Genomic DNA, 72,089 nt, shown 5'->3' on the forward strand with positions numbered 1-72,089 from the left:
GTTCTCAAGAAAATCAAAAAATAAAATATGTTTTTTCAATTGATTCATCATTTCCAACCATTTTCTTTTAACACGGTCTTTATCAGACTGAGCAAAATTATCTTGGAAATATTTTCTCTTGGTTTTGTTTGATGCAAGCATAAACTCATTGTACAAAGCATCCCAATCGATTTCAAAATCATCATTTAAAACAGTCAAAACTCTTAATTGATTTTGGTAAGCAGGAGGAGTTTCAATAGGAGAATCAAAATCAGATGGAGTAACAGAAACAGTATCTTCCTCATCTTCATTAGCAGTTTTACAAAATGGAGTGGAAGTTTCAGGTTTAGTTGAATAGTAAACAGAGCTAAATTGGGATTTATCACTTGAAATACCTTTTAGCTTTAAATCAGAGGATGTTTCCAAATTCTTTTGCAAAAATTCATTGATCTCGCGATCTCTTTTTGAAATACTTTCAGATCCAGCAAAGGAATGTCTTCCTTCGTTGATCCTCAAAGGTGGATTGTTTTGAAAACTTATTTTAACAGTACCATCAAGATATTGTTGAATATGGGTGAGATCAAGCTCATCAAAAATGGGTTTAGTAGGAGGAGTTTCTTGTTCTAACAACCAATCCTTAGGAAGTTTAACATCTTGCCATTGAATCATTTTTGGAACTTGGATTTTAGCATCAGGAGTTGAACATTGGATTAACATGGTTTTACCTGAAGGTTCTCTAGGCATTATAGCATAAGGATTCATTTGAGTACCCATTAATTTATAATAAATGCGATAAATCAGAGCAAAAGGCTTACTACCCTCTTCCATGTGATAACCAGATGAAGCAATATTCAAAGTTAAAGCTTTAACAATATTAGGATCATCCAAAGCAAGAGTAAGATCAGGATAACAGTTGAAATAAACAGGACCATCATACAAAGAAGCAGTGATCATACCAAGAATGCTATCTTTAAAAATCTTAAATCTAGCATCTCTTAAACACATGAGAACAGAAGCATTAATACCCTTTCGGGTAAGCGGTTTAATAGCAACTTGAACCATACCAATATGCAAATAATAGAATTTTTTAGCAGCAAGGAAGTCATTAATATTCTTTTTAGTGAATAAACAACATTTTTCATGAATTCTCGAAATAGAGAAAATTTGTTCAACAGTTCTAGCTTTATAAGCAGAATGAAAAGTACTTTCAACAAAACTAGTTTTATAAATAGTTTTAGTATCAACTTTAGGAATAGTCCATTTACGAAAATCAGGGATCAACTCATTATCATCAATAGTGTGATCTTCTTCATTTACAATATCAGGAGGACAACTAGTCCTGGAGCTGATAGAGGAGTTGGATCTCCACAACTTATCCATACTAACCTAGGTTTAACACTCAGTTATCATGTTTTTCTCACAACCGTTGCATTTCGTAACACATACCCTAACCAACCTCATACCTCTCATGCCCTACACGCCCTCTCTTGGCTCAAACGGGCCTTACAGCTAGGTCCTAGGAATTCACTTTACGACTAGGGTGGCGCCAACGACGGTAAGAAGGGAACACAACAACGGAATATCAAGCGTTCGGGTAGACACGGACAAGAAGACAAAGAACACAACCACACTACCACCGGCCAGAAAAGAGTGGCTCTGATACCATAAAGGGGGAAGGTGACACGCTGCTGAAGAGTGTGAGTGGAAGCACAGTAATATTGTAAATGGAAATAATGTACGTAAGTTGAAAGTAAATTTTCAACAGTTCTAGCTTTATAAGCAGAATGAAAAGTACTTTCAACAAAACTAGTTTTATAAATAGTTTTAGTACCAACTTTAGGAATAGTCCATTTACGAAAATCAGGGATCAACTCATTATCATCAATAGTGTGATCTTCTTCATTTACAATATCAGGAGGACAACTAGTCCTGGAGCTGATAGAGGAGTTGGATCTCCACAACTTATCCATACTAACCTAGGTTTAACACTCAGTTATCATGTTTTTCTCACAACCGTTGCATTTCGTAACACATACCCTAACCAACCTCATACCTCTCATGCCCTACACGCCCTCTCTTGGCTCAAACGGGCCTTACAGCTAGGTCCTAGGAATTCACTTTACGACTAGGGTGGCGCCAACGACGGTAAGAAGGGAACACAACAACGGAATATCAAGCGTTCGGGTAGACACGGACAAGGAGACAAAGAACACAACCACACTACCACCGGCCAGAAAAGAGTGGCTCTGATACCATAAAGGGAGAAGGTGACACGCTGCTGAAGAGTGTGAGTGGAAGCACAGTAATATTGTAAATGGAAATAATGTACGTAAGTTGAAAGTAAATAACTTGAATGTAAGAACAATAATAAGGCGGTAGAACCAGCCAAGCAGTATATATCAAAATAATTCAAAGTAAATAAGAACAATAGTTCAAAATAAATGAAAGCAATTTAGAACCATCCGGTATGGCGGTAATCCGTCCAAGGTGGTGGTAGCAATAAGTAAAGTAATGAACATAGAACTGAAAATACTTCTTATTGAAAGTAGGATAAACACTTACAGTAGTAGTAGTGAATACAAGACCTCAACAGTTACAGATTAACAGTTACAAAGCTTGAACTAGTCCTAGTTACAAGGTTTGTAGGATTACAAGGCTTGTAGTGAACAAAGGTGAACAAGGTAGTAGTAGAACAATAGTAGTAGTGGAAGCAAGTGGGTTCTCTCTCTAAGAAGGCTAGTTCTAAGGGAAGAGAAATCAGAAGTAGAACTTGACTTGAAAAACCCCCAAAATTTAAGGGACAACCCCCCTTAAATAGGCAAAATTTCGGAGTGAACAGTGTCATGAACAGTAAAAGTAAACAGTGATTTGTGAACAGTAATCCGTGAACAGTAATCCGTGAACAGTAATCTGTGAACAGTAATCCGTGAACAGTAATCTGTGAATAGTGATTTTTCCACTTTTTGAAATAAAACTTCTGAACCTTTGACAATTATTTGGTCCAACATGTCAGGAGAATAATGGCAAAAGACAAGAGGAGAAGCATGCATGCCACCACCAAGTACGTAGATGCTCCATTCTTTTCTAAAAAGACTCCAAAGGTGGCATCTTGTGTAGGTACAAAGGAAGCCTTTGTCAGAGCATTGTTTCTTCACAATCATCATGGCCTCATGCCTTCCAAAATATTTTGAATATTGTAATAGATCTGGCCGTTGTGCAGGCTAGAAAAATAGTGGCCGTTGTGCAGGCTAGACAAATAGTGGAATCAAAATCTTCCGCAAAATCCGGAGTATCATGAATTGGTTCCGGATTTTCCGCAGCATATTTATGAAGGACAATAAAATATTTTGGCTGTTGTGCAAGCCAGACAAATAAAGTAGCACCAGTCTTAAAACAGTAGTGACCTCATCAATCAGTAGAGGGAGCATCAGAGGGATAACCATCAAAAGGATCAAAAGGACTTTGTGGAGAACCACATGGGTGCTCATGGGAAATAGCATACTGGTTACAGAACCCGCAGTATAAAATTGGCTCAAACGTTGGAGTTTTACCTGGGATAAGAAGACTCCGTGGATTACAATGGTCAGCAATTCGCAAATGAGCAATGGCGTCGGAATATGGTCTGGGACCAAAGACAGAAATTCTACTGGTGCTTCCCATGAAATGATAATTTTTCCATAAATTCTGGGCAACATTAATAATCTGGTTATTAAAATAATTTCTCCAACATTCTGCAAGACCACGAGGATTTTCAAAAGATAATTGAGAATTTCCTTCAAACCATGGTCCTTGGTGAGTGTGACCATTAATGAGAACGAGATGTTTTGAAGGCTGGACGTTCATCCAGTTATCTCTTTCCCACTGTGGCAGCGTACTCCAACATCTGATGGAAGCAAAAGGACTGTTGAATTGTTTAATAGCATCCTGAATAATCTGTGGGAGTTGGCTGGCCTGATAATGGCTTGTTAATTTTATGGATCTGATAAAGCCATATTCAAACATTTGTGAAAGCCAGTTAGGGTCCCTGTCATCATCATCATCTGAATCATCAGCAAAAATTGCACCATCATCATAATTCACCAAAAGGCCAGGAAATGGGTGTTTCTTTTCATAAACTCTAAGAGTACTCCCAAAGTGTTCTTCCCATTCAAGTTGAATGAAGACATTATCACCTTCATCTAATTCATCAGGATCAGGAATAGTGGCTGTGACAAGTCTTTTAAAACATTTGAACCATAGGTCGAAAGACCTAAACATAACCTTGCTTTTCAGAATACGAGATTGTATATCTGATGGCAAGTTGGCAAAAGCACTTCTTACCATAGATTGGGTCTTAAGACTCAATCTGGCATAGTCAGTGCCCATTATAGTCATTCTATCCTTTGAATGGATATCCTCTATGCCAAAGAGTTGACTAATGTAAGGATCAATTGAAGTATTTGGATGGTCAACAGGATGGCTTTTAAAAGCCTCATTTTCTGAAATAAGAGTATTTTCTGGAGTAAGGATTTTTTCTGAAATAAGGTTAGCATAGCTTATATAAGCTTCAGTTTGAGCAGTAAGATTAACAAGGTGGATTTCGAGAGCTCGGAGGGTTTTTTCAAACAAGGAGCGGTTGTTTTCGGTAAAAGCAGCATAGAGATTATCAAGAATATATTTAATAGAATCTGGTAATTCTGAATAGGTTCCATTGTGGAATTGTAGATTTTTTGACAAAACTTCCTGTAAAGCAATTAATATATCACCATTAGAGTATGTCACCTCTGCTGGGACATCTCCTTGAAGGGATGTTGATCCACTGGGTTTTACACCAGAAGATGCGCCTTCATGCATTTTAAAAGGTCGTCCCGCTGGGAACCCTTTGTTTTGGGAATAGTCCTGTGCAGGAGCTTTTCCCTTGTTTGTCCTTTCCATAATAATCCACTTACTAGTGGTATAAATATGAATATTATTATTGTTCCACTTATTAGTGGTATTTATCCACGCATCATTATCCGATTCCTGCAAAGAACCATTAATATTGTTAGGATAATAGATAGTTTTTAACATTTTGGTGTTATGAAAATTACCTTTAAAATCATCAGAATTCATTATTAGTTCTTGAACAAGTTCATTCATGGGAGAGTCTTTCTTATAAGACAGATTATCAATATCAATTTCAAACTTTGAAGCAAATTTGAATTTTACTTTCTGTCCAAATGGATCAGTAGTAATTCCATCATGTTCAACAAGAAAGGGATACAAAGCATTAATAAATGGCAGACCAAGAATCACTTTATCAGTCATATTTTTGACAAGAACAGAAGGAATCTTGAAACAAACATTATCATGGCACACCTGAGCATTATTCAATTCATATTTAATTTTCATTTGAGAACCATTAGCAGAAACCAATCTTTCAGTAGATTTCTCAAAGTATTTTGAGGGAATTAATCCTTCTTGGATGCAGTTCATATCTGCACCAGAATCAATCATAGCAATAACAGTGAAATGATAATCAGGAGAAACAGCAATTTTAACCTTTGTAAACCATTTTGGAGGAAATAATTTATTAACAAAAGCAAGTTGGGGATTAATGAAAGTATCAGGAGTACCTTTATCAGAAAGAAGAGTCTGTTGACTGGGCTCATTTCCATCACTGTGCTCATTTTGTTCGTTACTGGACTTATTAAAATCTTTATCAAGTTTTAGCATTGTCAATTCTTGTTTGAGATTATGGTTATCACTTTTCATGCTTTTAAATTCATGTCTTAATTCGTTTATCTCATGTTTAATAATATGAATTTCACTTTGGAGATCATTAACAGTTAGTTCTTTAGATTTCTTTTTATTAAATCTTTCCAAAGTTTCTTCAAAGCTTATAGTAGATTTTGGTTTTTTACCAGTTTCATCTCTTATCAAATTTTTCTTAAACCTATCCAAATATTCTTTCTGGAGTTCAGGGTTTTGAATTTGGTTTATTAGTTGAATTATTAATTTTTCATCTTCTTCACTCTTGGTGAGAGCATTAATAACATTGCAACAAGAATCTCTACAACCAATTTTAATATTAGGAGAATCAGAAGAATCATCAGCAGAGTGATAGGAAGAATCAGATGAAGAAGAGAAATCATCTTCCAAAGAATCAGACGAGTTGTTTGATTCAAGGATTCTGAATAATTCTTCTTGCGCATTATCATCAATGTTTAACATGTTGAACTTGTTTTTCAGTTTACCAGGTTTTTCTTTACAGTCTTTACTAAAGTGTCCAGGTTTACCACAGTTAAAACATTTACCTTTATTTGATCTCTGTTTAACATGTTTTTTAGAAACATTTTTCTTTTTAGCATAGAAATCATTGGGTTTAACAAAGTTATTTTTGTATTTTTTATAGCTTTTATCATGTTTTTTACTTTTTTGCTTAGAAGGAGCAATAAGAGGCAAACCATATTGTTCACAGAAATTTCCCATTTCATATTTAGCTTTTCTTTTATTCTTTAATTGGTGTTTTAACAATTTTTCATCATTGCACATATTAATACCAAGTTTTTTAATAGTACTGAAAATATCACCATAAGTTAAATTATCATAATCAATAGAATCATTTTTACCCATTAGTTCTTGTTTTACCTTATGAGCAAAGATAGGGGGCAGACCGTCAATAAACTTTTCTTTCCAATAAGGCTTATGGCAATCTTTCCGGAGCATCACCCTGGAAGTAAAAACATCTTGATACCATCTGTAATCAGACATAGTTGGACAACTCAGATTATTCAGATAATCAGAAACACGAGACGAAATATTGGATGGAGTACCAACAAAATGTTTGAGGATAGTATAGATCAAGGTATTGACACCATCAGGAATACCACGACCAATACTTTCATCAAAAATAGGCAAACCTTCCTCATTCTTTTTAACAGCATGTTTAATAGACTCTTTGGATTCTTCAGTGATGTACGAATCCCACCATCCACGAAGAGTACCAGAAAACCCAGTAAGAAGCAAGTTAACAATTTCAGGTTGATCAAGATCATGGTTGTTTTGATAAGCAATACCAACCATAGACATGTGACTCATTTTATTAATGATTTCCTGTTCAGACAAACCATCAATATTCCATTCATAGAGCTTATCAGCAGAGACAGAAAACTGTGTTTGAAAAGATCTTTCTTCAAACTGCATGTCAGGAGGAGTAGGTTTTGGATACCAATTTTTTGTAAAAGACATGGGTTTGGAGTTCCCAACAAATCTTTTAATTTCTGGGAAATCGTCATTAAAGATTCTTTTTGCAGGAACAGAAGAAACAGAAGAAACAGTATCAGAATCTGTATTTTCTTCAGAAACAATTTCTTTTTTGGAAATAGTTCGATTCATTGGAGCACTTGTAGAAGTACCAGTACCCTCAGTTTTAATCTTTAAATTAGAAAGCATTTTGTCAACAATTTCAAGAGTCTTGGACTGAGAAGTTTTAAACATAACTTTTTCTCTTTGACTGGGTAAATCAATCAAAGGTTTCTCAGTTTTAACAGGAACAGATTTTTCAGAAACAGGAACAGATTTTTCAACAAATTTTTCTTCAATACGGTCAAGCTGTTGACCAATAATATGCAAAGATTGATTAGTGAAATTGTTTTGTTCAATAAGGCTAACAATAGGAGTTTGATCATCAGCAATTTTGAAAGGAGAGGCCTTCACTTCCTCTTTTGTCACTTCATCTTTCTTGGTAGTTATCAAAATAGAATCAAGAGGAGGATGACTAGATCTAATAATGGTTTTATCAATCTTAACAAAATTTGATTTCTTTATTACATTCAAATGTTGTTTTGAAACCTCATTATTTGGAACATAGTGGTTTTCAAGAAAATCAAAAAACAAAATATGTTTTTTCAATTGGTTCATCATTTCCAACCATTTTCTTTTAACACGGTCTTTATCAGACTGAGCAAAATTATTTTGGAAATATTTTCTCTTGGTTTTGTTTGAAGCAAGCATAAACTCATTGTATAAAGAATCCCAATCAATTTCAAAATCATCATTTAAAACAGTCAAAACTCTTAATTGATTTTGGTAAACAGGAGGAGTTTCAATAGGAGAATCAAAATCAGATGGAGTAACAGAAACAGTATCTTCCTCATTTTCATTAGCAGTTTTACCAAATGGAGTGGAAGTTTCAGGTTTAGTTGAATAGTAAACAGAGCTAAATTGGGATTTATCACTTGAAATACCTTTTAGCTTTAAATCAGAGGATGTTTCCAAATTCTTTTTCAAAAATTCATTGATCTCGTGGTCTCTTTTTGAAATACTTTCAGATCCAGCAAAGGAATGTCTTCCTTCGTTGATCCTCAAAGGTGGATTGTTTTGAAAACTTATTTTAACAGTACCATCAAGATATTGTTGAATATGGGTGAGATCAAGCTCATCAAAAATGGGTTTAGCAGGAGGGGTTTCTTGTTCTAACAACCAATCCTTAGGAAGTTTAACATCTTGCCATTGAATCATTTTTGGAACTTGGATTTTAGCATCAGGAGTTGAGCATTGGATTAACATGGTTTTACCTGAAGGTTCTCTAGGCATTATAGCACAAGGATTCATTTGAGTACCCATTAATTTGTAATAAATGCGATAAATCAAAGCAAAAGGCTTACTACCCTCTTCCATGTGATAGCCAGATGAAGCAATATTCAAAGTTAAAGCTTTAACAATATTAGGATCATCCAAAGCAAGAGTAAGATCAGGATAACAGTTGAAATAAACAGGACCATCATACAAAGAAGCAGTGATCATACCAAGAATGCTATCTTTAAAAATCTTAAATCTAGCATCTCTTAAACACATGAGAACAGAAGCATTAATACCCTTTCGGGTAAGCGGTTTAATAGCAACTTGAACCATACCAATATGCAAATAATAGAATTTTTTAGCAGCAAGGAAGTCATTAATATTCTTTTTAGTGAATAAACAACATTTTTCATGAATTCTCGAAATAGAGAAAATTTGTTATTTAAGAGACTCCTGTTAGGACTCTCTCACTATTTAGTTTTAAAAATTAAAATTTTTTTAAATTAAAATGATAATGTGGAAAATTGTGGAAGTTTCAAAAGTTTCGGTTTTATATATATAGAGATAAATTATTGTAGTTAATTTGTTCTAATTTGTCTTTTAATGATAGATATAATATATTTCAACTTATAGTGTATGTTCTATAATAATTGTTCTTTATCATTATGTTAAAACACTAATTGATTTTTTTGGTGTAGGTGATATTCAAATTCAAGTCTCTTTTAAAAAAAAAAAAAAAATTCCTAATTCCTAATTCTACAATAAAAAAAACTTTACTAATTTATCTAATTAAAACCCAATTTTGATTTAATAGTTAAATAAATGCATGGTGCAAAATGGTCATGTAATTGAGAGACGGTCACTATATACATATATATGCTGTGAAATATTTGGTGCAAAATGGTCAAGCTCAAGCATGAATTTATTTTTATTTTGAAAGGTTTATTGTTCTTTCTTTAAATAAGACAAAATTTAATTATAAAATTAGTTGTAACCTAAAACTACAAACTTACTCAATATTTTTTTATTGGAAATAAATTTTGACAAATTCACTATTGAATTACATCTTCTTTTTATATCCTCCGTACTTACAAAATTTCTAGAAAATTAAAAAGTAATAGTTATGTCATTAAAAAATTGTTTAAATTGTAAGTTTTTGTAGTTTAAAATTTATGTATAAGATATAGACTTATAAATCATATAGTAAATAATATCCAATTGACACAAAGTTTGATATATGTATTACGAGAGTAAAGAACATGTAATTCAACGGTTAAATTTTCAAAATATGTAGTAATATTTTTTTTATTGAGTAAGGATGTAGATTTAAACTACAACTAATTTTGTAATTAAACTTGATCAAAAGAAATAGAAAAAGGAAAAAACAGGGTGTAGTTGTCATAGGGTGAACGAAATCACTATAGCTTCTAACAAATAGCATCTCATGTTTATTGAACTTTAAGCGGTTATTAGGGTTTTAAGTTCAAAGTTTGAACTCATGACACCCTTTTCAACCAGAATGTGGAAGTTTGCATTCTTTCAACAATTCAATTATTTACTAATAATGAATGGACCGTGTTGAGCATTTCCGTGATCACTACGGTAACTGGAAAATATTTCACATCTAAGTAGGACCGGTCCTTAATACACATCTACATGATACTATATAATTGTGATCATTTAGTTGCATATCTTGATATGTATACACTAAACCATCATTAAGACGCTGAATAAAATAAAAAATAAAAAAACAACAACAACAACAACGCTTTAAGTGAATCCACATATAAAAATGATCTACATTCATGAATTCTCTGCATATTGCTTTTTTGAAAGAAAGCCATAATACATGAAAGCGACTGTGGAATCTAGAAATTACTCTTATCATTTGACTAATATATTATTATAGATTTATAGCACAATGGTAATCTTTTTTAATTAATCCAAGATAACCCTTCACCCGGTTCTAATGACTATTGTCCTCTCCTCTCAACACATGAAAAGGTAACTTGTGTGGACAAGGACCATATAAATATATAAATGTACGTACAAATTGTAAATTTGTAACACAGGGCAACTTGGAAACTATTCATAATTCATAGGTATAAAATAGTTTAAGGATAAAATTAATCGACAGAATATGCTGTGCATATATAAATAGAGAGCTGGTGCCACAAACGATAGGCTTCCCACACTGATAAAATAAGTAAAAAATAGAGTTCCCACACGAAAAAAAATTAAATAAATAAAAACTAAACACTGAAACCTATACATACTATGTACGCTTTTAAGAGATAGAAAAGGCTGCATAGGTGGATAAGAAAGTAGAGAAACCTAATGTAGAAAGAAAATAAAAGACAAAATTTCCTAAACTTTTAATTAATTAACTATTAATCTGACTTTTGTATCAATTGATTTTTCAAAGAGTTTTTTATTATCTCTATAATTAGTAGAATTTGATATGCTAAAAGTTTTGCCAATTACTGTACATTATACATCCTAGCATTTGGTTTGATTTGGCTTTTTTATTTTTTATTTTATTTTGAGGGAAAGCATTTGATATGGTACTATGGTTTGAGGAATATCCACAACATCGAGCTTTTCAGGAATAAAAGTACATAAGGAATCTAGATGCCGGAGATTAAGTCAAATCTCCTCACATTAACATATACAAAACAAAATAAGTATTTCAATTTTTTATGGTTTACTAGGACATCATGCAATCAAAATTATTTATTTATTCCATTAAGGCATTAACAGAATAAAAAATTCTAAATATGAGATAAAAAAAAAAAAATCAGTGAAGATGAATATAACCGTAATATTAAAAGAGTGGAATAGATAGAATTAGTACTTTATTCAAAAAAAAAAATTAACAAATACCATAACATAAGTACTTTATTAAAAAAAATTAACAGATGCTCTAAAGGCATTTGTTAATAAACCATTTTAAGAAAGATTTTATAGGAAAAAAAAAAAAATCAATTATGTTTTGACGACTTTTTCTATTTCCCATAAAAATGATATTAAAACTTTATTAAAATAGTCCACTAACAAATGTTCTAAGAATACCGAGAAAAAAAAAAAAAAAAAGTGGGAGAAGAAGAAGTTATTTTTTAAAGATGGAATGCACATTTCCCCAAAATGAGAATCATATCGTGGATCCCCTCAATTGATCTATTTATAACAAAACAAAGGAATGCTTGGAATCATGATGAGAGATTATTGTAAATCAAACTACTGATAATTTTTTTAATAAAGAAAGATAGTTAAAGAAACTATTGTTTTATGAGGAAAAATCAGATTGACCTCTCCTAAAGTTTTCTGTTATAACTTATTACACTAACCTCTCCTCTAGTTTGGAATAAGACATTCATCTCCCTTAAAATGCTAACTATTTACACTGACATTTCCTGGATGATTCAAAAAATGCTTTAAAAACTCTAATAAATATAGAATTTCCAAATAGAGTGGGTGTGCATGATCTTTTAAGTGGATGATAAAATAGAAAATTCAAATTTTTTTAGTCAATTAGGGGAGGTCAGTATAAATAATTTGCATTTTAGAAGAGAAGTGAGTGTCTTATTCCAAACTAGAGCAAAAGTGTATATTATTCCAAACTAAAAGTGAGATGAATGTAATAACTGAAAATCTTAAGAGAAGTAATCGTAATTTACCCCCATTGTTTTATCTATATAATAATAGTATAAGTGTATAACCGACAATACAAAAGGAGGGAGGCGAATTACAAAAACCTTCGTGAGGCTTATTATAACTTCAACTTTGGTGCTTTTATTTTCAATATACACTAGTCTTCTCACTAAATATATGATTTACACTTACCTTATTCTATTAACCATCTATAATAACAAATTGTTCATTTATGCCACCACCTAACCAATAGTTTAATTGAGAACCTAAATTACCTCTATCTAACATTATAGAAATAAGTTTCATTAGATAGTAACAAGTATCTCACAAATTACTTGTGACACTCTCTTTACCTCCTTAACAATCATATATATTATAGTAAAGTCAAAATACAATCAAAATCTAGATTGTATCTACATTAACTTTTAATTGTAGTCTAATTTACACTATATGTGCAATCTTTTTTTTTTCTTTTTCTTTCTTAATTTTAATTTTAGTACCAAATGATCCATTCATAGTGTTTGTTGGGAATATCTTATTTAATTTTTTACTGTAGACTTTTTAATAAAGTACTGCAAATAAAAATTAAAAACTAAATAAAATAAGCTGATTGATTTTTTTGCTAAAAACATTGTAGTAAAAAAATTAAAAAAAAAGTATAATGGGGCTCACAATTAAAAAAAATTACTAATATACGCCTTTATGACATATGTTAACAAGTTATTTTAGAAATTTTTTTTATCATACTTAACTTTTTGACCAAAAATGACTTTTGGACCAGGGCACTTTAAGCTAGATGAAGCAAAATAAAAGCTCTTTTTATGGGACCCACAAATAGTTCATGTTTTAAGTAATAAGCTAGCTTTTAAATTGTAGTCAAATGCACATATAATACTCTATACGAAAGTTGAATGGACCATCTCATGAGTTACAACTTAATTCTTAGTCAAATATTAATTTTACAAATAAAAAAGAGAAGTATTTAACAAACTTCCATTTAATAATTTAGACTAAATGAATTTCGGTTTCATGATGTAAAGTATAAAAAGTCATATCATATTTTTTTTTTTTTTCTAATTTTAAAAATAATGGTTGCATTTAACAATGGAAGTCACAAAATTATGTGACTAGAATTTTCTAACAAAGAGAATAGAGATTCATAGTCATAGAGACCATTAGCGTGTGTGTGTGTGTGTGTATATATATATATATATATATATGACAAAATTTAGGTACAATACTTTAGGTGTTGTTTCTTAGATTCCCCTCTTAAGATTTAGCCATGTGGTTACTTAACTAAAAAATACACTTCCATCCCATGAAGAAAAATTCAAATGACAGAATCTTAAAATGACAACCTAAGGAATAGCACCTAAATACTGTACCTAAGTTTTATCTATATATATATATATATATCATATTATATATAATAAAAGTTGGGCTTAGACGCCGTGGTTGCGCCAAGTGGTGACATCAAATTGCAAAAATTTTAATAAATTTTTAGATTTTAAGAATAAATATATACATATTTTTTGGATAAATATGACAAATCAAGTAATGAAAGAAAGTAGTATTTGATTTAAAACTATAACAGTTGTGTCTATCTAAAATGTTATCAGTAAACCCTAAAATCAAAAAATAGATATATATTTTTTGTCCTTATCTTTTTCTCCTATAATTTCTAAGTTGATAAAAATTTTAATTTATCTTTTCTCCTATATTTTTTGTCCTTATCTTTTTCTTCATATAATCCTTTTATTATTAATTTATCTATAATTTCTATAAAAAAAAAAAATTAGAGTATACATAGAGTAGGTAAACTAAAGTAGTTAAAGTGAAAGAATAGTTAAATAAAGTAACTAAAGTATAGAGAGAGATCAATTTTAAATCTTTGTTTTTGATAAGGATATAACTTCTTAATTTGTTGAAACTTTAATGAGTATGAAACAGTTACGTGTAGACACCGACACTCCACCAGCCAAGATGATGAAAACCCTATATGCCAGTATGCCACAGCAAATAATGAGTAAATAAAATGTTTTTTTTTATTTTTTTATAAATAAGCGTAGCTACCACATGTAAAATCCAAATCCCATCATAATGAGAAAGAGATTGTTTATAATCTATAAATATATATATATATATATATATATATATAAGAGAAAGAGATTACCATTGCCATTTATGGTTTTAGTTGACACCATCTTGATCTTGATGAACTTAGACGTCATGGTTGTGCCAAGTGGCCGCACCAAATTGCAGAAATTTTAATAAATTTTTAGATTTTAAGAATAGATATATATATTTTTTAGATAAATATGACAAATCAAGTAATGAAAGAAATTAGTATTTGATTTACAAATATAACAGTGGTGTCTATCTAAAATATTATTAACAAACCCTAAATTAAAAAAATAGATATATATTTGTTGTCCTTATCTTTTTCTCCTATAATTTCTAAGTTGATAAAAATTTTAATTTGATTACAATCTAAATTCTTCATATAATCCTTTTATTATTAATTTATCTATAATTTCAATAAAAAAAAATTTAGAGTATACGTAGAGTAGGTAAATTAAAGTAGTTTAAGTGAAAGAATAATTAAATAAGGACTCTAAAATCTAGAGAGAGATCAATTTTAAATCTTTGTTTTTGATAAGGATATAACTTCTTAATTTGTTGAAATTTTAATAAGTACGAAATAGATTCGTGTTGACATCGACACTCTACCAGCCAAGATGATGAAAACTCCATATGCCAGTACGCCACAGCAAATAATGAGTAAATAAAATGTATATATTTTTTTTAATAAATGATCGCAACTCCCACGTGTAAAATCCAAATCCCATCATAATGAGAAAGAGATTGTTTATAATATGTATATATATATATATGAAAGAGATTGTTTATAATATATATATATATATATATAAAAGAGAAAGAGGTTGCCGTTGCCATCTATGGTTTTAGTTGACACCATCTTGATCTTGATGAAAAAAAATTTCCTATGTTTCTTTAAAAAACGTAAAAGGAAAAAAAAGAAGATAGAACTTGCTTTTTTTTTTTTCTTACGTTTTTTTTTTTTGCTTTTTTTTTTTTTTGTGTGGATAAATTTGCATCTTATGTCATCTTTTTCCTAATAATAAAGTAAAAAAAAAAAAAAAAAATTTGAGTTTCACCTAAACTACTTCTTTTTGTTCATATCTTCTTCACAACCTAAAATTCCTACTATATATACACATAATTTTTTTGGTGTTTCATTATTTCTACTACGTACTTTACAATTATTTGCTATATTCTTCCTTTCTCCTCTCTACCCTACCTATAACCTTGCAGGTATTTTTTTTTCTTTCATCAAATTGAATAAATTTTGTGTATTTGTTGCCTTTTTATTATATATAATATGATTTTTATCAACAAGTTTTAAAGATAGGCTGAAATTCTATGTTTGATCACACATTTTAGTGTATTTTTTAGAAGTCAATACAGCAAGCAATATTTTTGTATTTTTTAATTTCTTATTACATGATTATTTGTTGTTGACATCGATATTTTATTATGGAAAATTTGCTGTCAAACATGAAATTGGATACGAGAGAATCTATCTGTCCAAATTTCTATATAAGTCTATCTTTACTTAACTCTATTTTTTTTTTTAAGGTTAAAAAATTTGGATATTTTTTCATTAATGAATTGAGGTTTTGGCTTAATTTTGTTTTCAACCGTTTCAATTATTGAATTCATTATTTTTTCATGTGTAATATTAACATCTATGTTTTTTAAATGATAAAAAAAATAATATATGTGTTCTTAAAGGCTAAAACACAATACAATTACAAACATTACTCTAAGTTAAGGTGTTATATTTATTTATTAGTAAGTTAGAATGTTACATTAAGTTAGAGTATTATATTTTTATTTATTATTAATTTAGTTTAGGATTGATATAACTTATAACTATTTGAATGAAATCAACACTGAAACAAATGATTTAAATATCAAACTACGAAATAAAAATTAAATTTCTTTTAAGTGTACAAGTACAATTTATCTTTTAATCTTAAATTTTGAATTAATTCTTTTTTCATTTTATTTGTTATTAAATTTAATTATATTATTAAAATATTTTTTATTAAGCCGTGCATTGCATGAGCATAATACTAGTATATATATATATATATATATAACACAAACCCAAAGGTATTGAAAAATGCTTCCAAACACAAAGCACTTGTAATTTCACCTACAATAGTGATGGTTATCGATAATTATATAGGTAAATAAAAATTTAATTTCTAGTTTTCCATCTAAATAGATTTGGAAAAAAAAATGCTATGTGATTAGCATTCAACTTTAATGTAAATCTTATTTGTTAATTTTTTTAATTTAATTTATATTTGTTAATGATATTGGAATGAAAATTTTAATTTTTGAAAATAAGATGATAGATTTCAAGAAATATTTTTATAATTTTCAAAAAAAAGAAAGATAAATATTTTAAAAAAAATTAAGAGAAATTGATAGCGCCCATAGTATTGAAGCTTTATTCTAGAAGACTGAGCACGGACTCCGGCCGCGCATTAGATCCCAACGTGATAGCCGAGAAAAAACCAAGCAACCGTACCTGGACCCCAAAGTGGGCCATATATAGCACCGAAATCAATCTCGGCCGTTCCTCTCTTCCCTTATATATATATATATATAATAGTACTATTTTTTTTCTTTTTCGTTTTTACCATTTTCAGCTCTTAATGCTTGGCTCTCCTTTTTTAGGCACACTATCTTAATTATTAACTGTAATAAAGGCCTATTTGACAGCTCGGATTGTGGGCATGAGCCACGTGACCTTTCTCCCACGAGATTCTTGTGGCTCCAGCTGTTAAAAAAAAAAAAAAACTCTTTTACACAAAAAAGAACCATTTTTCCATGTGACACCCTTTTCACACTTTCCTTTTCAATACTCGCTTCTTGTTGCACAAGATTCACATACATGATACCAAAAAAAAAAAAAAAAAAAAAACCTTAAAATATTAGGGTAAAGTTTAATGTCCCTAAAAAAAAAGAGGGTAAAGTTTAATGAATTGTCACACAAATTTGTGACATGAATTTATCATCACCCGTATTTTCATAAAATTTGAACAACGTTACTAAAAATTTCTTATCAAATAAACTTTGACTTAGTGGTTATCTTAAGAGTTTGTTCTAGTGATTTTCAATACCTCATAAGATTCATGAAGTCTCAAAAAAAAAAAAAAAAAATTCACAAATTTTATTTAGTGTTTGTTTGACTAAAGCTTATAAACTCAGTCTTTTGTTTTTAATTTTCATGTACAGTTATTTTAAATATTTTTTTTGTTTACTTTTTTAAAGTATAAGTATATTTTAACATACTTTCAGCAATAAAACTAAATAAGTTGTTCTCAAATGGACAATAATATCTTAAGATCACTCCTAATGATTCTTCGAAAAGGTTATTCCCTATAATTATTTGTTTCATATATATATATAAAAGGATTGGATAGGGCGAGTTAAGAGAAATTTTTTCAATGGCAAGGTTGGAAATATTCCAAACTGCCATCGACCCACCAACCTTCAAAAACAACAAGTTTGGTTGAAAATTTAGGCGATTTCGACTCAACAAATTGAGCCAGTTAATTTTAGTTATATGTTGTATACTAAATTTTAGAAATAATTTTACCATTTACATACAAATTTAAGAAGTTATATTCTCTATCAATCCTATAAACCCTCGAAGGAAATCTAGGAAATGACTCATTTTTCCATAAATCAAAGTATAGACACCTTAAGGAAGGAGTATTTTCTAACTTTCCTATGTATAATTAAAAAAGAAAAAAAGAAAAAGGAAGAAGCTATGAGTACAATATCCATTTCACTATGTATACTTTTAAATATGTTGGACAAGTATAATTCACTTTTCATGTTAACATGTCTAAATCATAGAGTTATCACAAAAAAATGATATTAAATTTAAACTAAAAGATATGTATATATAGGTGGGTTCAGTAGGTCTTAGTGATTTAAAAAAAACTCAGCCACCACCCAACTTAACCCTCCACTTTTATAGTTGAACTCACCCAACCTGTTTAGAAATCAAAACCATATCCATGTGAGACAAAGCGGGTTGAAGAATTTGAATGGATTGAGCGGGTTGTTGATCATAAACATAACTTTTTACATATATGTACATTTGTGTGTGTACATAGATGTGAAAGTTATGTTTATGATCAAACTCAATAACTCAAAAAATTATATATGTATATAAAGTCCACATATGTACATAGATGTAAAAGGGATATTTCATTATCAAAATGCAATAATATTACCTAGAATTTGAAGTTCCAATATTCTGTCCTCACTTACATTTCGTTTGATTAACTAGGGTGATTTGGAGGAGGATAGATAAGGGGGAGGAGAAATTAGGAGGAAGGATTGTTTAGTTGGGCCTGGTTGTTTTCTCATCAAGTCTACTAGAATCTCATCACCCCAATTTGGGGAGAAAATGGGAGAGAAGAAGGGTAGATGGGAAAAAGACTCATTTACCCCTTTCAATCCCTCTATTGTAGGTGTGTTTTGTTTGGTTTTTTATAACTCAAATGGTAGTTTTTATTTTATTTTTTATAAACTATTAAAAAATTGTTTTGGTTTTTTATAACTCAAGGATAGTTTTTTTTTTTTTTTTTCTTTCTTTCTTTTTATAAAATATTAATTTTTTTTTTTTTTATGTAATTGAAGTATGAGAATAAAGTTATACAAATTGTATTTTTAATTATTTCATTTTTCTTTTCAACCAAATAAAGTAATTTCCATCATTTTACTTTTATACTCTCCTAATCAAATACTCACAAATCCTTTCTTATCCCGTTATCTTTTCATCATCTCATCATTTTCTATTTTTTTTTTTTAATCATCCAACCAAACAGAGCCAAAAAGAAAAGAAAATAATTTATTTTTTTGAGAGAGTTTCAACTTATGGCGTCCGCTCCTGATAATTGTTCTTTGTCATCAGACTAAGACACCAATCAGTTTTTGGTGTAGGCGAAGATTGAACCCCAGATCTCTTATTCAACAATCAAAGACTTTACCAGTTGAGGTAACTAGAACCCACAAAAGAAAATAATTTTCAAATCAACTCTTCTCTTTTCCTCTAAATAAAAATAACCTATTTTCAGGAGATAGATATCACGCTTATTATGTTTAAGAGAAGTATCCCCATAAAATAAAAAATAAAAAAAGGGCAAAAAAAAAAATTATTTCCGTCATGAGGACTGCCAGCTGTTCAGGATAGTGACGGGAGCGCGAAATCCGTCCGTTCTTTCGTGGAGGGCCCAGACTGACACGTGGCCACGTCACTGTGATACGTTAACAGGTGTTGTCATCTAAGTACTCCATACAATAATACCCACACGTGTCAGTCTACAGTGACCTTTTCAAGTCAGTCTAACTAGGACCCCACAAAAACCATATACAAAACTATTTATTCGGTTAAACCAAAAAAAAAAACAGTCGGTTGATATCCATATTTACTATTACTTTTTAAATATCATATATAGTACATTTTATAATCTGAAATTAAAAAATTTAGGCTATTCTGTGGGTTTAATGGTAAAATAGTGGTGGTGTTTCCAAATTCAACAACCGTGTTACCTTCTTAAGCACGTCTTTTGTTTCCCATCAAACTCTATAAATACCCAAACTTCTCGCACTTCAAATCCTTCCTTTCCTTTTTGTGGTACACAACACATAATATCACATTTTCTCCATCTTCTTTTCTTTTTTTTTAGTTTTATTTGTTTTCTCTCTCTGAGTGAGAAACATTCTAGGGTTTTCTTCTTCTCCTTCCGTTTTCTCGGAGGTGATTAATTTCTAGTTTTTTTTTTTTTTTTTTTTTTTTTTTTTTTTTTTTTTTTAACTTTGTTTCTCGCAATTGGTTTTTTTTTTTTTTTTTTTTGTTTCTCTGGATTCTGGATTCTTAGTTTTCTCAAACGTTTGAAACGGTCGGTTTCAGGCCGTGTCTTTCGTTTTGTTTCAGGTTTTTCTTTTTCGATCTGGTCGTGTTTGGTTCGTAGGAAAAAAGAAACAAGAGAAAAAAAACAAAATCAAGTGACCGTTACATTTTTTTACCTCGTGAATCAGGTACAGTCCTAACCTTTCTGTTATGTTTGGTTTTTGTTTGGTGTTTTTTCCCGCTATTTTTCAATGTGATTGTAACGCAAATGCAACGTTGTTGGCGATTAATATCATAAAATTCAATGTTATTTTATGTTTTCATATGCGTTTTTCTGGATCTTTAGCCAGACTTAGATTTAAAAAGCGAACCTTTTTCTTTCTTTCTATTTTGAAAAATGAAAAAATAAAAATAAAAATTTAAGTTTTCCTTTTCATTTTCATGGTTAAGATTTTACATACTTTGGTTTTGGACTGTAAGGTGTCTGACCTATATTTTTTGTGAATTAATTGTTTGGTTCATTTACTTTTTTAATAACATGTAGGTTTGGAGCTGTATGAAATGTATAATAAAGAAAAGCAAATGATTTGACAGCCAATTTGTTTATTTTCTTTTCTTTACTTTAGTCCAAATTTCTGTTCTGTCGGTTGCTGTGAACTAGGGAAATATATTCTGAAAATTTCGGCAACGTGTCCTAATCAATTTCCCTTGGATGTAACATGTAAGTGTTACCCTCAAAAGGAAATTTTTTTTTAACCAATAGCCCATGACCTTTGAATGGGAAAGAATAGGTGTTGTTTTTAGGTGTAAATTTTCAATGGCGTCCTTTATGGTCGTGCCAAGAAGTTTCTTTAAGCATTGACTTGGTGGTAGAGACTAGGAGATGGCTGAATATTCACGTAGCATATTAAAAATTTTCCTGTTTTATTACTTTGTTAATTGGAAAAAAGTTTTTATGTTTTGTGATATTTCTGTCTCTCTCATATTTAGTCTTAATTATTTTTCATGGTGGGGTTCTAGTTTATGTTCGTTTTGGCAGTTGTAGTGTCCAAATCGATGTTGGAAAATTATATGTTTTTTTCCTCCTTTTTTTTTTTTTTTTACGAATTTGAAACTGACCTACTAGATCTACGAGTGAAAGCCACTTTTGCTCCAATTTGAGCCTACGTAGGCCCACACTTTGCATCATAAAATATTATACACAGATATGTGATGATGCTTGTATATGCATTAATTAAGAACACGGCTCCTAGACAAGATGGTGAGTTTAGCAATTCAATTTTCATTTACATCTTTAAAATGTAGAAGATACCTCCACAAAATGAAGCAACACAAATAAAAAATGGCTAGCTCTTTGGATCTGGGCTATGTGATAGTTGGAGATAATATTTATTATGGTTGCATGATTTCTAATGAATTTATGTTGAATGGGTTATATATTACGTGGCTTGATTTTATATGTATTTTTATTAACTTGATTATATAATTCTTGGTATATTATATATATCTCACATCCCCATTAACATGGAAACATCATGTACATGGATTGTTTCTATTAAGGCAAAGAATATGAAATATTTATGGTGATGAGTGATATCCTGGGAGTTCTTAATATGATAATTTTGCTCCTAAAATATATGTTTGTCTCTATGGTTACGTTTCTTAATCTTTTTCCTGGAAAAGAAAAAAGTTTATGGTTCATAAAATCGTTTTGAATGCTTTTTTCTTTGTGTTTTGAGTTTTGCAAATTCTTCATCCATACATTTCATGGAGAGTTATTATCATGTCTTCACTGTGAGCCTTTGGGGGAAATCTGTCTCTTTAGATCTGTCTTTTATTATTCTCTCTAAATAAGTTTTGGTCAAAGTGTCCATTTAACATAAATATACATTAACAAGACAAGACAGGTAGTAGTCTTTTTCCTTGCAGATTATTAATAGGATCGCTATCCCTTTCAGAGTAAATAAATAAAATTATTCAAGTTGAAACATGCAGAAGAAATTTTGTTCTACTACTAGATAATTTTGACAAATCTGTTGAAGGCAATTGAACCGTTCAAACTTGAAAGATTGGCAACTTTCTTGACTGAAATCTAATTAAAGTGGTTCTTGCGGGATCTATCACAATTCACTTACACCTAAAATCTAGGTAGTAGGTGTCCCAAGATATATAGCATGGACATGATTTAGTGTACGAGACGAAGTCAATAATTCATTTGTCCTTCTTGATTTGTATCTTTTCAAATCAGTGTATTGTCGGATTGAACTGGCTAAACTTGGTTGGTATAATATTTTTGAGGAATTGCTTGACTCTTTCATTATGAGTTTGCTTTTTCATCCCTTAGAATGTTACAACTCATGCAATGCTTTTACTTAGAACTCTTTTTCTGTAACCGGCCCCCCCATTTTTCTATCATAATTTTCTTGTTCTTGGACTTTTTTATATACCACCTCAATTGTCGAACTCTTTCATTTCCAAGAACATTAGTATAGAAATTCTACCTTCAGTCTTTTATGAAGTTTCGTTGGGTATCTCTACTGCACTAGTAATAAATTGTAACACTATTTTATTTTTTTATTAGACATTGTTGTCTGGATATCTCAACAGTTATAATTAATGCTGCTTACTCTAAATCAATAGACTCATTTGGATAATTCTCCATGCAGAAATTAGGTACAGTTTTCTGGTATTGGAAGGCAGAAATCAGTTCTTTCCCAAAGAACTTTGTGCAAATGATGTGCAGTTACCTGCTATAAATGCAGTGTAGCTTTGGAAATGAGAAGGTATACTTATTAGTTGGACATTTACTCTATTTAATTTAAGAGACTTTTTTATTCTGTGCGAACAATTTCAGCCTTTGATATAATGCTTTGATTTCATCAATAGTTTCCAGGAATCGTGTGCTTGATGGACTGCGCGCCCAGCAGCAGTGACAAGAAAACATTGAAGAGGTGGTTTTTCATAGACAAAATGGTTGGGTAAACAAATCTGGATAAGACACCTGGTTCTGCATATTGACTGACTGGCAGTTCATATCAAAGAATTAGATAAATTCTGTCTATAACTACTTTCCAAGTAATCTGGATCCAATGGACTTGAAAACGAATCAAGCTTCTCCTGTTTTAACCGATCCTGCACCCATAAAGAAGTCAAGACTAGGCATGAAATCTAGTTTGCTGCAGCACTCGAGTACGTTTATAATGATTCCAAGAAAAAAGCCTGGCAAGCTTGATGATGTTCGATCTAATGGTTGGCTGGATGCCATGAAATCCTCTTCACCCCCTCGGAAGAAGCTAATTAAGGATTTCAATGTTGAGGTTGCTTCAGATGATACTGATATTGCTTATTTCTCCTGGATGGTATATGCTTGTTTCTTTTGTTTAATTTATCGGTGGTTTACTTAAAAAAAATCAGTATATTAACATTCTTGTTTTGCTGTTGATTCTAATACTTCATTTTCATTCATGTTTCTTTGTGATGGAGCAGCTGAAGTATCCATCAGCACTCAACTTTTTTGAGCAAATTACTAATTATGCAAAGAACAAGAAGATAGCAATGTTTTTGGATTATGATGGTACTCTTTCTCCAATAGTTGATGACCCTGATCGCGCCCTTATGTCTGATGATGTAAGAGAGCGATATTTATGTGTTTTATGTCTAGATAGCCCTTTCCTTTTTTTCCCTTACTGGTCTTCAGTTTTATGAATTCAAAAAAATTGTTGTCAGATGCGTTCTGCTGTGAGAAATGTTGCAAACTATTTTCCAACAGCAATCATCAGTGGAAGAAGCCGCGATAAGGTAGTTAAGTGTTCTCTTATTGAAGGATTTTTTGTTTTATCCATCTATATACATATCCTCTGGACACCCTCAGTGTCTGATCCACTACATCTGCATATTTTTCAGGTTTATGATTTGGAAGGACTAACAGAACTCTATTACGCTGGTAGCCATGGAATGGACATTATGGGCCCTCTCAGTCACACGGTGTCTGATGATCCCAATTGTGTTGATTCTAATGATCAACAGGTAAGCGATGAAAAAATCTTTTACAACCACACTTTCTATTAATAAAGTGATTGTAGAATTGGATTTTTTGGGATATCTTCTGCTGAATCTTTTATGCTACACTAATTATATAAATACTTTTCTAACAATTTTGGATTTGGTATAGGGTAAGGAGGTGAATCTTTTCCAGCCTGCTAGGGAATTTTTGCCTTTGATTGACAAGGTGCATAGTCCTTTTTATTGTGAATATCAATTTAGGGTAGTGTATAGACATATATTCTAATTCTTTATTGTTCATGCAGGTTTTTAGAATCCTTGTTGAGAATACTAAAGAGATCAAAGGCGCAAAAGTTGAGAATCACAAGTTTTGTGTCTCTGTACATTACCGTAATGTAGATGAGAAGGTGACAGATTAATTTTGTTGCCTTGTTACCAATTTTTTTTTATAGTTGATCAAATAGATCGTTTCTGCACAACTATAATTTCGCTTACAATTTTAAAGATGTTTCTATTATTTTCTGATTTCAGAATTGGCCTGTTATTGCACAATGTGTTCATGATATTCTAAAGGGCTACCCTCGTTTGCGATTAACTCATGGGCGGAAGGTATTTATTATCTTGCCTGCATCTTGACACGTTTTATATTCCCTCTTGCAGTTTTCTATGCTTGTATGTAAGAGTTATTTTACAATGATTTTGTTAATTTGTTAATAATTTAGGTTCATGCTGACATAGAATTACTTGGTTTTTCCCTTTGTTAGGTTTTAGAAGTCCGTCCTGTGATTGATTGGAACAAGGGAAAAGCAGTTGAATTTCTACTTGAATCTCTTGGTATTGACTCCACTCTCTATTTCTGATTATAAGCAATAAGAACCAACGTTGGTTTTCTTATAGTTGGTTGTGTCATTATCTTATTGTTGCAGGGCTTAGTGATAAGAATGATGTGCTTCCAATCTATATAGGAGATGATAGAACTGATGAAGATGCATTCAAGGTAATCCTACTGTGACCGAATTCCATTGGAGTTTGTAATTTTCACATAAGCAGCCAATTAACAATAAATTCTTGTATTTCAACAGGTGTTGCGGGAGGATAATCGAGGTTATGGAATATTGGTATCTCCTGTCCCAAAAGAAACCAGTGCATTCTACTCTCTCAGGAACCCAGAAGAGGTTTAAAACTTTGATTTACACATATCTATAACATCTTGAACATAATTTAGCTTTCTGTACATACTTGCATATAATTTTAGAACTGTTCAATAGATAACAAACCCATCATAATATATGCAGGTCATGAAATTCCTCAACACCTTGGTGAAATGGAAGAATCAGGAAGAAGCTAAATGTGCTATAGATTCGAAGAGGAGCATGTAGTAATTTACTTTATAGTATAGGCATTATTTCTAAATTTTATGTTTTCATAGCAAATGGAGGCTATTATAGCAAGCTGCATTATTTCCTATCGGACTTGGCACTTCAGTTTTTCTTTTTCCTTTGTAAAGCCTTTTTCCCCAAAAGCGGTCTAAATTCACAGTTCATCCCTTTAGTTGGGATGATTATTATTTAATATTATTTTCCGACATTGGTTTACCAATGGAATTTCTTTTCCTCTAAACGTGTGTATCCTTTGAATTATAATGCTCTTACTAGTTTACATATGTTTAGCTCTACTTGCAATATCATTTGAGGCTTAATGTGTGTCAGTGTGCCTTGTCAGTTGTCACATAATGTTAATGAGCGTTTTTTTTTTTTTTTTTTTTTTAAAGCAGAGATGGAAATTCTCATTTAAGGGTAAACTTGTGAGTACAATAATTTAAGGATCATGATAAAATAGACCCTAGTTCTACTGGTGTCTAGGAAGCCCTAGGCCTAGAGAAAAACTCCAATTGTTTTAGAGGTTTTCAGTAACTGCTTTACATTGCAGTCAAAGCTTCACAAATGGTGTGATTTCATTTTCAGAAGACTGATCAGAACATGCTGATTATTATTATTATTATTATTATTATTATTATTTAAAGCTGATCAATTTTTTAAAGCTGATCAGATTGATTTTATTTATTTATTTTTTTTTTTTTATGGATTATCATCAGATTGATTTGATTCTTGCTATCAAAGAAACCTAAAGGAAAGATATACTTTAGGAGCTTATTTAATTTATTTATGTAGAGTTCCTTAATGTCTCTCACTTTTAATAAATAAGGATTAAATTAAAGGTAATCCAACCTTTAATGCATGTTTGTTATTGTCTTCTCTCTCCTGTATGGCAGCAATCATGACTTTGGGTTACCTCACAAAGTAGGAAAGGGGATGTTCATGTTACATACACCCGTTCAATAAGATAAATTTCTGATAGAACTTGCATGGATGCTTCTCTAATTTGACTAGGTCTGATTGAATTACTAGCTGTGTCTACAAAACGTGCATACTTTTTCATTGTACCTAGGCTGAATTACTTGCTGTCCCTATGCAATTATTTTTTTTCTCCTTCTTCCTTATCATTTGTAGTTCATCGGGGTTATGAGCTAATAAATTGAGGTAAATTTGATTGTATAACTATAACTATAACTATTTCTTATTTGGTATTTTTTTTTCTCACATTTATTGATGTATACTTCGTACACACAATGTCCATAATTTCACATGCGATATCCATAATGGATAATGTGTATGAATGATTTATAAATAAGAAGTATGTCAGAATTAATAACTTTTTTTTTTTTATAGTAATTGGACGATTTTGTGACTTTAAATATGTTTAGCTATGGACCAAGTAAATTGGATATGGCCCTAAGGGACTATTAATTTTACTTTTTAGAAGTCAGGTTTCAAATAAGCAATCGAGTTGTAGCCTTGTAATTTGTCCAGGGTGGATAGGTACAATTTTACAAATCATCTCAAATAATCTTGTGCGCATATTATTGAGATAATCTCTAGGTGAAGTCGCATTAAAATTTTTTTAGTGGGCTATTCAGACTTGATACATTAATCTTTTGAATCCAGTAACAGTAAGCAGTAACAAGTAATTTGATCTACTTGCAAATGGATAAGGCTGGGTCAGGCCCAAATCTCTTGGCTATTAAATCTTTGATAGGGTAGAAGAGAGCGTTCACTCCATCTATTGGTCCTAAAGCAATAATTTGGGATCCGAACGAAGGCCCAAGATTCTCTCAGGCTCGTGTAATCCATCAATGTTTAGTTTTTTTTTAATATAAATATATATATATATATATATATATATGCACTTATAATATACTCTGTATATAAAGGCAAGCTGTTTGGTGCCATGTAACACAAGGGTTCCATGGGTTTTAATGTTGAGGGTGAGGACCTTCAGGATATGAGGGTCGTCAAGTGCAACACTGAGGTTTGGAAAACAGTCAAAGTGAACTGGACCGTTACTCAAACTGGATTCTATGGTTCCTAGGAGACTATCATTAAACCTGATGAGGCGGGTGTCTCTAAGGGCCATAAGGATTGAGTTGTTCAACCCTTCTCTGATCAATGGTTTTACTCCAACTTGGACAAGTCCTATGTGGAGGAATTTATGATATTTTTCCCTGTGAGCTTTCACGGCTGCAGGGGATAACAAGTAGCATGTTTCATACTCCTTGTTGATGCTGTATACTTGTTCATAGTCCTAACATGGTAGTCCGTTCTGAAAGACTTTTTCAAGGACCATGACGAAGATTTATAGACTTGGGTTGTGGGAACTTTGGGTATGTTCCAATCTCCTAATTTTTGATCTAGATCTGAAAGTTGGTATATATTAAAAAAATAATATGAAAAAGTGAGGGCAGGCCGCTCAAGTTTTCAAGACTAGATATTTTTTTAGCCAAAAAAAAAAAAGAGACTAGTTTTTTTGTTTTGTTTTCTATCATCATTTTCTTAGTTAAATCTAATGTAAAAAACCAATTTACCATCTACCCTCTATTTTGGAGGGAGGGGTTAATTAGTTTTTTAATGTTAAATTTCACTAGATTTAACCATAAAATAAATGACAGAGGGTTAAGTGTTACAAATTTATAACTTTAGGAGATTAATCGTGCATTTCAATAGTTTAGAAAACAAAATGTAAAATGAGTATGTTTTTTTTTTAAAATATATATATATATATATATATATATATGATATAGTTTAAAGTGGAAAATTGTAATTTAAAAAAAAATATATTTATTATTAAAAAATGGCTCATCGATCCTCCTCTAAACTTCTCTCTCTTTCTGGATGGATTTTTGGCTACCCATTGGACTTCTTCTTTTGTTTTTTTATGGGCCATTGTAAACACTAAACTACTCCTCACTTTGGTAAACTCGATCCCAACTAGCCATATGTGAAAATCTTCACTCACTATCTTTTAAGTTACAAGAATTCACTATTGATCTCATTTATGCCACCTCAATCATTATTTTAAAAAATCGAACTGGATTGCCCTGTTCAACTAGTTCAATCAAGAATCGGGCACCAATTTGGTTTGGTAAAATGCCCTAAAATCGATATAAAACTAGTCAAAAACTGGGTTAAACTGGAAATTGGAGTCAAAATCGATTCATTGACTGTACCGATTTTGTATATTTTGCCCAAACTCATGATACTCATATTTGGAATTTGATTTCAAGTATCTTCAATTCTATAATCTACCTACAAATTTCTATCTCCCAAATCCCAACACCACATATACTTCCTCTAAAAAATTATGGACTTTATTTTGGAGCTCCTTTTTAATTAATTCATTTTCTTTGGAAATGTGCTCATAATCGTATTTGGATGTGACAAGAATTGTCTTTTTTTTCTTTTTTTTTTTCTCTTATTCCTCACCCTCTTATCAAAATTGGTCCAAGTATTTAATAAGGAACTGTCACGGGTCTAAAGAAAATATCATGGGTCTAAACTAGTTTGCCACTAATTTCAGACTATTGTCCACACTCCAAAGTCTTCCATGGTTTTTAATTTTTATCTTTTCTATTTGAAATATTTGGCTATCTTGAAATACAAACCAAACGCCATTGAATGAATATTAGAAAATGTTTCAATATAATGGTTTCAAGCATAATAGAAAAATGCTTTAAAAGAAACCAAAAAAAAAAAAAAAAGGGGTAGAAAAAGAAAACAAAATTGAATGACTTGGAATGAAATTATATTTATATATGATGGACATATATATTAAAATAATCATATGACGTGGTTTTTGTGGGACCAGAGAATTTGTGACCCCGGCCCACTATACATTAGGGTCCAAGGCCCGCACCGAGGAGAGACTTTGCCGAGGACATGAAGCGAAAGTCCAAATGGCTTAGAAATGCAGCCGAGGACGATCCTGTCCTCGGCATCCCAAAACCTAGAAGGGAAGAACGACACGCTATCAAAGGCAGCCCCCAAAACGCTCCCAGAAGAAAAAACGAGTACAATAGAACTCGCACGGGGGTGTAGTGTGGGAGCGGTTCAAGGAAAAGCTGTTACCTTTACATTGAATGCGCCCACAAACGTCCTGACCGCATTGATGAGAAAAGACCCCTAAACAGTGTAGTTTCGGTTATTGCAACTAACAGAAAGTGGGGGAAGGCGGCTGATGGGATAAGCATTCGAGTAGTTACCTGCCTGATCAATAGATGGAAGGTTAAGATCAACTGAAAGAGGCTATATAATGTAAGAATTCATCCCCGAGAGTAGAGGGGGGGGGGGGGAAGGAAGAGCATTATGTATCGACTCTTAGGCCATTGTAACCTAAGGAAAAAGGTATAATAAGAACACTAAGCTCCTCGGACGAGGTCCAATGACCGGAGCCACTCAAGCCGTGCCAAAGAGAAAGTCTTCTTGGGTAAACACGATTCTCCCCTGTGCGATTATCATGAACACCATGACTGACTACTGTCCAACAACCAAGGCCTACCCTTTTATCCCACTCTCTACAAATTTTATTGTTTGGGCCTTTAACGTTCAAACCCAATACACCAATTTGGGGTTGTTAATAATTGAGTCCTTACAGTTTTGTTTTTAAAATTTTGCATTAGCGATATCATTGTAAATTTGTTTATGGTTTAAATTGAAATATTTTTAAAAGTAAAGAGTTTTTTTTTTTATTTTTTTTTTTTGAGAAGGTAAAAGTAAAGAGTTTAATTTGAAATTTCTGAAAATAATGAGATTTAATCTGAAGTTACTTCTAAATTATAAAGTCTAAAATGTTATCTATCAACTACCTAAAAATAAATAAAACAAAGAAACTAATATATACGAGTCTTTTGGGTTAATATTGCAAAATTTAAAGTTAATTTGCATTATAGGAACTGTTGGAAGTTAATTGGCAAATTGAGGAGAGAGACTGAATTTCGGCAATGGGATTGCCGAAATTCAGCCAAAAAGCAGGAGAGAGAATAAGTAAAGGAGGAGAGAGAAAATCTTGAATTTCATCAATTCCATTGCCGAAATTCCACTGCCCAGTTTTCCTGCCCATGCTGTGTGTCCGAGCATGGAGTGCTCTTAAAATAAAAAAATCAGATGAGATGAGGAGAATAAATTTTTTTTTTTTAGCAATTGTGATAATGGCATTGCCGAAAATGGAAAAAAAAAAAAAAAAGTGGTTTCGAAATCTCTAGAAGAGTAAAAAACAGGTTTCATGTCCACAATATTTTCACAATAAATCACATATAATTAGTCCACAATATTTTTCACAATAAATCACATATAATTAGTTATTATTAGTTAAAAAAATTTGTGACAACTAATTGTGGCAATGGCATTGCTAAAATAAGAAAAAAAAAATTTGTGGCAATACCATTGCCGAAATAGGGAGAAAAATAAAAGTGACAAACTACTTGAGGCAATTGCATTGCCGAAATAGGGAGAAAAAAAATTGGAAATACCATTGAAAAAAAAAGAAAAAAAAAGAAGAAAGGAGAAAAGGATTACGGCAACGGGATTGCCGAAATAGGGGGGAAATTTTTCCCCCTATTTCGGCAATACCATTGCCGTAAATGTAAAAAAAAAAAAAAAAAAAAAAAAAAAAAAAAAAAAGAGGATTACGGCAATGGTATTGCCGAAATAGGGGGGGGATAAATAGGCAATACCATTGCCGTAATCCTCTTTTTTTTTTTCTTTTTCACATTTTGCCGAAATAGGGGAAAAATTTTGATTCCCACAAATCTTTCTTTTTTTCTTTTTTTCCATATTTTCGTCAATGGAATTGCCGAAATTTGTTTTCCTATTTCGGAAATCCCATTGCCATAATCATTCTCTCTTTTTTTTTCTCACATTTTCGGCAATCCCATTGTCACAATTGTTAAAATTTTTTTTATTCCCCTATATCGGTAATGGTATTTCCAATTTTTTTTTCTCCCTATTTCGGCAATGCAATTGCCTCAAGTAGTTTGTCACTTTTATTTTTCTCCCTATTTCGGCAATGGTATTGCCACAAATTTTTTTTTCCTATTTCGGCAATGCTATTGCCACAATTAGTTGTCACAAATTTTTTTAACTAATAATAACTAATTATATGTGATTTAGTGTGAAAATATTGTGGACTAATTATATGTGATTTATTGTGAAAATATTGTGGACATGAAACCTGTTTTTTACTCTTCTAGAGATTTCGAAACCACTTTTTTTTTTTTCCATTTTCGGCAATGTCATTATCACAATTGCTAAAAAAAAAAAATTTATTTTCCTCATCTCATCTGATTTTTTTATTTTAAGAGCACTCCACGCTTGGACACACAGCATTCGGGCAGGAAAACTGGGCAGTGGAATTTCGGCAATGGGATTGACGAAATTCAAGATTTTCTCTCTCCTCCTTTCCTTATTCTCTCTCCTACTTTTTGGCTGAATTTCGGCCATGAGATTGCCGAAATTCAATCTCTCTCCTCAATTTACCAATTAACTTTCAACCGTTCCTATAATGCAAATTAACTTTAAATTTTACAATATTAACCCCAAAAACTCCTAACTTTCACATGAAGTAAGCTCCAGTAACAAAACGACGAAACTAGAAACATAAGACGTGACAATTTTTTTTTTTTTTTTTTTGAGAAAATAAGACGTGACAATTTTAATAGGCAGATTGTCTCGAAGTTATCGAACCGCTCCGGTTTTGTCACACTAACACATATTATATAATATAATTCTGTTTCTTAAAAATCCATAAAATATAATATAATTCATGTTCTCTCCAAATATATAATCCTCTATGCTTTACATTTGCAAACACTTCATCTATTTGATAGCTGACTTCATACTTCTTTAGTTGTTTTGGTTCGTCAAAATTCTATAACCTGAGTTTTTGACCTGGAAAAAATTAAGATTATTTTATTAAAATGTATAAAAAGAAAAGAAAAAAGAAAAGAAATAGAAAGGAATCAAAATATCGATCATAAACCTAACCCAAAGTAAATTTAAATGAGGAAAGGAAGAGAGGAACAATATAATTAAAAAAAAAAAAATTGTCTTGAGTAAGATTTATGTAATTTCATTTGTTCCAAGATTATACACAGTTTTTTTTATATAAAATAAAAAAACTAAAAGAAGCAAAATAGCCCACAAACCATACAGAGAAAGGAGGTGTTATCAGTTTTTAAATATTAGTAAAATTTTCTATCTACCTTTTTTTTTTTTTTTTATTAGAAAATTTTGTATTTAACTTATGTCAATATTTTGATATTTGAATTGAAAGTTGAAACACGCTAAAATAAATGCTGTTTTGTTTTATTATATAGAATTGAACCTGTGTAAAAAAAGAAAAAGAAAAAAAAGAAGAGATTTTATAACCTAAAATTTAGGATTTTAAAACTTAATAATTTTACTTAGATAAGTGAAAAAGAGTAATAAACAACTGGAAATTCTTTTAAATAATCTAATAAAAACTACATGTATTATGGGATAAGGATAAGGTTTTTAAAATCTAACTTAATGTGGATTTTTGTTTTTTTGTTTTTTGTTTTGATAGAATTTTTCTGGGAAGCTTTTTACTTAACGTGGGTTTTTGTTTTGTTTTTGTTTTTGTTTTTTTTGGTTTGGATAAGTAAAGTTGTTTCGAAGATATGGATTAGTGAGAGAATGATCCTATTTTGTAGGTATGTATTTTTATTGGGTTGTCCCAAATTTTGTCCTTACTTAAACTTAGGGTATAAGGGTATTTTTTAATTAGATAAAAGTCCTTCACCAAAAAAAAAAAAAAAAATCAGATAAAAGTCCAGTCTAAGAAATGAAATTTTACGAAGAATATTATGACGTTATTGACCTTATTCCTAAAAGGATAAAATTTAGGTACAGTATCTTAGGTACTATTTTTTAGGTTTCCCTTTTAAGATTTAGTTATGTGGCTACTTAACTAAAAAATATATTTCCATCATATGAAAAAAAAAATTATATAACAGAATTTTAAGAAGGGAGTCTAGAAAGCAGCACTTAAGTATTGTATCTAAATCTTACTTATTTCTAAAATATTGTATGAAAAGTTTATTGGTTCCTGGACATGGTATTTTTGACCTTTTGAAAAGTCCATATCAAAGTGAGAATCCCGTTATATATAATATAGTATAGATTATTATTATTATTATTATTATTATTATTATTATTATTATTATTATTATTATAAGCAAGACTTAGGTATAGTATTTAGGTGCTGTTCCTTAAATTCTCATTTTAAAATTCTGTCATGTGGATTTTTTCTCATAGGAAAGAAGAGTATTTTTTAGTTAAGTAGCCACATGGCTAAATCTTAAGATAAGAACTTAAGGAACAACACTTAAGGTATTATACCTAAGTTTTGTCATATTATTATTATTATTATTGTAAGGACCAAATTTGAATTCTTAGCCCAACACGCGGATGGACTTAGCTCAAAAAACCCAAAATAATGAATTTGTAGATAATGAGTTAGAAAACTGAGCCTGGGTTGATCGAACAACGAGTTAAATAGGTTTGATGACAAAAAGATGAAAATAAATAACTGTAATATGAAGAAAAAAAGGTTATCAGCGAAGTCCTCATGATAACTGGTTCTTATGTATAGTTTTTAGGTAACATTACAAGTTTGATTGCAGATTGATACAATGTTTCTTTCCTAAATTTTTCGATCCCCCTGTCTTACTCCCTCTTCCTCATTTTATACTATCTTCTCCTTGCATTTTCCACCTTCCACATGCACTCTAGACGGTTCATTTGGATACTTGTCCCATCAACACTTCCTATAAGTCCTCATGTAGTAGCTGTAAGGCTGAAAACTACTGTTCAGACATCACCTCCACATTAATGCGGCCAGAGAGTTGGCTGCAGTGCATTTAATGCGGAGACAATAATTTTCTTCTAAGATATTTCGAGACTCCTCCTTATCTGATATATCTGTAATGCCTGTCTACTCCAACTGAATTTCCAAGATCGTCATCCTTACTGATAAACCATCTTATAGGATCTCAACTTTGTCTAGCCGAGGACTCTTTCATCCTCGGCGAGCTCTCTTGAGCTATCATGACCAAACCCCACCTTTTATTCATTAGCACAGTCTCCTCTAACGAAGACTTCTCCTCTTCGAGTAGATTCTTATTCTCGGCTTGGGCCATAGGCCCAATATATGGGTAAATAATAAACTTCTGGGCCCAAGGGCCCTACAATTATTATTATCACTCCAATCATTTTTAATCAAAAAGGCAATAGCATATTATTACTAAAAGTGTCATGTTAAGGGATGTTTTTAGAACAATGGTTAATAAACTATTTTAATAAAATTTTGACACTGCTTTTATGAGAAATATGAAAAGCTGTCAAAATATTAATTACTTATTATATTTTTCTATAAAATTTTTCCTAAAATAGTCCATTAATAGTTCCTGTGGGGTTTTTTTCCTCGCACACTCAGCTCATTGTCCTCTTTGGAGAGCCAAGCTCGCAAGGATTTGTCCTCGTCCCCGAGTGTGGCCTTTGGGATTTTCACCTCTTTGAGGCTTGACACCCTTAGTCCCACATCGGTTAGAGAAGCGCCCCACGCATGCCTTATAAGCCCTTGGAGCAAGGCATGGTGTACCACTTGGTCACACATGCTTAAAGAGGTGAAAATCCCAAAGGCCACACTCGGAGACGAGGACAAATCCTTTTGGTTGTTTGCCACGTTAGTAATTTCCATTAAAGAAATAATAGTATAGACTAAATTGACACGATATTAAAAAGTTATAGAATAATTTTATATAATCAAAAGGTTATGGATAAAATACGGTGTAAATGATTGGGTCATATACAAAGTTTACCAAAAAAAAACCATAAATCTCTTACAAACATGTTAAGACTGTCTTCAAAACCTTGGTAATAATAAAAACACCATATATTCCACTGTGATGAGTGTATATACATCTGTGGGATCCATATTCGCATCAGTTGAAAGTAGAGAGTGAGTCCCTCCTATTCCTAACTGAATTTCCAAATGTCACTCACTTTGAAATCTCCGCCCTTCTCTGCTCTCTCTTCCTCTCTCCAGGTTTGTATCTCTCTCTCTGTATGTATGTATATACTTAATGCATGACTATGAATGCATGTATGAGTGATTTTGATTTTTGATATTGATAGCATGGGAGGTCGAGGTTCTTACCTGGAGCTGGATCGACAGCTTCAAATCTGGTGCTCTTCAACAACGCTCGGAAATCGTTTCCGCTAATTCGAGCTTCCTCGTCCTCGCTCGACACTGGTCAATATCTCTTCTATTTAGTTTAATTAGATCCTCACTGTTACAATCTCGATTTTCTTTCTTTCCTTTGTTTTTTGATTGATTTAAACATTGTTGTTGTTGAAAAATGATTGGTGGTTTTCTTTAGGTTCCAACACGGAATTGGATGCTGTGTCTAGCTTCAGTGAGATCGTTCCTGACACTGTCATTTTCGATGATTTCGAGAGGTACACTATTTCGAGAAAGAACGGAATTGGAACTAGTTTTCGTTGAATTCCTCTGTTTCCGTCATTTCATTGCTTACTCTTTTATGGTCATGAAACTGTACGGACAATATTGAAATTTGGAAAATGATATTACATATATGTTGGTACTAATTTGACTCTCTTCTACTTCAAAAATATGGAAACCCCTCAAAAGATTTAAAAAATAATAATAATAATCTTCTTCATTTATTATTGTTATTAGGAAGGCAGCACAATTGGAAGAATAAGACTTGGAAGTTTATTTCATTTCATTTTATTTTTTTTCTGAGCAATCAAAATGAAGAGGTTATGCTTGAATTGATGGTTTTGTTATTATTCAAAATTTAGGTTTCCTCCAACAGCAGCTACCGTTAGCTCCTCGCTCCTTTTGGGTATATGTAGCCTTCCTGATACAGTATTTAGAGTGAGGCTTCAATCTCATTGAAAACAAGATAGAAAAACTAAATCTAGGCTTTCCATTTTGGTATTTAGGATATTGTTTTTATAATTAGTAATTTTGCTCTTGTGTAGAATGCTGTGGAAATGGCTTTGGCAGATTCCACGTGTTATGGGCTAGAAAACGCTGATTTGAGATTGTCATGTTTTGTTAACAAGGTTTGTTTTCTTATAACTTGATTGTGAGAAATGTATTTGTTTCATTAAATTGATCAAGATGGTTTGCTATGGGTCATGGACACTTAGGCTTTAGTGAATGTTGGTGGTGACTTGGCAAAACTAGTACCTGGTCGAGTTTCAACTGAAGTGGATCCACGCCTTGCGTATGACACACATGGCATTATCAGGAAGGTTGGTTTATGTAATTTGTTGATTTATTGTTTTAAAGAAATTGCTTAAATATTCATATTTGAATCAGAGTATTAGCTATGACTTGGTTGTTCTTTTTCAACTTCCATCAATCATTCATTGCTTGCTAATTCAATCTCTAACTACGCATTTACATTGTACTTTCTTGAAGGAATTTGGGTTGGGTAGATGGCAATCTAGAGTTGTTCTTTTTCTCATGATATGTCTTCCACATTAAATATCTTGACCTTTAGATTTAGGGATATTAAAATCACCATATCATTGGTGCAGGCAAAGTATGAAATTTAAAATTTTTTGTACTTTTTAAACCCTCTTTCATTTCAAATAGATTTTTACATCAAGAAGTCCAGTTAGAAGGAAGGACCATGCTGCGATAAGCAGAAACATGAGATCTGAAAAAAAAAAAAAAAAAAAAAAAAAAAAAAAAAAAAAAAAAAAAAGAAGAAGTTGTTGAGAAGAAATTGATGTCTTCCACTTAAGAGAACTATCATATAAGTTCAAGCCTTTTTTTTTCTTTCTGAAATTGCACATGACTCGTCCTCTTTCTGCACATGAATACTAATGATGTTGTCTTGTGTAGAGCAAATGGTGGAAATTTGAAAAAACCAAGAAATATTGCTTAAGGGAAACATAAGCTTCTTGTAACATTTTAACCATGTAGAAAGACAGTGTCTAGTTGGCTTGAGCATCACATGTGAGGCAATGAATAGTTTTGCTATAGAATTCAAACTCCATACTTTACATGCAATTTAAAAAAAAACATTTTCATCATTTTAGATTCGCTGTGGTGCAGACAACCAAATTGGACCTATTCATGCTGATTGATTTCAATGGACCTTGAAAAATATATTTTAGACTACTATGTGTTAGCCTTGTGGAAATAATAAATTTGTCGATTAAACACAACAAATAAAAATTATATACCCAGCATAATATACACACACACCACAGTTTATGCAATCAAATCAACAGCAATAAAGAAAGTCATTTAGAGATTGGTGACGAAGTGGAAAACTTAAGAAAAAACTGTCCAAAGGAAGAACCCTTATGGGGACAAAGGCAGGTCCATAGAAAATCCACTACAAAAGGAACAGTTACAAAAGTCAGAAACTTACAAAAATTTTCCTAGCCTAGACTCTATGCAACCTCTGTGAATGCCTCGATTTCCTTTGTATTGCAATAGTCCCCAAACCTCTGAAATGCTTCTGTATGGTGATCTCCTCCAACTTGAACCTTTGACATTGCATTGAACCTCACTGAAGATTTATCTATGTGATTTCAATCTCTCAAATTTTAAATTTAGGATTCAAAGGTAAGATCGTTAATGAAAGGGGTATTTTATTAAAAACTTGCCATGGGTTCTAGGACCTGGGCTAGGACAAGGGTATGTAGAACTAAGGTACAGGATCAATAACTAAGGAAGAGAGAGGAAAATATTCTGGTGCTAAAAAGCATGGGCTGAAATTCTATCAATAAGCTTAGCACACAAAAAATGCTCTCTCCATAGGGGTTCCTTTTGTTCAGCACAGGAACACCATGAAAATGCTTTCAACTTGGTTACCCTTCAACTAAAAAACTTAAGAGCACAAAAAGCAAAAATGCTACTCGGTGCTCCTTTTCCTTTTCGGTCAGCCCAGCCCATAGAAATACCCCTTGCCTCTTGATGCATTTAGATTTTCATTTCCCCTCACAATGCTCTCACCTGTGCCATACAAAAACAATGGCTCAGGAGCTTCAAAAAGCCAATCTTACTTCTTTGAATGGCTTAATGGCACAACCCCACACAAGGCACTCCCATGGCCTTTTCTATTCAGTGCAAGGAGCACAAGAGCTTTTAGTAGAGAATCTCTCATAATCTGCATGCAAACCCAAAATAGCAGAGAAGAACCACTACTGCTTTTTCACCCATGCCTGGCTTAATTTTTGACCCAAGGGAACAGCTGCTGGCCATCAATAAATTCTCATCCCATCAGTAACCTCATGGCACATGAAATAAGCAATCTATACACCCAGCTTCTTCAGCAAGCTTTGAGTTAAACAATATCTGAAGGGCTTGCTCGAGCAAGCTTTTAATCGCTCAAGCAAGCAGGTCTCAGTGGCTTGAGCAGTCCAAAGGCAACACTTAGGCAAAATCTCGGACCTATCTTGTACTGTTCGCTGCTACTGGGTTTGCTCAAGCAGCTTCATTTCATGCTCGACCAAGATTCTGTGGATGCCAATTTTTAGATGCAGCAACCAGACTTGATTTTTTTAGATTAGGGATTTCCCACCGTAATCTTATTACACTGACATGGATATTAGCCAATTAAAATCCTACGGACCTCATTGATCGTGAGTGATGCTAATGATGATATTAGTGGATTTAATTCTATCTGATTTTTATATCCATATCTTCTGTCATCTCATTATGAGTTTATTTTCTTTTCATGTTGAATGTAATTTGGGAATCCTATAAAAAGCCTATGGACTTGCTACAATTTATAATGGACTAGTGAAATTTGGGTTGGAAGTTTTCCTATAGTGCTTGGTAGTGATTCCTAGGCTCCTATCTTTATGTCAATCTTGGTGATGATTCCTAGTAAGTCCAGGTGGTGATTCTTGGGCTATTATCTTTATTTCATGTTTGATGGTGATTTCAAGCAACTGGTTCTTGGGTTTTTTTTTATTGCTAGATAGTGATTCCAAGAAAACCCTAGATGTTGATTCTTTGGTCTAATCCTATCATTCTTCTTTTTGTTTCCTAAAATACCAAGTCCCTTTTTAATAGTTCCATTGTCCTGCATCACACTGTGCATGTGAGAGACACATCCTGCATGTTTTTGGCTCCTGTTTTTTATCATATACTTTGTATCTTCAATATTTTTTGCTCATTCTCCTAAATTACCATGGAAATCTGTCACCATTCCTTTTTTTTCTATTACCTTAATATGGACTATTATTTTTAGTTGATCAAATTGTGCAGGTGCATGACTTGTTGAAATTGTACAATGAAATTAATGTACCTCCTGAGCGTTTGCTGTTTAAAATTCCTTCAACTTGGCAAGTGAGTATTTTAGCAAAATATGTCTCTATTTGCAATCTAAGAACTTTCTTTGAGAATTGAAGCATGGAAGTTAATGAATCTTTTCATCCCTTTGTGGCCCACAATTTATTGACTTTTATACAGGGAATAGAGGCCTCAAGGTTGCTGGAATCTGAAGGAATACAGACGCATTTGACTTTTGTATACAGGTATACACTAAGATGTATAATGGTGCTACCTTGAAACTTCACTATGACAATCAAAAAAGGATATGACTTGATTTTGGTGACTAAAAGCTTGTCTTCCTGCTGTTATATGTGCTTTTATCTGGAACAATTTTATAATGATTAGTCATCAATTCTAAGTTTGGAAAGTGAGATCGTATGCTAATACACTGTAATTAAATTTCACACATTTGAACTGTGTTACAACCAGGTGAGGTACACTGAGGGTTTTCTTGATTATATAGTCAATATTTGGGTCTTCATTGTTGATCTTATGTTTGCACCAGGCAACAAGATTGGTTTTTTCCTTTTCTCCTTGGTGGCTCGGTGATAGATTTCCCCATATTATGTGTTCATATATCTTTGTTGTTTGTTAAAATTGCTTAAGATCTATGATGTTGATTTCTGGGTAGGGCAAGCTACTTCAGAGGTTAATGTGAATGCATTTTTATTCTCAGCATTTGATATTTCCCAAGGTTAATGCTAATGTATGATTTGCTTCAATCATCATTTAAGGAAATCAGCTTGTCATTAAGTAGCTTTGCCATTTTCTAGGAAGACTAAATTTAATCAACATTTTACATCTAGTGATCTTTCTCAATCATTTATGTTTTGATCTGTTTTTCAGCTTTGCTCAAGCTGCAGCTGCAGCCCAAGCTGGTGCTTCTGTTATTCAGATTTTTGTGGGTCGTTTAAGGGTAATTTTCTATTAATATTGTGTATTTCCATTGTTTATAGAACCTTTAGTTTGGTCATTATTGAAATGCAATCACTGTCCTTCAGGATTGGGCACGCAACCATTCTGGTGACCCTGAGATTGAAGCTGCTATCAGCAGAGGCGAGGATCCAGGGTTGGCTTTGGTTAGTTAAACAAGACTGATCATCTGATTTTTCAATTGATTCAATACAGGCAACAAGATTTTAGTTGATTTAATTACTGATTTTTCATTTGTTTTAATACATTCAACAAGATTTTAGTTGATTAAATCACCTGCAGTTTATTGGTAAAATTATAAGAAACCACTTTATGTTTATAAGTTGTGTAATTTTGCAATCTGATATTGGGGTTGTTTTTGGGACTGTGGGCAAACTTGTCTCTAGACAGGCCCTGGGCATCCGATAAGGTGGTAAGAGACTAAGGAGAGATTGTAGGTTCAGTTCTCACTTAAAGACTTAAAGTAGAGGAAGAAAAGGACATTTAGATTGAAGTCAAACAACTTTTGTGGTATTAATTTTGAATTTTGTAACCTACTGAAACTCATTGTCCAACTAATGTTTTCAACAGCATCATATTATCTTGTGAAATACTTCTTTCAGCATACTATTTTCTGAATTCATTTTCTGCCATCTGTTGATGATTTTATCTTGCTCTTCACTGTGTATTCTAAACCAATATTAGTTCATAATTTTTTGACCTGGTGGTGTGGACACCAAGATGCAACAAAATTAGTGCTAATTTGAATTTCAAAATTTGAAATTCCATTGTTGTAATTTTTCTTGATTGAGGATTTTGTGGAATTATGTCCCCCCCCCCCCCCCCCCTCCTCTTATTGATGTACTCTCTGAAAGCCTATTTAAAAGAGGCTTCAATGAACATGTAAGACAGACTTTGATGAAGTGAAAATTTGAATTGGAAAATTTCCAATTTCTGGGTTCTGATTCTTAAGTTTTCCACGCTTGGTGCTGTATTCAGGCAAACTCCTTAAGTGCTGAGCCTTAGGGTTTATTATTTTCCCCTTTATCCTCCATTTGAAATTGTTTGGCATCATCTGGAGCATATTGATTGTTAGAATCAAATGTCATTATGCCTTTCCTACCATGTCTATGTTCCTTTACCTATTTAACATTAATGGACTATATTACCCCATTTTGCTGCTGAGGGGCTATAATTGGCTAAGAAGCACGAACACGAACACGGGTACAGGTATGTGTACGGGTACATAACGGTGACATGATAGTTTTTGAAAAAATAGGACACGGATATGGTGGGACTTGTCTATTAAATAATTATTAAATATATTTTCATTTATATTTTTTTTATACATTATTAAGCATATATTTTTCATATAATGTTAAATATATATCAAATTAAGAGTAATAATGGATAGTAAAGCAAATCCATGACTATTAAGGATGTTTAGAAATTAGAATACAAACCAAGAATAAATATAATTATTAATTTTCAAATGCATTATTACCATTTAGAGCATGAATGCTCTCTTTGTTTTGTGAAAGGGTATTTAATTCCTCTTGTTCTTGTGTCCCGACTGTGTTTTGTATTTATTTATTTTTTTAAAAAGGATACGGTTGAGACACGCATGCAAAAGTATCTTAGGTGTGTCAAGTGTTTGAAACGGATACGACACCTAAATGAAGTGCTTCCTAGGTACTTGGTGGTTGATGTGTGTGAATTGTTCATAGTACCCCCGACCAGATTTCCCTCATTTTCAAGCAATTGGGACCTCAATTTTCCAGCACCACATGCGTTTCTAGCAATATCTGTGTACAGCATGATTTGTTTCATACTCTATGGTTTCATAACCTCAAAGCATGATTCCTACAACCTTTGAAGCTAATCCTAAAGGGCATTTACTTCAGCATTGATACAAAGTCTGCTTAGTTGGTTAGACTTCTGGTACTGTGTTTGATCACTCAACTGACTTGAGTCTACACTAACAAACTGTGAAGATTAAAATAAATAAGAAGTAAAAAAATAAAATAAAAAACAAAAGAATAAGGAGACTGAATTAGACATACTATATCCATCCCTGCAGGTGACAAAGGCTTATAATTACATTCACAAGAATGGACATAAATCAAAGTTGATGGCTGCTGCTGTCCGAAACAAGCAGGATTTATTTAGTCTTCTGGGGTAACCATATGACATTTTATCATAAATATCAGGAAATTCTTGACAGGTTTCATGTTTGGAATAACCTTTGATGCTTCTGTTTGTCATTGCTCAGGGTTGACTACATCATTGCACCATTGAAGGTATTACAATCTCTCAAAGACTCCGTTACTGCTCCTGATGAGAAGTACTCCTTTGTTAGGAGACTTTCTCCAGAGTCTGCAGCCCTATACAATTTCAGTAAAGAAGAGGTCTGCTTTCTTTTCATATTCTCACTGCATATTCCTCTTAAGCATTTGGAGTTTCTTTGTTTTACTGATAAAAATTGTGAGGAATGGAGCCAAATTTACCTACTTTATGGTCACAAAATGCAGTCTCAAAATCCCACCTAAGTTATGGATGTGTGTTGAACAGTGATAGAGAAAAAAAAAATAGTTAATGATATTGCTGTTCCAAGCCCACCTAAGTTATTGTATTGGTTTAGCTTTGTATTCTCTTGAAAAAAAATTATTTACCAATGTCCTCACCACATCACTAGCCCTTAAATGGGCCGCAGAACACAGCCAAGACCCCCTTCCCCCTGTTTAGGTTTTTGGAAAAACATAAGAGCAAGGCTTTTGTCTAATGCTCCAGTGCACTGGACAGGACACAGACCTGAGGCCACACTGAGTCCTAAACACAATCTCCTCATCCAACACCATTGCTTCCATCACCATTTGCAATTCTACAGTTCTACTAATACTACGACAGTAGCTGCCACCATCACCTCATCAGTGCTACCATATCACCATAATCACTATACCACATCTACCATCACTGCTATACATCTTCTATCACTGCCACCATAGAGATTGTCATGAGATGGTATCATTTAGAGAAGACTGACCAGTTCATGGTTGCCATTTGAAGGTTCACAGTTAATCAATTTTGCTGACAACAGCATATTGTGTCGGTGGAAATCAATCCTAACCAGACTATTAAAATATTACCACTCATTCACTTGTACCCTGGCCTCTTTCTATAGGCACTCCTACTTTGATTTCTCTAAATACTCTTAGATGGTTAACCAATCATATCTTCATGTCCAGCTCGTGAAATGGGACCAATTAAGCCTTGCATCAGCTATGGGACCGGCAGCTGTAGACCTTCTCGCTGGTGGACTGGAAGGTTATGTTAATCAAGCCAAGCGAGTGGAAGAGTTGTTTGGGAAGATTTGGCCTCCCCCAAATGTCTGAAGGTGTTCCCATCACTTGCTAAGCAGATCTTCTCTTTATTGAATAAACAGTGTGAATTTAAGTGTTTTTTTTTTTTTTTTTTTTTTTTTTTTTTTTTTCAGACTTTCCTTCTAGCAATACTTGTTTCCTGCAAAGCTGTTGATTTAGACATGAATGTTCACTCTTAATTTACAACTTTTTTTTTTTTTTAAATCACATAATGTGACAACTTGCCAATTGAGGGGCATCTGCTTTTGACTATTTTTGTGCTCCACACACACCTTTCAAGATCTTTGATGCCCCTATTCCAACAACGTTGACTGTCTATCAGTGCTGCTTCATTCCAACTCTATGGTATTCTCACCCAAAAAGGAAAAAAAATATGTCATTTATTCTGTATTTGAAATGTCATGCAATAGCATTGTCTTTCGGGAATGGTTAACTTCTGCAGTACCACTAAAACATAGTTTGTGTCATGAATAAGGATAATGCAGCTGCTGAGCAGGTGTTTACCAATACATTGACATCTGTTGAGATGCCATGAGTGAGAGTTTTAAGTAAGTCTATTGGGGAAATTTGACAGTTTATTGCTGAGAATAGGATGTTAGGGTGAGATGTAAACAAATTAGACATGTGAGCGATACATAACCAGGGTTGAAGAGCCGGTTCATAAAACCCGGTTATTGAAGAACCGGATTGAATGCATAGGTGACACCAAAGTTGCCACGTAAGGGCTTGATCTGCCTTTGTGAATTCAGCTGTTGAAATGTGGGACCCCAAACTTCAAATTTTGAATAATTTAGGCTGTTTGGATGAGTGATTTCCATAATTCAATTCTTTGTTTTCATAACTCAAAAATGGTGGGACTCATAGCTCATTATCCGTTTGGCAAACGATAACTCTGTTTCCATCACTCAATTCTCTGATTTTTGAGTTATGAGTTATGGAAACTGAAAACACATTTTAGTTGTTTTCAGTTTCCATAACTCATAACTCAATGGCAATATTGTAATTAAACACACATAGGGGACCCACAAACAGTACTCAGCCGTAACTTTCGACCTTTGACTTTTTTTTTCCCCTTTCTTCTCTGGGTTGGCTGTTCGATTCTTTTTTTTTTTTTCTTCTTCTTCTTCTTCTTTTTTTTTTCTCTTGGGTTGGTTTTTTTTTTTTTTTTTTTTTTTTCACTAGGTTCGGTGAGTTTGGGTACTGAAGAAAAAAGGAAAAAAGAAAAAAGAAAAAACTGCACCAGTGATAGGTATGGAACCCATAAATAGTGTGAAAAATATTGAGTGATAGAAAGTGAGTGATGGTGCCAAACAACCTTGGTATTTAGAGTGATGAGTGACAGAAATTGAGTGACCAAAAAATGGTGGCCAAACAGCCTCTTAAGGAATGATCTGTTGAACAACCAGATCTAATTTTGTAATGTCCAATCACTTTATGTCATTCACTTCCTAGGTAATTGTTAACGAAAAAAAAAAAAAAGGAGGAATTCTGAACGGGAAATAATGTGATTCACAAGTAAGGCAAATTAAATAATCTCATTCACAAGGAGACGATAGTGTGGTGGCAAAATGGAAAATTTAAGGAAAACTTCCAAGAAAAAAACTACTATAGGAAACTTTTCCCAATAAAACAAATCCACGGTGACAAGAGAAGTTTTACAATTAAGAAAAAATTTTGTCCCAGTCTCCTAGACTCTATGGCCCATAGACAACTTACATATAAAATAAAATAAAAATAAAAAATACCTTTCACTTCATTGGAACATGTGGGTTCTTCAACCATATGGATGGCTTCCACGGATAACTTACCCACAATCACCCATCAAAAAAAAGAAAAACTTACCCACAATCACGGCTAAAGCTCCAACAGACTTCAAGAACATTTTGTAGGTTTTCTTCACTACAGCAAGTATGTGGTAGGCACTATATCTTCAACCTTGATCACCAATTGATATTTAGATCTACTTTGATACCTCCAGTATGGTGAAACTAAGAGTCTTTTTTTTTTTTTTTTTTTTTTTAATTTTAATGGGAAAATTGAGAGAATCTTTTATATATATATATAGGAAAATTGAGAGAATCTTGATTGCACTCAAACACAACTATCTCTTCTCTAAAAAAAACCTCTTTTAGGTTGACTTATAACGTGCCTTTTATATTCCAATAAGTAGGTCTAACATTGGGGTTAAACGTATGACTTAGGATTTGTTTGGTTAAAGAGATTTTAGGGGGATGGAAAAGGGGGAGAGAAAAGTGGAGAAAAAAATGGTTTTTGTGGATGTTTGGTTGGAGTAAAGAGAGGAGGGAAAATTGGTAGAGTTTGATTGTTCTCTCTTGGGCCCACCACTAAAATGTTTTCTCTCCAAATCGGAGAGAAAATTGGAGAAAAAGAAGGTGGAACAAATGTTCCCACTTATGTGGAAGAAAAAACCCATGTGCAAAGTTCACATGGGCTTGTCGTTTTCTTTTTTTCCTTTGGTTTTTAACTTTTTCTGTTTACCCATCTATTTTGATTTTTGATTTTTGATTTTTATTTTAAGTGTCCATACACAATTTTTTAATTAAAAATGTGTTACTTTTTGTTTTATTTAATTGAGACTTAATTATAAATTTAAAAAATCAACAAGTGCACATAAACACTTAGATTTACCTGATTCACCCAAAAGGCCAAAACTAGGACTATGTAACTATGTTTATAGATTTGTTGTAGTTTTATTATGATGGCTACAACAAAAATTACATGAATTACATGAATTATTAGCATGCGTAAGTATACACACAAAGAGGAAATTGGTTAGTGTAACTTTAATTTATAAGAGTTGCCGCTTTTTTAGATCCTTCATTTCTATTAAATCTAACTATAGAAAATCATTAGATATCATAGACATTCTATAAATCAGTGATACAAGAATATTGACTCTTTTCAGCCTTCTTCTTAAGTGGCTTCCCTTGTACGCTTTGTCAGCTCTAAGCCAACCAAGCAGGCATTACCATTTCTTTACTCTTTTCTATGTCATCTTTCGCTTTTCTCAATCCCATCCCACACATACCAACAGCATGTTGATTGATACCATCAACTCCTTCAGGCCATGAAGAAATTCCAAGCTGAGATAACCATTTAAAAAACTTGATGAAAGCTCCCCTAAGAGTACGGTGAAAGATAAAAGTTTGGAGTCTCGCATTTTAATAAGTAGGCTATTGTGGCTTGGGTATCTGAAATGCTCGAAGCCTAGTCCCATCTGAACCAAATATATATATGGGACACAGCTAGAAGGTTGCTTAGCGACTTCAAATGGGCAAGAATGCTCACTAGGAGCGACTGCCAACTTGAATCTCACTAACAAGTCCAAACCTCAATGGGGTGAGCCATGAGTGTGGGGCAGGTGGCATTTCCTTTGCCCTAAAGGGATACATATGTAAGGTTTAAAATTTCATTACCTTTCTTCTCAACTAAAAAAATAATAACAACAAAAACAAAAACAAAAAACAATCTGGGTTAAAATTTAAATTGGGTTCCAGGATCCCGATCCATAGGATGTTGAAACTTGAATAAAGAGATGTGGATAAACTGAGGTATATTATTATTGGATGGCTTTCTTATCGGAAAGTTCAAATAGGCGTTCCCAAATATTTTATCAGATAAGTTTCCTAAATTAAAAGGTTGTGTGAAAACATACAGTTGAAAGATTTTCTAGCTCTTAGCTCTCAAGTCTCAGCCCTCAGGTGTAAACTTCCAGAAAATACTATCTCTTGGGCCATTCTCTCTAGGTAACCACTAACTCCCTAAGATTTGCTGAGCCAAATTAAGTGCAAATGATGATATGAACATGTTTGGAAATAGGACTGCAGAAGCTTTTTGAGTTCGTGATGCAAAGGATCGCAAGAAAAACTAACAAGTCCTACTTGAGAGAATTCTGGTCCGCAGAAGGTACAACACAAAACCTTCTTTAATCTACTTTGATGATCTTGGTTAAAGGTTTTTTATTTATTTATTCTTATTATTTTAACAATGAAAGAGTTTTTTATTCCCACAAATTTGTCTTCAGAAACTCGTAACTTCTTGCTAATGAAGTAGAAGATTACCACTAGGTTATAAACATAACATAGCAAGAGGATGGAGTAAAGCAAGGTGTGAATTTGGATGTGAGAATAAGTATATTTCTAGCATTACTCCTACTTTGAGTTCCCTTTTTTAGTATAGATATTATAGGATTTTAATTTATGACATCCGTTCAGTAATGATTGCTCTTTATCATCTAGACAATATATCAATTGATTTTTGACATAGATGAGACTCAAATCTAGATCTCTTATTTGATGATAAGAAATTTTACTAATTGAGCTAACTAAAACCTACAATATAAGAGAGTAAATGCTGATAAATGATATATTTGATTCTTTAAAATAACATAAAAGGTTAAGTGAAAATTAATATTTTCTTAAAATTTTCAATAAAGTTGTTTATATAAAATTAAACCTAATGTATATTTTTATAAGGGACTAGCATAAATTATATACGAAAAGCCATAGGATAGGGATCATCGCCTCTCTCCCATGCTGGCTCTTGCCTTAGGCAAGTTAGGCAACCTCTTAAAGCCCTCAAATTTATCTAATTAGGTAAGTTTTTTTATTCTTGATTTTTTTTAAATGTTAATTTTGTAAAATTAATAAATAAAACTCTAAATTACAGAGAAAAAAAAAGAAAAAAAATACATTTAAGAGAAAAAAAAATGGGAGAAAGGAGGCCAATAAATTATACCTAAAATATAGCCAAAAAATAAGGAAAAAAAATCATTAAAGGAGGCCAATAAATTATTCCTGAAATATAGTCAAGAATATAAGGAGAAAAATAAGTGAAAACAATTCGGGAAAGGAGGCCAATAAATTAGACCCGAAACATAGCAAAAAAAATACGGGAAAAAATGTCCTAGAGAAAAATAAAATAAAATTTGTGAGAAGGTTTTTTGACATAGAAGCTGAAATCTTTCACCCTCTCTCTTTCTCTCTCAACAAAATAGAACAAATCAACAAAACATAAAAATCGTTAAAAAAAATAAAAGCTTAAAATTTTTTTTTTTTTGGGGGGGGGGGGGGGTGGTGGGGATGTCAATATCACTGCCTCTCCTTCATACTTACCTCATAGTCTCCACCTCCATTATTACATTAATTATTTTATGCATTCAATATATGCATTTTCTCTTGTACAATATATGATCTCTACATAATTATAAGATCCACAGGTAAGAAAGATAATTTATATACTAAATGCACAAATATCTTCTTTTATCACTAGTTTCAAACATTTTAAAATAAGGTAAATAGGGAGAAAAAAAAAGGAGAAAAATATTTTTTTTCCCTGTCAGGAGTAATAATTTCATTTATTTTGTTGCAAAACTAAAGAATCAATATATGTTTCTTAAAATGATTAGTGAAGAAAAGCTCCACTCTAACTAATGAATCGTTCAATTGGCACAATCCCTACGTCTCTAAGACAAAGAACCCATAACGATTTCAAAGACCATCTTCTATTTTGCTTCTAGCAAAAACAAATCCACTAGAAGAGAGACAAAGAATCGCCATTGCTACTCAACCGGAATTTGATTACATTTCATTCAAATGTATAAAAATAAATTTATGATAATAATTCTTGAATCTATAAAAGTTATAAGAGAGATTAAACCCTTTTAGTCTTAGGTTGATCAATTAGTTTGGATCAGTTATTCTTCGTCACGTTTGCAAGGGCCATTCTTGTCGTCACTTTGACATACAAAAAGTAAGAAGATTACTATGTTTGGTTCAACGATAATGCTTTTCTTCCTTGGTGTATCTTTCGCCACATTATAATTCGACATTTTACAAAGTGGATGTCCCAAAACCTGACACTTGGATCATAATGCAACAAAGCCACATCATATCACCAGGCAAATTATTTACGACGTGGCATGAGCAATAATTTGCTTAAAGAAAGTTGGAAAATTGTATTATTTAAAAAATAAATAAAATACCAAATATAATGTATAATTGAAATAATCTGAAACATAACAAATTTAACAAATTTTTTTATAACTAACATGATATATTACGATTGAAGTAACATAATTTTTATCTTTTTAATACTAATCGTAACATTTAACATGTTATGTTAATAATTATTAAAAAAATATTATTAAAAATATTATATTTATTGACTCCATTTGGGAACAGTTTATTTAGCTGAAACTGAAATTTTTTTGCTAAAAGTATTGTAAATAAAACTAAAAGGTAGCTGAAATAGTATAATGAGACTTATGAATAAACCAAAAAGTGCAATGAGATTTATAAATAATAGCAAAAATAAGTTAAAATAATAAAAAAAAAAAGTTGGCTTTCTAGACCAATGCTAAATGCAATCTTATTATTAATTAAGATAAAGAGTACCGACACATATATATGAGATTTATAAATAGTAGTAAAAATAAGTTTTTTTTTAAAAAAAGGGCTTTCTAAGTCAATGCTATACGCAATCTTATTGTTAGTTAAGATAAGGAATACCGACGCGTATATAAATAATATGTGAATAGTATAAAATTCATTTCGGGAGGTCCAATCATGACAAGGAGTCAAGGATTAAATCGGTGATCTAGTATATTATATTGCATTATTGCACTAGCACATGAATATAAGAGAATGATCTCATCTCTTCCTCAATTTCATTGGAGAGGCACTATATGCATGTGGAACCAGCGAGATCAGAGAGGGCCCAGCATGTGAAACATGACATAACAGTTGGGCATACAAGGTAGTTAAGATTAATTACAAAAACAACAAAACAATATGATCTTGTTTAGGTTGTATCGGTTTTAATTTGTTTTTTTTTGTCAATAATGAAAGGGAAAATAGTAGGAGATAGAAAATCACTATCATACTTACTCTATTATTGGAGTAGATTAACATGGTTTTAAGCTTAGTCATCACTTTGCATGTGGCTGAAACTAGTCTTCCTCCGTGATTCAATTTTCTTTCTCTGTGATTCAATTCAATCCTAAGAAAAACAAATTTTTAGTAAATGCATTTATTTTTATACGACAAAATTAATTGGTGGTCCAAGTTAAAATTGGTAGTCTGCTTTCAATCTGAGTCAGCATTTAGCAATTAGTAAATTATTAAAACCTTCTTACCTAAAATAATTTGGAGGGAAATGATTGCCCAACAAGGTTTGTGGAGCTAATCTTTTTGAGTGATTAGATTACACGTGTAAATTCACCATTCTATACCACCAATCAAGTGTGTTTGTTTTAGTTCTCCATCCTTGTGTAAACGTGGGGTCTTCATTAATCAAAGAAACCACCATTACCTCTCTCTAATAATTTCATTTTAAAATATATTTATTGATATAAAAAATTTGTTTGATTAACACGTAGTTTTTTCAGTTTTTCAACTTCTATCTTCTTTGCTGTTGCCAGGTGTTTGTTTCTTCTTTTTATCATAGTCTATCTTGCTACTGTTAGTAATATGTGGATTTGTAATCAATTGGTTTCGCCTAATTTAATAAGAAGCAGTTTTTTCTATTTATTTTATTTTATTTTATTTTTTCGACTCTCTTAAAACGTGACTTTGAGTTCACTTTCGTGTCTAAATTGTCCTAAAATTGTTGTTGTTATGTCCTGGTCCAGCTATGTTTCAATTGAGGCAGAGTGGAAAAAGTTAAGATACCTAACCTTTTTTTTCTTTTTTGCTGAAGTGTTAGATACCTAACTTGCATAAGTTACATGTGTCAAAGAACATAAGGATAAAAGCACATATTCAACTAAATGTGTGTGTGTGTATAATGCATATTAAAATTTTGTGTAAAATGTAAAAACATGGCAAATAATGAAGCATGAAAAGGACTTAAAAAGTTTGAAATTGCATAATGGAATGGTCCAAACTGGTATCCATAGCATGTCACCCTAGACCCTAGTTAACCAATCACCTATTTTAAAACAAAAAAAAAAAATTGAGCTTGCAAAATCATTTCCAATCCTCAAGTGACAAAAATGGAATATAGATAATTGAGGGAGCAATTATGACACCAAGTATTCATGAGTCATAACCTATCAATGCAGAGTCCCAATCAATGCCAGAAAAAAATGGCATTTCATTTTCACCAACCACAGGGCTCACATGGAACTATTTTATCCAACGTTTATAAAATTGGCAAATCTAGCATTCCGCAGCATCCTCCTCGATCGTCTATATAAGCATTTATTCATGGATTCTAATTCATAGATACACATACCATTCCTTCTAGTATTTCTTAAATCTCTCTCTCTCTCTCTTTCTCTTTCTAGCTCTTTCCAGCCAAGCAAGAAAACCAACCAGCACTATACATATACAGCCACCTCATTGATCCTCCATTGAAAAAAACAAAAAAACAAAAAAGAGTTTTCACTTTTCATTAAAGTCACAACCTTGCTCTCTCCGCTCTCTCCCATTTTGCTTGTTGCAAGGGACACCAGATATATAAACAATGGAGGATACCCTTCCATGCTCCTACTCTCCTCTTCCCAATGGACCTCCCACCATTGAAGGACCTTTAGACAAACGTAGGCCACGAACGAAGGCGATCCTCATAATCTTTTCTGGGTTGTTGTTGTTGTTGCTTGCTTCGTTTTTGGCCATTACTATAGGTTATCATAGGAATTCACACAATGTCCGTGAAAATGAAAATGATGAAGCTTTGTTGGCCACGTCCGATCCATCATCCGTGTCGATACCGTTGGAGCCAGTGCACCCCGTGTCACGTGGCGTATCGGCCGGCGTGTCGGAGAAGTCGAACCTGGCATTTGCCGACCACAATGCGATCTCGTATCCATGGAATAATAGCATGTTGTCATGGCAGAGGACATCTTTTCATTTCCAGCCAGAGAAGAATTGGATGAATGGTATGTTTCATTTTCACCATTGAATATATATATATATATATATTTTTTTTTTTTTCGTCAAAAAAAAGGTGGTATACCTTTGTGAAAATTCTGAACTTGATCTCTCGTATACATGTATTATAGTAAATTTATATTGATTTAGTTAAGATTGTCTTCTGGGTTCTGGCCATAGAAAGCGTTCTTTAACATTTCAAATTCCTGTATAATAGGGATAAAGGTATTCATGTCATTATATTGGGGAAAAGTATGCCTAATAGTGTGGTTGATGAGCTTATTTCAATTGTTAGTCTTGTTTAAAAAAATAAGTTAAGTACAATTAAACTTAGAAGAAAATGAAATTCTTATCCCAAAAAAAAAAACAATAGAGGTTTGAGAAGAAACAAATATCTTTACATGATAAAATAAGCTTAGCCTAACTGGGTTTACAGTATTATGTGCTTACCCTGTTGGATGGTGATGTTACAGGCACTGATGACGTTTTGAATATCAATATTTATACTAAACAATTATAATTACACTTTTTATTTGATTTTTTTTTTTTTTTTTGCTAAGCACTTTTTATTTGATTTATTAAGTTATTATATGCTGATTTTGGTCCCATTTTTGTGGTTATGTGCTTGACTTTCATTCCTTTGATGGGGAAATCTGGTTGGTTCTGCTTCAGATCCTAACGGTAAGACCGTTACTTTTCTCTCTGAACCTTCACTATCACTATCACAGATTTTATGTTACCAGATGTATCCCACCTCCCCCTTCTTTGTGCTTGATTAATATTTGCCATATATTGAATAGCTGGACTAAACATCTGATGGTGATCTGAAAACAATTAAAAAAAGGAAAGATCAATTCAAGACAGTATGATTGCACTATTATGATTAAAAGTTTGGGAATGCGGTTTCAGAAAATTAGTTCATTACAATATTCTATTACCATAGTGAGATAGAATTGTTCAATGGTATAACTAGCTGAGAATCTTGGTCATTAGGACAAGCTAGACCAATCTGAAAATATTGAAAGATTACACTACAAGTTTTAATAGTATTGGTATTATTCCTTTTAGTGAGAACATGACTGGTTTAAAGTTAGTCTTCATAGTCTATGAAAGAAAAATCAGGTTCCTTGGTATCTGTTGGTTGGCGATGAAGACCATCATAGGTTGAACTGTTAGAATTCTTTTGGTCAAATCTTATCAGCTGTCAAATTTCTACATGACTTTCACAAGAGGCAGAAAATTATTATGAGAATAGGGGGTTTGAATTCAATCCCACATGCTTAAAAAAAAATGTTTTGTAGAACTTTGAATAGGGAGCAAGAATCTAGTCTAACGAGTAACAACTATCCCAATCCCACCCCACTACACACCCTGTCACCACATGTTGAATCTTTTACACTTTGTGCAATTTTGCCTTCATCCATAATTTACTAAAGTTAAAATCTACTTGGAAAATATTACAGGACCTATGTTCTACAAAGGATGGTACCACTTCTTTTACCAGTACAATCCTAATGGAGCAGTGTGGGGTGACATAGTTTGGGGCCACGCTGTGTCAACAGACCTGATCCATTGGCTTCACCTCCCTTTAGCAATGGTTGCTGATCAGTGGTATGACATAAATGGTGTTTGGACTGGGTCTGCTACAGTCCTTCCCAATGGCGAAGTTGTCATGCTTTACACTGGATCCACTAATGAGTCAGTGCAGGTTCAAAATCTTGCATATCCTGCCAACCTGTCTGATCCCCTCCTCATCGATTGGGTCAAGTACTCTGACAACCCAGTTCTTCTCCCACCACCAGGCATCAATAAGAATGACTTTCGTGACCCAACAACAGCTTGGTACACATCAGATGGGAAATGGAAATTTGCCATAGGGTCCAGGGTTAACACAACAGGCATTACCTTGGTTTACCACACTGTGGACTTCAAGAGCTATGAGCGTTTAGATGGATTGCTTCATTCTGTCCCTGACACTGGCATGTGGGAGTGTGTGGACTTCTATCCTGTGTCCAAGACGGCTGGAAAAGGCTTGGACACATCGGTTACTGGTCCTGGAGTGAAGCATGTGATGAAGACCAGCCTGGACAACGATAGACAAGATTATTATGCACTTGGGATTTATGATGAGAAGACTGATACATGGGTTCCCGACAACCCCAATATTGGTATTGGAATCAGGTATGATTATGGGATGTTTTATGCATCCAAGACGTTCTATGACAAGCAGAAGGAAAGGAGGGTGTTGTGGGGTTGGATTGGAGAGTCTGATAGTGAATTTGCAGACATGAAGAAGGGCTGGGCATCAGTTCAGGTATGCTGATTTCTTTCTAGTTAAATCATAGACCATGTCTTTTTTCCTTTAAATCAAATTGGATTCATCAGCATGTATCTCTTATGATTCACTTCCTTGACAAGATTTTTTGTTTGTGTAATGATCTTCTGCAGGGTATTCCAAGGACAGTGTTACTTGATACAAAGACTGGTAGCAATTTGCTTCAATGGCCAGTGGAGGAGGTAGATAGTTTGAGATTGAGCGGCAAAGAGTTTGACAAAGTGGAGGTCAAGGCAGGATCAGTTGTTCCACTAGATATAGCATCAGCCACACAGTTGGACATTGTCGCAGAGTTTGAGTTGGATAAGGAGGCTTTGGAGAGGACAGCTAAAAGCAACGAGGAGTTCAGCTGCGGCAACAGTCAGGGAGCTGCTCAACGTGGTGCATTAGGACCCTTTGGACTACTTATTCTTGCAGATGAGAGCCTTTCTGAGCAAACTCCTGTGTATTTCTATATTGCCAAAGGAACTGATGGCAATCTCACAACTTTCTTCTGTGTTGATCAGTCAAGGTATTTTACACCTTTCTAATTCTGCTCTTGTTTACTCAATAAATGAAATGTGTCAATTTTGTCAAATTAAACCTGGTTATGTTCTTATACTTCATTGTTTCCTTTAGGTCTTCTGAGGCAACTGATGTTAATAAACAAATTCTTGGGGGCTATGTTCCTGTACTAAAAGATGAAAAATTATATGTGAGGTTACTGGTAAGTTGAGCCTTATTTTCACTTTCAGTTCTACATGAATGAATATCTTACCATTATTGACTTGATCAATCTCACCTTAATATTGCATGGAAATGTATGATCATCCAGGTTGATCATTCAATAGTTGAAAGCTTTGTTCAAGGTGGGAGGACATGCATCACATCACGTGTTTATCCGACAAAGGCAATCTATGGGGCTGCTCGGCTATTTCTGTTTAACAATGCTACTGAGGCCACTGTTACTTCCTCACTCAAGATATGGCAGATGAATTCTGCATTCATACACCCCTTCCGTGCTAAGTGAAATATTTATATTAATTAAAGAAGAAGAAGAAGAAGAAGGAAAAGGAACAGAAAGTTCTCCTGTGGCAATCTACATGATGCTGCATCAAAGCGTCCAATTCCAATAACCTCACATCAACACTCGACATTATTGCCAGTTTTGTTAGTTCATCAATCTCTATTGATTCAATGTTTTTTGGTTTGATGGAAGGGTAATCGATTTGAGTTGATTGGGAATCCAGGCACTTGTTGCCACATAGCTCGAAATTGGCAGCGTCAGCAATTGATGCACTGAAGCTTCAAAGTCCAATTTTCTGTGTGTACGTACTGATGCTGTGTTTTGAGCATATCTTTTTGTACATATAAATGGAAAAAATAAAAGTTCAGTTTCTCATATGACTTGTGCCATGAAGAAACCCCATTTATCATTTGCTTAACTTTACAGTGGGGGCTTGTAGTCTACATTCCCAATCCTACACTTTATTATTATTTTTATTCGTAATTATGCAGATGGAAAATTTGAATCTAGATTTTCTCAATGGGTACGAGCTAGATGTGACCAACGGAAACTTACAGGGTTTAGATCCTCTCTACCACAACAATTGAATTGTCAAAAAAAAAAAAAAAAAAGGCTAAGAAGCCCTTGCCTATTGTCAATCCTACAATTACACTAATTTGTAGAATTTTGTTGATAAATAATAAACTGATGTCCTGATGAATTTTTTAGTTCCAGTTACATCATACATGGCTGGGTTGATTACTCATTTATTCAAAAGTAAAAGAGGAGGCCCATTAGCCCAACCGGAATTTTATAGCCATAATGCTGTCCAGGAAGTCAAACAATTGCCCGGCCTAATATAGTAGGCCCACAGTTTGGTGAGTGTGACTTGACCAAACAATGCGAAAGCAAAACAATCAAATATTCTTCTAACTAAAAAACCTTATTGCCAAACAAAAAGTTCTAAAAAATCCAAGCCCAAAGTCAACAAAAATTAATAAATAAAAACCAAAAATCTTTAAGTGGAGCAAAATAGTACAATAATACTCAAATCCCAAAATGCAAAAATTTCAACTTTCCCATAAAACAAATAATTAAAGTGTCATGCCAATCACACATTTGAGATAGATGGTCAAGTGACAATTTTGTTTTTTTTTGGGTTAGCGTTTAATTTAGAGGATTTAATTTTCAACTTGGGATGGCTTTGTCCCTGGATGCTTGTAAACTTGTTGTATACAAAAAGGTAATTTGAACTTTTTTTTTTTCAAGAAAGCATTTTACACTTTGAAAAGTACTAAAAAAAAATTTAATTGAAGACTTTTTTTTTTTTTTTTGAACAATAAGAGAGATTTTGGTATAAATAAATGTTCTACTCCTCTCATTCTTCTTACTTAGCAAAAAAAAAGTTCTAGTAAATGTTAAAATTCAAAACAAGGCCTTCTGAAGCAAATCTTATAGAGAAATCCATGCATACATTTATAAAAGTCAGATTGCATTCTCTATAAGGTTTACCCAACAACATTGTTGCACACCCTTTGTTCATTTCTATTAATTCTCATTCAACCAAATCTCCCAAAAATTATTAAGGATGGTTTCTGTAAGGGCAAAATTTGGAGCCCAAGCCCCAATGTATGGAAAATAAGTCCAATACAATGAATTTTGTAGAGTATGAGTCAAAGAACTAGATCATAATGAGTTGGGCAACGACTAGTATGAAGTTAAGAGACAATCAAGCACAAATAAAAGACGTCAGTGCCAATGGATGTTTAGTCCGAGGAGCTCAAGATTTAATATATACTGATCACAATATTAAGGTTGTTTAGTATGCTACAGTATTCTCTCTCACTCTTTTTTCCACTCCCTTCTCATGGGGGCTCTTCCACATTATATAGTTCCTTTCTGATCATCTGGACCTTACACTTGTTAATTATCTAGATCCCCACTTGAGTACCTATCCCATCAAACACCCCTTTCATCCCTCTATGAGTTGTGGCAGTTAAGACAACACTGTTCAGGAGTCCTCTCCACATTAATGCGGCTAGAAAAGTAGTTGCAGTGCATTTAATGTGGTGGTGACAGCTTTTCCTTAGATATTTTGAGTTTTCTTCCCTCTCACATGTTCATGGGGCGCATTCCAATTGCTAGAGTACACACTTGGTCTGCGTTTGTCATGTTCGAGGAGGAGTTCCTCCTTGGACCTTCTTCTCTTCATCCCCCACTGATGAGACTTGTAATGTGGATCATTTAAGTCATCGTCTCCTCCTCGGACTTGTTAGTGTCCTCGAACAAGGCCCAAGGCCCAAGGCCCAATACATTATTTTGGGCCCTAGCCCCTACAGTTTCCATTAATCTCTCTAAAGTAAGACTAATGTTCTCACCAAGAAAATTTGAGACAACTCCGTCAACCCCAATGAAATTATAGTATTGAATGTGTTCAACTTATGGGAGATTGATAGTCCATTCATCAACAAATAAAATTTTTACTATTGAACAAACTAATTGTACTACCTGATGATTCCTTTATAAACCAAAAACCTCTTGTGCTTGAATAAAGGAAGCTTCGTCAATGGTGTGGATTATGGACTCACCTTGTTTGCATATGACTTTATTTTTATCAAGTCCAATTTTGTCTCCTTGACAAGATTGGTAGCGAATCCCAATCTACAACATCAACTCCTTTCAATGTGCTTATCCACATCTTTGACATCACAATCCTCCTCCTCGACATCAAAATTCTCCCCTTCTTCACATAAAACGAATTTGGATGGCAGTTTTAAGGCCAATTTCCAACACCTATGGCAACGAGCTGCTCCAATAGTGCATCAAATCATTCCAATATCCACTAAAAGAACAAATCTTATTGCAAATTGCATGCAACATCATTGTGTTCATGCAACATCATTGTGTTCATTCATTCTTGTGAACCAAGATAATATACTGAATTTAAAAGATAGTTAGTCAATTTGAGATGACTAATCTCTTGAGAGAGGAAATAGACTTTTTTGTTTAATTTTTTGTTTAATTCTCATTAATGCATTTAACGTACATAAATAGCCAAGCTTAAGATAACCTCGTCCACAAATCCTAAAACATAGGGATCAATTTGAATACAAGTAAATAACAATACTTATCTACTACTACTACTACTACTACTACTATATTCAGATAAAGATCTATCACTAAGCCTAAATTTAAATAATTCTAATTCAAATACAATTCATTGGGTCATGACATTCCTTTCCCCTTAAAATGAATCTTGTCCTCAAGATTCCTAGATAGGAAAATTGATGCTTCCTCACACCACGTCCTCATCCCTCAATTGGAGAAAAGTCAACCTCGAATTCATAAAATGTTGAAGGATAAGAATTTTGGTGTTAGGCATGTCGTGCAATTCTTGAATCACCTTTGGGAGCACTAAGGATAGAAAAATTCTTGCATTGCTCACCATTAAATTTATCAAGAATTACAAAATTGATGTTCATACACATTGGTGCAATTGAGGTTGTCTTTTCTTGAGTCAAAGGAAGCATCGTAGTCTCAATCTTTAGAACTTCAGTAAGCTCTTGTTGGTCATGCACCATGGAGGACTAATCATAAAAACATACATCAAACTCAAACTTTTTAGCATGTGCACCATCTAATGAATCACTTTCTTGTAGAATCTTCTCTTGTTAATGCTCTTTAGTAGGCTCTTGTTGAATGAAGGCTAAAGCAACACTTGTTGTTGTCGTTGGTATTTCTATCGGAAATTTTGGTGACTCCATAGTATTAGCTTGAATGTGTAAAACATTGTCTTCAAAGTTATTAGTCATTTTTTTGATAGACTGCAATGATTCAATTTGGAAGCTCAATTGATCTACTGCTACAGACAAGTTTTGAATGGCATGCCTTAGATCCAGGCTTGTCCATAAGTGGTGACTGATTGCGCTAATGGATATGGGTCAAACATGTTGCGACAAGTTTTTTTTTTTTGGGATTATGAGTGGTGGCTAGATGAGGAAGGCAGTGGTTGTTTGGTTGATGGTGATTTGGAGGATGGATTTTCTATGGTTTGTTGGAATGAGAAATACAACAAAGATTTATTTATTTATTTATTTATTTATTTTTTAACTTTTCAATGAGATGGATTGGTTGGCTCTAATACCAAATGTTGTGAACTGGGATAAAATACTTAATGTAAAAGATAGTTAGTCAATTTGAGATGACCAATCTCCGAAACTTAAGAGAGGGAATAGAAATTTTTGGTTAATTTTCTGCTTGCTTCATTCATAATTCCTATATACATAAATACTAGTGAGGAGATAAACCTCATCACAACCAAGTCTTAAAACAATGGATCCAACTCCTATTTAAGTCTAAATACAAATTGAAAATTAAATCTTAATCTTCATCTACTGTAGAATTTTATTCAAATTCAAACTTCTTCAATTGCTACCTAATTATTTGTCATTTGGCTTTGGGACACAACATTCCATTCCCCTTTAGACGAATCTTGTTCTCAAGATTCTAAGATGGAGAAATTAACGCTTGCTCACATTGATTGGAGAATACTTGGCCTCAGATTTTGAAGTGTCAAAGGAAAAGGATGACAATGGAGACCTGCATCAATTCTTTAACCATTTCTCTGTGAGCATTAGAAACAAAAATATCTTGCTTACTATACTCTTGAACTCATGGGGAATGACAAATTCAATGTGTGGGATTGAGATTGGCTTATTTGAAATCATGAAATTATCCCTTTGATCAATCTTTTCCACTTCATTGAACCTTTGATCTTTAAACTCAAATATTAAATAAACATGGTACCAAAACACATGTTTTTGCATTATAAGTACTCAAAATACAGTTTTTCACTACACTTTTTAGATCACAATTTTCATATCATTTTGAAAACCAAATACCTAAATACTACTACCAAACGCAATTAAAGCTTTATATCCCAAAAACTCTACTACTAAAATTCGGATTAAGATTTTACAGAGTTGCCAAGAGCTTTATAAATGGCATCTGTTCATTTTGAAATGAGTGGTTTACACTTTACCATGTCGTCAACAATTTAAAAAAAAAGAAGTGCTATGTTCACAATACTTTCACAATATTTTCATTACAAATCCTAGGTAGCAGATTGTTACATGTTTTTAATTTGAATCCACTACTTAAATTACTTCCTTGCCCATCAGTAACAATCTGTAACAAACTTCCACCTAGGATTAATATTTATTTTGAAAGTGTTGTGAAAATGTTGTGGATATAACATTTCTCTTAAATATATATATATATATATAAACTACTTTTTTTTTTTAATACAAAACATTGACTCTTACTATTTTGATGTCTATTTAAATTATTGATGATATGGCAAATTCTTATCTAATCCACTCATTTCAACATTAATGGATAAGAATTTTAAGTACTTTTTGGTTTACTCTAAAAAATTTCTATCCTATCACTAAAATGTAGCAATACCAAAAGAATTGTTTTATCTATATTATTTATAAGAGGATTCCTCTCTTTGGACTGAACTTTTATGTGGTTAAAAAATACCTCTAAACTTTATGTTTATCAGGAAAAAAATTTGAGGACAAACTGGTAAAAATATATCTCCAACTTCACTTGAAATCTTAAAAAATAGGACACTTTCCTACTAATCCATGTCTTTAAAACAAATTTATCCAAAAAAAATTTAAAAAAAGGGAAAAAAACATTATCACACTCGCAAAGCGCATGTGATGAGGTTAGTATCTTCTATAATTAGATTTATTTCTTAACTTTGGAAGTACACTTTTATTCAAATTTGAAATATTATAAAAATAATGGTGAAAAGATTCAAAAGGAAGCACATCTCAAATAAGATTTATAAAAAAAATAAAAAGACAAAAACCAATTTTTTAGTTATTACATTTACATTTTTAATTTAAATTTTATATCAATAAAATTTATTGTTCAGATTTCGTAATTTACTCCAAATAATTACTTCCTTATTTTGCTCTTCATGGTATGGAGTGTGAATCATACTTTCCAATTTCTTTCTTCAATACTGGATTGATGAAGGACCTTGTATCACTTTAAATTTTTTTTTTTTTTTGAAGCTTCTTCTCCTTGGTTAGATGATCGCCCATCAAGTTGCATAATAATACAAATCTTCTATCTCAGTTTTTATCTTTCAATTTATGCTCCACCAATTATTGTTTGCCTTGTGCTTGATTTGTTTCCATTTTAAACTTTAACTATTTTATAAAGAAAATCAAATAAATACATGATAAGTTGTGTTTGATGAAACATGAAGTGAGACAGGATTTGTATTCTTTTATATGTGTGCTATCACGGACTTGAGAAATATATTAGCCCATCCCTAAAGTTTAAACTATTCCCTATTGTGCTCTTGAAGATAAGTGTTATACAAGCTCTTATAAAACTATTCTTTTGCTTTATTTAGTTATGGCTTGGTGTGGCTCTAATAGGATACTTAGGGTCTGTTTGGTTAGGATGAAAAGAGGGAGGATAGAAAATAAGAGAGAGATGTGTATGATTGGGAGGGAAAAATGGGAGAAGAAAATAATGGGACCCAACAGTTTTCTTTTTGGACCCACCAAAACTTTATCTATTTCCCCAAATTGGGAAAGTTGGATGGAAAACAAGCTTTGCTTTTTCGAACAAAATTATCCTTAGCCCTAGTAGAGTAATGTTCAAATTTTGAACACTTTTCCTTATGTCCTTTTTTGTCTTTTTCTTATTTTGCCTCATTCGTTTCTCTCACTCTTTTTTTGGGTGCTCATTTGTTTCTTTTCTCATCTCTACATCAAGTTTTATTTATTTTTTAAATTAAAAAAAAAATTTTTGAGTTCTTGAACTCTTGTGTGTGTGTGTGTGTGTGTTTTTTTTTTTTTTAATAAATGAAGTTACCATTTGTACAAAAAATTTTAATAAAAATATAATGTATTACTTTTTGTTTTATCTAATAATGACATAATGGTAAATTTATACAAATTATATCTTCTATCCTCTATTTTTTCTCTTCAACCAAACAAATGAGTTTTTCATTTCTCAACTTTTCCATTCTCTCAAGTCCCAGTCAAACATATATGAGAGAGAATTAAATTTCTTCTAATCTCTCACTTTTCTATCACTTTCCCATTTATTATCTTCCCATTTTTCCACCCCTCCAACCAAACTAGCTCTTAATGGAGGATATGGTGAGATTGTCTCTAATATATAATCGAGGATAGTCAAGCAATTTGGTCCACCATCCATGTCCTCAATCATAGTAGAATCTCTAAGATTTCACTTAGGGTTTGTTTGGTTGGAGGTAGAAAAGTGGGGGATAGAAATAGGGAAAACATGAAAAAGTATGGGAATAAAACTTTTTTTTTTCTTATGAATAGCAAACTCTTTTGTTTGGTTAAAAAGAAAAACAAGATGATAGAAAATGTAGATTATATAAATTTACTCATATGCCCCTAGTACTAAAAAAAATTAATAGTAAATAAGGAAAAAAAAAAAAAAAAAAAAAAAAAAAAAAAAAAAAAAAAAAACTAAAACGAAAAAGAAAAAGAAATATATGAAAAAAAGAAAAAGAAAAAAAAAAGCTTAATATGGGCTATGTCATATATGGATAATCGCGGCTGGGATTGTGCTTTCTTTGTTTGTTTAATCATAGATTCATAACCCAAGGTTGAGAAATGTGTCAACCTTAGTCAGTTATTTAATTAATTAATAATTAATTATGAGAATACTTTTCTTAAACGATTCCCCCAAGGCTGGGCTATTGGAGCCAATCGCGGCCAGATTTGCGCCAATTGGCTTCTCTTTGTTCGTCTCATATAACCTTATTCTCATCTATGTTTAATTTAGTCTTTGATTAAAGTAAATGTTTTTTTAACCCATTTTTATAAGCAACCTAATCAGTTTTATATTAAGAGTATCAAATAAATTAACTTGACAGTAATCCAAGCAAGAAGTATTACCTGACTAAAAGCAAGAAGTATTAAAGTAAAACATTCCTTATGCAAATCAACGACCTTTTAGGGAGAAGGCTTTCTTGTTTCTAGCTATAGTCTATAAAGATACAATATTCTGTCAGCTACTTTTTCTAGGGTTTGTATAGTGTGTCTTGCAGTCTTACTTAGGTGTTTGCATGTGAACTCAGTCAACCTTGAATTTCATTTCTTAAAAAATGATTGCCATCGTAGCACTAGAAAATTTAATTGGATCCAGCATTTCATGTCTTGTTGATACGATAATATATATACACAATATGGAAGAGGTTAACTTCAAGTTATACCATTCAATAATTGAAGCTCTCCTATGAAGAAGGATTCAAATTCACACTATTTGCTTTAGTTCTTTTTTTATAACATATGGAGACTTAGTTATAAACTAGATCATTTTTACATGGTACATTCCAAATCCAAGGAAAAGATGCAAATAAGATTAACAAAGCTTATCTAGATCGTATCTCAGCATGGTGTATTCTTACATATCACACTGTTTTTGCATAGTTTTTCCCTAATATTGTATAGATGAAGATTAATTTTGATATTGTCATTAGATCTCAATCTTCCTTCACAGTAGTTGTGTGTCGCAATGAGTATGGGGATGTAATTTTTGCTCATTCCAGCCTATTCCCTCATATTGATCCAATTCAAGGAGAAGCCTAAACAACCTTTCAAGCTATTGAACTTGCAATCTTCCACAAGCTCAATTATGTAATTTTGTAAGGGGATTCAAAAGGTGTTATTGAAGCCTTGTTGTAGTTACACTCCTCTCCACTTTGGTTTCTTGCTCATTTCTTCTCTTAATTGAAAGATGTCTTAAACTCCTACTCTTGTTGGGATTTCATTTTATGTTCCTAGAAATATAATTTTTTTGGCTCACAATGTTGTAAGATGGTTGCCTTTTAAAATTGAGATGAGCCTATCTCCATTGTTTATCTTCCTTCTTGAGTTCTTGTCATTGAAATTAGAGATGGTTGGGGCCTCCCTGGTCTCTTTATAAAAATATTTCTATTCATCGAACTTTTACATTAGGTTCATATCTCATAAATCTTACAATTAAATCAAATATTTTGCACGATTGTCAAGTATGTTAAATTTCATATCAATTATATATGATTTACTATATTCTTCATAAATTCAAGTATTTAGTATATTTTAAAACATAAAATTAAGAAGAAAAAAAGAAGGAATAGGAAAAGCATATAACCCAAAGATAGATTTGACCAAATAATCAGATGATATTTTTATTTTTATTTATAAATCAGATTTGATTCTATCTTTTACCTATAAAAAAAAAAAAAATCAGATTTGATCAAATGTACAATGAGAATGTTGTTTTTCTTTATTTATTTATTTATGAGTTGAAAATTTTGTCATCTCTTTTAGTCATTCCCATTGTTTTGAAAAGTAATAGGGTAAAGAAAATCAAAAAATCATTGATTAAACGCTGCATTTTATCTACAGCTTACTCATAAATCAATTTGATAGATATTGAATAAAGAGGGTATAGAGAGAGAATATTTAATTAAGAATGAGAAAGTGATTTCTAGAAAATCAATATTCAATACTAGTTACCTAAACAAAATATAAATTTCTATCAACGGTTTCATTCTCTCTACTATGTTAACGCTTAAAATAATAAAAATGAATAATCAATAATGTATATAGACGTGGATTCCAGTTAGCTCAACTAGTAAAGTCTCTGATGATTGAATAAGAGATCTGAGATTCAATCCCGGCCTACACCAAAAACCAATTGGTGTCTTAGTTTGAAGATAAGCTTTCAAATTGAAAAAAACACTTCTCTGATGATTGAATAAAATATCTGGGATTCAATCCCTACCTACACCAAAAATCAATTGGTATTTTACTCTGAAGATAAGCTTTCAAATTGAAAAAGACTTCGTAAGTTTAGAACTTTGACCGACTCAAATTAAATCAATGGGTGTTTTACTCTGAAGATAAGCTTTCAAATTGAAAAAGGCTTGTAAGTTTAGAACTTTGACCGACTCAATTTTTTTTTTTTGGTCTACGTATGAGTGCACTATCCCCGTGGAAATTATATTATTATAAAAAAAAAATGACTAAGAAATTATTGTTTTGTATAAGTAACGTGGCATGGATATCTACAAATTCCTCTACTATCTAAAATCGTTTTGGCAGTTATTCAATCCAATAACCTATTCAAGGCTCAAGCAATGACTTTATACATTATATACAGGGTCTGCAAGTGGAAAAAGCCGTGTGTGAAGGTAATGATTTCTAGTGATAGACATTATAGTACGATACGCAAATCTAGTTCAGATGGAGTGTAAAGTGACAATGCAATAAAGTGATGTCTCATATGCATAAATCCACTTGATACAGACAGAGTGAATTAATTGGTAGTATTATTGTCACTAACAGCCCTCTTAAAATTATGGGTGATTGAATTGAGTTCACATACATATCTAAACCAATAAATATCTCAACCTTCTATATTGAGCCTTTATCTACCCCCTTTGATTTTTTGGCATCCAATGGATAAGCTAGAGATATATATACAACCCTATGTCTACACAGAGCTGAACAAAAAGATGTGTATGAAAATGGATCTTCTAAATAAAATCACAAACAGAGACCTATCTAAAAGGTTAGATGAGAAATATGTATATAGTATATTCCAAAAAAAAACAAACAGAATTATTTGTAGGACAAAAAGATGAAATAGTAAAGATGTTGGAAACTCGATGCACCTGCCCATCTCCAGGATGGAGATGAATATAAAAATAATCAATTTTATTTATTATTTAGATTAAGTTAGGTGTGGTCATCACTGAGTTGGCATTGTCTGGACTTTTTTTACCTTGGCTTCGAGTGTTTCTTTCTCTCTCTGTCTGTCTGTCTTCTTGTTCTTCTTTTTTCGTGTGAACTGGCTTGGAGTGGTTAATGGAGATTATCACTTTAGCACGTGATGTACTGAATACTAATGCCAATTTATGCACACTTTTTTTTTTAATGTTTTTTTTTTTAAATTTCCATTTGGAGCCACGCAACTTTACCAACTGTCTAGATGAGAGGTAACAATCATTGACCAGGTCCATGAGCCAGTATTACATGTCTGGTAATAGATTTTTTTTTTTTTTTTTGGTCGATTATTATTATTTGGGTTGTGTACATAAATTATGTCCTTACCACTTGTGTGTGTGTGTGTGTAAAACTGCTACTTCTAGTCTCTGTGAAGGAATTGGATGATATGTCACCTTCATCATTAGATTTGGCAATGTTTTTTTAAAATATTTTAGTTTTAGAGTGAAGTGAAGAAATTAGAATGTACCAAACGGATTAATATTGATTATTGTTCACACAAGTTTTGGATTATGTTAGCTACTTATATCTTTTGCTTGTGGCTAGAATAGATCTTCGTAATTGGTTAACTTATCAAGTATCAACTAGTTCCTCTTACCTCCTTCTCAAAAAAAAAAAAAACTAAACTAGTTCCTCTTACATAAACACCCCCCCCCCCCCCCCCCCCAAAAAAAAAAAAAAGCTTTATTACATGATTTGTGATATTTTTGGTTGAGAGCATTCAATTTCGGTTTTGCAAAACTTTAACCGAATTTTAAAGCAAAAAACCACTCTTTTTATTTTAGCTACTCATTTTTGAAAAATAAATAAAACGAACATTCCAATTTTTTATTTTGCAATAAGTCCTATTAAAATGTTTTAATAAAATTTTTTCCCCAAACTCACCCTAATGCACAACAACGCTACTAAGCTAGTGTAATGCTCAACGACACCAATCACGCACAGCCAAATCAAAGGCCAACGATAATACTCATAAGGGAGTCCCATGGTAGCAACATCCCATACTCAACAACACCCGATATCAAAAAATCCACATGACCAATGACAGAATGACTTCCCAATGGCTTGCAAAACCCAACAAGTACGTGATTTTTAGCTCTCATAGTGTGTGATGTTCAGCTCATGGTAGATATTGATTGGTGTCGTAATCTTATAATCGAAGAAATGATCAATTAGTTCATGAAGTAGTTGTACATATTCCTTTAAAAAACATGGGAGTAATAATTTTGATACGAGTCCTATTAACAATTTCCCTTAGAAGATTTGTTAATTGACAATTTTAGGAAAGTTATAATACTTGTAAGGACACGAATGGGGTTCCCAAGTCCAAAAGGTAAAAGGATCTAGGCCCAAAAAGTCTAATATAATGAATTTGTAGAGAGTAGGTTGGAAAATTAGGCTCTAATGAGTTGAATAACAATTATAGTGGATTCAAATGACAATAAAGTAAAGATAGACTGGTTTTATCTAAAGAAAACTGTTCTCGGCACAATTCGAGGAGATCAGTTCTTGTATATAATTCTCAAATTTGATTAGAAGTGCAATTCTTATTGCTACAGTATTCTTTTCTCAATTCTCCAATCCCCTTTCCCTTAAGGTCTTCTTTCTGTTTTATACTGTCTTCCTTCTTTCATCTCTACCTTCCACACGTAGATTAGGTTGTTGGTGTTGATTCTTGTCCCATCAACACTTTCTTGAAGTATTTGGGAAGTAGCTGTAAGACTGAAGATTTCTGTTTAGGTATCACTTCCTCATTAATGCGGCTAGAAAATTACTACAGATCATTCAATGTGGTGGTAGTAGCTTTCTCTTAGATATTATATGGCTTCCCTCTGTCCTGTGTTTTTAGGATGCTTGTCCTTATCAACAAAACCTCTTGGAACGTTGCCCTGGATGGCAAACCACACCGTCCATCCTCGGCTTTGCTCAGCTGAGACGACATTTATTCTTAGACCACCTTCTTGAACTCTCATGACCAAACCTCACCTCTTCATTTACTAACACGGACTCCCTAACAGTGTTTTACCCGTCTTCGGATTACTTAATATTCTCAGATTGGGCCCCTAGCCCAATATATGCATAGATACATACTATTGGCCTATCATCCCAACAATACTACTTTCATTGGAAATATTAAAAAAAAGTTTTTTTTTTTCTCATAAAAAGTTTATTAAAATAGTTCTTGAACTAATGCTTTTAGAACATCCGTTAACTTTTTCCTTTTAAATATTAGTAGTACCATTAAGTAGTATTAATGATAGAGGCCTAAAACAAGCTGTTGATAGGCTTGTGAAGAAAAAAAATGTCACATGATTTGTCATTATTGAGTTCTAAAACCTTTTTATTTTTTATTTTATTCTTATATATATTTTATGGTGCACATTCTGTTTAGTATGTAGATGATTATTTTAACCGTTAAAATAATGTACTATTGTTCCAAACACACATATATATATTTATAAAATAATAGATGAACGGTTAAGATTTAGTAAATATGATATATGTATTAAAAAAAAAAAAAAAAACACGTATCGTTAACAGATAAAATGACCCTTTAATTGTCTTCATCCTTGAGAAGAACGTAAGAACTATTTTTTTGATAAGTGAGTTGATCCGAAAAGAAAGGAGGACAAGTTATCTTCGAACTAGTGACCTGCATGGCTGCAACATGAAGCAAGATTTTTAGTTTCTTATGTTGTATGTTCTAAAGTTTAGTACTATGGTTCGAGATTTATATATTTAGATAAAATGCACAAATGAGATTGATTATCATTAGAAGCAATATCAACATAGTGAAAAAAGGGGAAAAAAAAAAAAAAAAAAAAAAAACAATAGCAACATAGGCCTTTTTTTTTTTTTTTTTTTTAAATAATCAATGATATACTGATTTTCCAGAAATAAGATAGGTATGAAATATGGAATGAGGCATGAGAGCGAATAAAATGTTTATGAGAAATGGTAATAACACTGCTATTTATTTTTATTTTTTACCATGCATTATTTTTTTGGGATGGACTTAAAGGTTTAGGTTATAAAAATTATCACTTGCTCCTTCATCCTTAAAATTGGTTATCCAAAAAATAATAAAAAACAGCTATGAGCCTATGATGTATCTGGATGGAAGCATTTGAATATAAGGATTTAGAGTTCCATAATTTGTTTAAATGACTTGAATAAATTATGAAAAATACAATTTTTTTTCCTAATGATAAAATTCATGAATGGGAGTCTTATTTGTATGCTGTCAATTCCAATATCAATCTATCCAAAAAAGAAAAGAAATGAAAAATTCCTATATCTAGATAAAAAGATTACACCTATGAATCTAGTCAACCCTGAGTACCAATAGGCAGCTAGTCAATTTTTTTTTTTTTTTTTTAACTTTTATTTATACATAAAGATAAAGACATGTCTTTGAGTGCTCTGATTCTCGATTCCAAAAAGTTTAGGACCATCCACTTTGCCACAACTTAAACATGTGACATATAGTGATTCAATTACTTTTTACCAAGTATTAGTGGTGGACTTATGTATAAGTGATGTAATTCAATCTCAAATTGACACTCAAGCAAGTTGTGGTAAAGTACGAGATCAAGTGTGTTAACAAAAAAAAAACTCGATTCTTTATCTTGTTTCCAAGAAATGAGCACCTACAAAATGTTTCAAAAAGAAGGACTAAAAAGAATGACTATCTTATTATAGGCATGCTTTGATCTAATGATTCTTGAAAGTGATATTTCAAATTTATAACACAAGTGTTTTTGTTGAATCAAAATCCTTAAAAGATACCACCAAAATGTTTCAAAGAATGTGTCTTGGGCATGCTTAGATTTGAATCAAAATCAATATCCTCAAAAGCTAAAATCCAGCATGTGTTTTAGTTAGAATTTGCTTTAATTAATTTATACTAATTAATAATTAGTCATCAAATCTACTTTTATTCTAAATCTTTGAATCCTTTTTTGTGAAGTATATATATATGGTCTAGTTAGCAGGTGCCTCTAAGGTATTTGTTAATGAACTATTTTAAGAAAAATTTGATAACACTTTCATGGGAAATATAAAAGCAAACAAAAAAATTAGTTGTTTTTTATTTTTCCATAAAAAGTTTCTAAATATATTTCCTAAATTAGTGCACTTAGGACATCCCTTAACTTTGCTCTCTCTCTCTCTCTCTCTCTCTCTCTCTCTCTCTCTCTCTCTCTCTCTCTCTCTCTCTCTATATATATATATATATAATGCTCTGTTAACGAGAAATATAAAAAACTATCAAAAAATCAGTTACTTTTTTCTTTTACTATAATTTAAAAAAAAAATATTAAAGGACAATCTGGTAAAAATACAACTCTGACTCTCACTAAAACATTGCCTAAAAAATAGGGCTACTCTCCTGTTGATTTTCAAATTGCTTTATCCACTTATAAGTTAGATTCTCAAAATAAAAACATAGTTTTTTTTTTTTTTTGGCTACAAAATAAATGTGTAATATTTGTTCATTTTTTGAAATTAGCCTCATGACACCCTAGTTGTATTAGTAGTTCTAGAAAACGTGTAAACTTCAAATTGGAATGAATGAAAAATTATGACACTATATAAACAAAAAAAAGCCGCATCGCATGCGCAAAGCACGTGTGATGAAGCTAGTGTGTGTGTGTGTGTGTATAATCCCTTCAAATACAATCCAAATAACCATAGCTTAGAGCAATCACACCAGTGTGTGTATAATACAAAAAGTGGTCAAATTTATACATTTCCTCCCAAAACTACCCACATTAGTGGGTGTATAAATGTGTAAATATACACATCTACTACCGTAACCATGTAAATATATATAGTTACTGTACTTTTGTAAATAATAT

General features: G+C 32.3%; 3 protein-coding genes across 6 annotated transcripts; all 3 read left to right on the forward strand.

Moving 5' to 3' along the window:
- The first annotated feature begins 19,894 nt into the window (after positions 1-19,894).
- LOC115971955 (probable trehalose-phosphate phosphatase F) lies at positions 19,895-25,802 on the forward strand. Of its 4 annotated transcripts, none has more exons than XM_031092077.1 (14): positions 19,895-20,044; positions 20,198-20,325; positions 22,804-22,920; positions 23,024-23,496; positions 23,624-23,764; positions 23,864-23,935; positions 24,041-24,163; positions 24,309-24,365; positions 24,445-24,546; positions 24,671-24,748; positions 24,904-24,973; positions 25,066-25,136; positions 25,222-25,314; positions 25,435-25,802. In XM_031092077.1, exons 4-14 carry the CDS (start codon positions 23,227-23,229, stop codon positions 25,516-25,518), a joined length of 1,161 nt encoding a protein of 386 aa, XP_030947937.1. In that variant the 5' UTR covers positions 19,895-20,044; positions 20,198-20,325; positions 22,804-22,920; positions 23,024-23,226; the 3' UTR covers positions 25,519-25,802. The 4 variants fall into 4 exon arrangements, with proteins under 4 accessions (XP_030947937.1, XP_030947938.1, XP_030947939.1 ...); XM_031092078.1 differs by having other exon boundaries at positions 22,811-22,920; XM_031092079.1 differs by having other exon boundaries at positions 20,222-20,325.
- Positions 25,803-35,419: 9,617 nt separating this feature from the next.
- On the forward strand, positions 35,420-44,480 carry LOC115971770 (transaldolase). The gene is made up of 13 exons (XM_031091800.1): positions 35,420-35,599; positions 35,689-35,806; positions 35,934-36,012; positions 36,379-36,454; positions 36,562-36,645; positions 36,733-36,837; positions 39,818-39,898; positions 40,022-40,086; positions 40,730-40,799; positions 40,885-40,962; positions 42,876-42,973; positions 43,068-43,203; positions 44,041-44,480. Exons 1-13 carry the CDS (start codon positions 35,546-35,548, stop codon positions 44,185-44,187), a joined length of 1,191 nt encoding a protein of 396 aa, XP_030947660.1. The 5' UTR covers positions 35,420-35,545; the 3' UTR covers positions 44,188-44,480.
- Positions 44,481-52,399: 7,919 nt separating this feature from the next.
- Positions 52,400-56,787, forward strand: LOC115969927 (acid beta-fructofuranosidase). The gene is made up of 6 exons (XM_031089569.1): positions 52,400-53,077; positions 53,742-53,750; positions 54,533-55,383; positions 55,518-55,915; positions 56,023-56,110; positions 56,219-56,787. Exons 1-6 carry the CDS (start codon positions 52,663-52,665, stop codon positions 56,411-56,413), a joined length of 1,956 nt encoding a protein of 651 aa, XP_030945429.1. The 5' UTR covers positions 52,400-52,662; the 3' UTR covers positions 56,414-56,787.
- Positions 56,788-72,089: the final 15,302 nt, after the last annotated feature.

The sequence above is a fragment of the Quercus lobata genome, chromosome 12 (genome assembly GCF_001633185.2).
Source record: "Quercus lobata isolate SW786 chromosome 12, ValleyOak3.0 Primary Assembly, whole genome shotgun sequence".
Taxonomy (NCBI): domain Eukaryota; kingdom Viridiplantae; phylum Streptophyta; class Magnoliopsida; order Fagales; family Fagaceae; genus Quercus; species Quercus lobata.

Excerpts from the sequence above, each read along its gene's own strand:
- LOC115971955 (XM_031092077.1), top strand. The coding sequence starts at position 23,227 with ATGGACTTGAAAACGAATCAAGCTTCTCCTGTTTTAACCGATCCTGCA. Across the intron at positions 24,749-24,903 it reads GATTAACTCATGGGCGGAAG|GTTTTAGAAGTCCGTCCTGT; the intron begins GTATTTATTATC and ends TCCCTTTGTTAG. Across the intron at positions 25,315-25,434 it reads CTCTCAGGAACCCAGAAGAG|GTCATGAAATTCCTCAACAC; the intron begins GTTTAAAACTTT and ends TAATATATGCAG.
- LOC115969927 (XM_031089569.1), top strand. The coding sequence starts at position 52,663 with ATGGAGGATACCCTTCCATGCTCCTACTCTCCTCTTCCCAATGGACCT. Across the intron at positions 55,384-55,517 it reads AGGGCTGGGCATCAGTTCAG|GGTATTCCAAGGACAGTGTT; the intron begins GTATGCTGATTT and ends GATCTTCTGCAG. Across the intron at positions 55,916-56,022 it reads TTCTGTGTTGATCAGTCAAG|GTCTTCTGAGGCAACTGATG; the intron begins GTATTTTACACC and ends TGTTTCCTTTAG.
- LOC115971770 (XM_031091800.1), top strand. The coding sequence starts at position 35,546 with ATGTCACTCACTTTGAAATCTCCGCCCTTCTCTGCTCTCTCTTCCTCT. Across the intron at positions 36,013-36,378 it reads ATTTTCGATGATTTCGAGAG|GTTTCCTCCAACAGCAGCTA; the intron begins GTACACTATTTC and ends TTCAAAATTTAG. Across the intron at positions 42,974-43,067 it reads GATTTATTTAGTCTTCTGGG|GGTTGACTACATCATTGCAC; the intron begins GTAACCATATGA and ends GTCATTGCTCAG.